The sequence below is a fragment of the Helianthus annuus genome, chromosome 11 (assembly GCF_002127325.2).
Source record: "Helianthus annuus cultivar XRQ/B chromosome 11, HanXRQr2.0-SUNRISE, whole genome shotgun sequence".
In the NCBI taxonomy this organism is placed as follows: Eukaryota; Viridiplantae; Streptophyta; class Magnoliopsida; order Asterales; family Asteraceae; genus Helianthus; species Helianthus annuus.
In genome coordinates this window covers 2,484,537-2,556,625 of record NC_035443.2, presented here as the reverse complement: position 1 = coordinate 2,556,625, position 72,089 = coordinate 2,484,537, and the positions used below count along the sequence as shown (strand labels likewise).

The following is a 72,089-nucleotide window of genomic DNA, read 5'->3' as shown; positions in this document are numbered from 1 at the left end:
TCTTTTCGAAAGATAGTTGTTTTATCTCGAAAGATAAGGACCTTTCAAGTGTGAATCTTTCGAGATTTTGAGTCTTTCGAAGCCAGTGCTCGAAAGTCAACAGTGATCCTTCGAACACTGTTGATCATTCGAACAAGTGTGATCCTTCGGAAGTTAGCTATTCGAAAGATAAGTGTCCGAAAGATAGGGATTGACTCGAAAGATAAGGATCTTTCAAAAGGGAATCCTTCGAGTTCTTGAATCTTTCGAAATTATTGTTCAAGACTCAACAGTAATCCTTCGAGTACTGTTGATCCTTCGAACAGTAGTTGATCTTTCGATTGTGGTCTGTTTATTGTTAACAAGTTTCTGTGATTTCAGATCTTTCGAACAGGATCGTTCGGCTGTGTGATCTCTCGGATTATTCACTTAGAATTTATTTTTCTTGTCAAAGATGAATCCGAGTTGGTGGAATCCTGCCCCAGACAGTGGTAAATATACAAGTTCAGGAGTTACTCCTTCATGGTGGGGTACACCGGCTCCTGATAGTGGAAAGTACACGTGTACAAGTCTATCACCATCATGGGCCGAATCTCCAGTATCTACATCTTCACAAGCAAATGCTTTACCATCAAATCAATGGGCATTAGTAACGGGTCAAACTCCGAGTGTACAAAGTATCTTATTAAGCGAAAGCGAAACAGGAAGTTTGAATCGACCCCCAAAACTGATGAGTTTGAATGAATATCCAGGATGGGCTGAGAGGTTTAAAACATATGTTCTTGGTCAAAATACGGAACTGTGGATACGTTTCACCACAGATTTCGATCAAGCCATAGAGGTTGCTGCTTCAGAGACTGCGTCATTTGCTGATCTTCCCGAAGATAAAAAGAAAACGTATGATCTGGAAAAGAAAGCATACGCCATTCTCACCCAAGCCCTGAGCAAGGATATTTATCACCAGTTTGTCAGCTTCAAGACAACTAAGAAGTTGTGGGACGGTTTGAAAACAAGAGGAGTAGGGAATGAAGCAACACGTCAGTTGCGTCATGATCTGCTCAAGAAAGAATTTGACTGCTTCGCTTGCATGGATAAGGAGTCTCTGGGAGACATGACAAGTCGTTTCTATCACCTGCTTACTGAGTTGAACAATTTTGGAGTTACAACAACTCAAGCAGAGGTGGTAAAGAAGTTTGCTGATGCCTTACCTCCTCAATGGAATAGTTTCTTGGAAATCCTTAAGTATAACGGAGCGTTGACAACTACAAATATTAACGACTTCGTGCAGCTTTTGGAAAACAAGGATCAGGAGGAAACACTGAAGGCGAAGAGAGTTCCATTGCCACAGAATCCAGAAATGTATTATGGAACTTCCAGCTCTTCGTCTGCAAGAACTGGTTCACATGCTCCAATTCAAACGGCGTTTGTCACAAGCACAGATTGTTTTGGCAATCCAATACAAGTTCCTGTTAAGCCACCTCCCACCACAGACATGTATGGAAATCCAATCCAACCACCTCCACCTCCTCCTGCTCAACAACAACGTGCATGTTATGGAGGAACATCATCTGCTGGTCAACAATCAAAGCCAAATACAGTACAGCTCGACACTTCAAGCTTCTCCAAAGTCAGTGTAGAAGTAGCCAAGGAACACATGGAGCTACTTAACACTATAGTGAGCGCGTACTGTGGGTTGATAGAAGGTCAGATTGGTAACATTAATCTGACACAGGAAGACTATCGGCAGATAGATAAAGAAGAGATGGACTTGATGGACATCAAGTGGGCCTTTGCTAGTGCTGTGAGAAGAGCAAAGGATTGGATGGAAAGTACTGGAAGAACCAGCTTGGAAAGTAAGAGAGACACCAAGTATGGGTTTGATAAACAAGCAGTAAGGTGCTTCAACTGTGGTGAACGGGGTCACTTTAAACGGGAATGTGCAAAGCCAGCACAGCATGGAAACCAGAACCCCTTCAGAAACCAGGGCAACCAGCAGAACCAGAACAGGAATAATGAACGTACATTAGTGCCTGTCAGCAATCAAGACAACCGGGCACTTGTAGTTCAGATGGATGAAGGTTGCGACTGGACAATCCAGTTTGGTGGTGATGGTCCTAATGGTACAGCTTGCTTTGCTCAAGTTGTGAAGGATGTAGTTAACACCAGTGGTGGAGAATCTTCCGCCAGTGGTGGTGAATCGTCTGAAGATGAAGACTCTTCTGGGTACAGCAGAAGTGTTGATGAAGATTCATCTGGGTCAGGCGATGAGAATATGGGTGAGACATCTGGTGTCTCAGTTGATGCTGATATTGATGAACTTTTGGAAGAAGCTGCAGCAGAAACTCAAAGAAGATCTGTTCTGATGGATCAAGCTGCTTGTACTTCGTCTTCTCTCCATTCAGCCTTTATGGCTAATGTCGACAGTTCTTCAAGTCAGGTATGTGTCGATGAACCCATTGCTGTAAACTGTGATAACTGTGATAGCTTGCAGGCTAAATGTGCTGAGTTTGAGGCAAACATGTCTGAGTTGCAAGCCAAACATGATGCTTTACAAGCTAGTTTGTTTGACTTGCAAGACAAACATGATTCCTTGAATGCTGAGTGGTGTGCATTGCAAAGCAAACACGAGGCTTTGCAAGAAAAATATGATGTGACATTCATCCACAATCAGAAGTTGACTGTGGATCTTTCAAAATGCACAGAAGCCAATATGTTTTATGAAAACCATGAAAAGGAATTTAAGTCAATGATTGAGACATTAAAGAAAGACAAAACTGAATTGACTAAAATGGTTTCCAGAAAACAAACGGACATTAATTTGTACATCTCACGTCTTGAGGCAATGCAAAAAGAAATGGTCTGTGTAAAAACGGAAAGTGAGGCAATCCAACTCAAGCTAGACAGCTATTTGAGCTCTAGCTACGTGTTGGATCACATCATTGACGTTCAGAAAGAAAAACGGGATGTCACATGCATAGGATACAAAAAATGTCCACCACCAGTCAGACACAATTATGATGCCATGCCTGATGAGGAGGATAGAGTGTTCTTCGAACCATCTGTTCCTCTTGATGTGAAGGAGTTTGCAGCAGGACTCGGATACCAGAAAGAAGTATCCTCAGATTCGGATGTGTCAGCAGATACATCTGTAACTGCTGAACAGAAACAGGATCCTCCAGTTGAGGTTGAGGATGCTGATTCTTCAGATGATGAATCTGATGATGCTGCTCCAGCAAAGTCTGATGCGGTAGTCAAAAATGAGGACATACCTCTTGAGAATCACATTCTATGTGATCCCCCTGTCACACCCGCTAAGACTGTTGCAACTGAGTCCTCGTCTGAGAAGGAGTCGGAGAGTGTGACCTTGCTGTACACTTTGGTTGGTGATGATAAAATTTACTCAGACAAAGATTTTCCTATTAAGAACGTTAATCAATCCTTAATCGATAAAGTCTTTGAAAATTCGACAAGTAAGTTTTTGGGGAAGAAAGGACCACATGTTACAGTTACACAGTGTCCTCCAATCCCAAAGGCTGAAGTTCGAAAGCAATTTGGCAACAAGAAATTGCCAACAGTGCCAACACAGCAAAATCACACCAAACCCAAAGGTAAAGCACCGGCTCAAGTCCAGAAGAAGCCGAATCAAAAGAAGAAGAAAAATGTTAACTTTGTGAAATCGACGGGAACGGACAAAATTGAAACGTTTGAAAATAAATCTAACTTAGATTTTGTCAAGAAAGCTACTGTTTTGAAAAGGAATGAACAAAACAGCTCAAAGCCTAGTACCTCGAGTTCACAAGGTTCAACATCATCAGCTAAGAGAACACATGATTCTTCGAGGTATGTTGAACGAAGATCATGTTTTGAGTGTGGAACCATTGGGCATATAATTCGAAATTGCCCTTACCTTCATAAGCAAAAAGGGAAGGTTGATGATCCCCGTGACAAGACTGACCGTAAGCCATCTACTTCCACAAAACAAGATCCCCGACTTGTAAAAGAAAGGGAGAAGAAGCAGAAACGCCAACAGGTCAAAAGGATTGAAAAAGCAATTAAAACCGATGTGGTTCAAAAACAATCTGTTTCTGTAAAATCAACAAATTCAAAAACTTCAAACTGTAATGAAGTTAAAATTTTAAAGAATGACACTGATAAAACAAAACAGACATGGAAACCTAAATCGGTTACTGAATCAGGGGGACCATCACAATTTACAAACCATCAAAGACAAGAAGTTATTGTCATTGATGAAAATGGAAGACCCAAGACCACAATGGCTTGGGTCCCACTCTCCAACTAATCTCTGAGTGAGTGTGCAGGAAATTCCAGGAGGAACTATTAATAGTCTTAGGATTGTTGATAGTGGAATGTCCTTGCACAAGATAGGCGACAGAAGAAATTGTTGCCTTTGATGGAGAGAGAGGAAAGAAAAAGAAAATGTGGCTGAATGAAGTTGCAAAAATTTGACCAAATGAAGAACGTGCCAAAAATTTGGTCTTTCTGGTTTTGATCGGGTCCTCAGGAACGAATGAAGTGAAATATGTGCCGATGCCTTGGCATGGATTGAACATCCGCACACCATTTCTGAAAGAGAAAGTCAAAGACCTTCGCTGGTGGAATGTGGAAGACCAGCCGGACCCGGAGGTTTATGACTTTGTTGCTGTCAAGAGACTTCTCAGCAGTTGCAAATTCGACCTTGAAGTCCACACCGGGTGGATATCCAGTTGGGAGAGTGCTTAGATTCCTTGCAATGCACGGAACAGTTGCAGGATACGCCTTTAAATTCTTAATCTCTCCTATACTTGTCGATATTTTAGCTGCTTTGTGAATTGTTATTATCTCGTACAGCACTCTTTGACCTGACACGTTGATCTCGGATATCACCTCACACGTGATTGTTTCAATATGAAACTCATCAATGTTGTCATGGTCCGCACCGCTTACCGACATGCCAACTCATTTTTCCAAAATTTGTTAAATCTTTTCTGATAAAACTTAATTTTGGTAAACGGCATTAAGGTCAAGCAAGAGTAAAACCAACATCGGAAAATCATTTTTGTAAATACCTTTGTGTTTTTAAATTTATCTTAGTTTGTTGATTTTAGGGGGAGTAAATCCAAAAATCTGAAAATCCAAAAACATCGAAAAATTCAAAAACACAAAAACAATAGAAAAACAAAAATGAGTTTCCTGGCGAGCAAAAGAGAAAATGATAGTACATCAGTGGTCTATCCAAACCTCTTTAAACCTTAAATGAAAAACGATAAGCAGCTCTATATAAGATGTATCGGTAGGCTCACAATCATTTTAAAGTGTGCAGGGTGATATAAATCTTAATCGACTGAAGATCAGGTGGGAACCATTCATTGGCATATGGTCTTAGTACCGAAATTTCGTTTGATAGATTGCCGAGGTTCTGAGATATTCGGTCTTTATGCTGCTTATCATCTGGGTATCATGGTTGTATCTTTTACCGAAAAATAACGGGGACGCAAGCCTAGATCTTCCATGATACTATACATACGTGTACATATTGCATACTGCATTCGACCTCAATAAGTGATAAACAATCACATGTCCATACAAATAAGTGATAAAATATCACATCTATCCGGGTGTCAAGTTCGTCTCTCTGCTGTACGGAAGTACTGACCTGTTCACGGACTTGCACCTGTGCCCTCATGCATACGAAAATCAAGTTCCTCATCAATAAGTGATTATATCACATAGGGCTTGTTTTCAATTCAAAATAAGTGAGTATCTCACAATTTATACGGTCAAACGGATGATAATCGGTATACTCACCGGTAAGATGAACTCTCGTGCATACCTTGATACGGGAATGTGTCGTGATGTGGATGAACACCGGTCAGTAAGTATAAATCATACATTAACGTATCCTCTAAACGTGATTACATCTGATAAGTTGAGCTTAAGTGGACAACAATACCGATAATTGTTATAGGATGCTTATCTTAATGTTAACTAACTGAACAACAAGAGTGTTTTGGCATGACCGTACACTGATATGATTCTCTTACCCTCGAAACTCGCAAAAAGAATGTTTGTATATATTTATTTATTTACTGCTTAACTTTTATTATTTCTTTTAAACAGTTTCGTCGTTTGGTGCATATCAGCACGGCATTAGCGGTGATGTCGTTTGATAACACTCAAAGGATCTTAAATTGTTGTCTTTTAATTTCAAAATACCAAAAAGATTTTAGGCTTGTTTTAATATAAACTTTATAAAAGCCAAAAAGATTTTATTTCTGCTTTATTTTCGATCGTACGATGTTGGAGCTCAAGTCTTCGTTACCTGAAACCTGACTGAAAACCGAACTGACTAAATCTTCATAAAAGGTCGAAATTTGCATGTTTTGAAAGTTAAAAACTAAAATTGACAAATTTTATTAAACTTTCAAACTGTCGGACGGTGTTTGATTATGACATGGTCATTCGTGTGTCATTTGTTTATACTATATTCCAAGCAATTGTTCTCATTACGCGTTTAGATTTCTTGCATGTGCAGATTCTAAAGGCTAGGAGAACATGGTCGTTGACGAGCTTTGGAATGAAGACACGAAGGCACTCAATGAATGAAGATGATCGAGTTGCCGCTGGCCATCATCATCACCTCAAGGATCTTACTTCATAAAGTTAAAGTATTTCACGAGCATAACTCAAGGGGGAGCTTATGTTAAGGGGGAGTTTGTCAACACACTTCCTACATGATACGGGTAGTTTGTTGATACACTCTCTGCTTTCAAGACGTGAAGACTTTGAAGATCCTCCGACATTGAAGACTTGAAAGGACATCAGAGTCTTGAAGACCTGAAGACCAAAGACCGTCGAAGTTCAAGACGAGTCTACACTTTTAGAAGAACAAGACAAAGCTTAGAGATCAAAGACAAAGCTACAGCCAAGGGGGAGTTTGTTGGTGCACTTGTGTCTGTACTTTGTCTGTATTGGGTCTGTATGTAAACGATGTCCTTAGTAGTCTGTAAGTTGACCAAGTCAACCATCCTCCGGTTTGACTTGGACAACATTTGAAAGATGTTCTGATCGAAGGATAGCCTCGAAGGATACACCTGATCCTTCGAGGTGATCGAAAGATATGGTTCGACCATGGTTCGACCATTAGACCTCGAAGGATGATCCTTCGAGGTCCACGCTGATCTTTCGTGTAACATGTGGTCGACAGATGATCCTTCGGACCATCTGTCGAATCCTTCGAGCAGACCTGCTGAGCTGGGTATATATATACCCATGCATGTGTTGAGAGTTCTAGAGTTCTGCCATTTTTCACACACCCGAGAGATAGATGCTTAGAGAGCATTCTGCCCAGAACTCACTCACACACTTAGAGAGTTTATAGAACACTTCTGTAAACATTGGGCTTGTAACCGAAACCCTCATTGCATTAATACGACTAGTGTTAATCGGTGAATCTTTGTGTGTTTGTTTCTCTACTTGCTACTAACTCGGTTTGCTTGCTAGCTTGGATTCCGCACTCGCTAGTAGGTTTGTATAACAAGGTTTAGGTTCGTAATCCTCCGCGAAACAGGGACCTACAATAGGTAACTCCGTATCTAAAACTGTAAAACTGGGATACGGGGATGACAAATCCTGAAATTTAAATAAAACAACCCTTAAACTTTGTTCAATGTATATAAAAGGTTCACCTCTTCATGTAAATATTGTACCATATAGATACAAAAAGGTATATGATTTAAGAAAACCTCAAAACATTGAGATTGCTTTATTCAATTCCTCTTCAACATGTTCACACACCCCATTGTTTGTTTCACAACTCCGACATCTCAATGTAATCTTCAAACACTACCCGTTACATATAAACATACCAAAGTGAAATGTTTCTATATGCATTTACCGGTAGCAACATGTATTGAGTTATAATTCGCATGCAATATCAAACATCACTCCCTCGTTAGATCTAATACAAAATGACATCGTTGTTTAATTTTCCGAGCACAACTTGTGTATCTACCTACGATAACTTACATATTTTCCCACATGGCTTTCCGATTCTAAAAAAATGAACTCTTTGCGAAAACTTCCATTCAAAACTACTTTCTGATTTTTCTTTTTCTTAGTACACATTTCTTTTACTACTAATCGCCTTCTTCTTCGCATATTAATTGTTTATTCACCTACTCAAAGACAATTAGGTGAAAAAAAATAAGACATAATAATATTACTACTTTAAGATATGAACAATTAGATTAGAAGAAATAAACAAATGGGAGTAAATGGAGGGGCTAGAATGAAAAAGATTTGGGTTTGTAACTCTTTCTAGGTTAAACTCATTATATATAAAACCCTATTATTCGTTTGTCAGATTTATAACATTCCTCAGATCAACTGCGCCGCCGCAGTCAGATTATAATCGATGGTTACTGCTTTATCTTTCCTGGTTGATGCAATCTGGCCTCCCTATATAGCAAAATCATCAGTAAGTGGTATTTGATTTTTAAAATTCTTTTCATCAATATTCTTTTTAGTTTGACGTAGAATTATTAATCAGTGTCATCATGCAGGGTGTTGTAGAACGATCGTTGGCTGTTCAGAGGATTTCGGAAGACAAGTAACTTTTAATCCATTAAATTCTGTATTCTTTTTAAGAACGTTTTTATTTAAATTAATTTTGAGCCGATTTGTGGATCTATAATTTCCTATATATTTCTTCGGGAATTGATTTGAGGTTTTTATATTTCATGTGAATTGCCTATCTTATTCCTTATGATTTTTAAGAACCATAGTCCTGTTGCTGTTTTTTATATTTTTGTCTCATGTTTTTTTTTTTTTTTTTTCAGTTGGAAGCATCAACAAATCAGGAATTGAATCAAAGAATTCCTCATTTTAATCTTAAATCCAAGATCCTTTGTACTAAAAAAAATGTAAGTTGAATTTTGACCAAGATAAAAATGTTAACGCCCTTGCGTTGGGGTTTAATAAAATTTGAAAATTTTGGTTAACTTTTTGGTAATATGAATCAAGATTCATTTTGATTCTTTTGGTAGGTTTTTTAAAAAAGTTTTTACAATAACACATAAAGCTTCAAGTGGTTCATATGAGGGCTTAACAACTTAACATTCTTATTTCATTTTTTAGGGCAACAAGTCTTCATCTCATCAGGCTCATTCGACTCAAAGAACCGGTTACACTGCTAAAAAAGTGGTCACTGGCCATCGTACATCGCCAAAATTGTTAAGGTTTGGTAATAAGATGATGGCTAAGGTTAGGTGGTATTACCGACCTGAGGACACAGAAGACGGCAGGAGGCTGTTCCATGGAGAAAAGGGTTCGGTAATGAGATGATGGCTAAGATTAGATGGTGTTACCGGCCTGAGGACACAGAAGAGGTAGGAGGGTTTTCCATGGAGAAAAGGGTTCGGTAATAAGATGATGGCTAAGATTAGATGGTATTACCGGCCTGAGGACACAGAAGACGGCAGGAGGCCGTTCCATGGAGAAAGAGAGGTTTTTTAGCAATCATTTCGATTTGCGAAGCACAGAGATCATTCAAGGAGAGTGTAGTTCATACTTTACAGAAGTATATAGCACACAATTGAATCACAATCGAGTTTTAACGGCGTAGTTTCTAAGCTTTAGTTGAATAACAAGTGTACATAAATGAATCTTGAAGATTATTAATTAAAGTTGTAGTTATCTTTATTTTTTTATGATAAATTTCTTAACATTTGTGGATTGATGATGAAAAACGTATTTATCTAATCATTTTTAAACTTGTTATGATAGATTTTAAATCCTCATATTGATAACGAAAAGTGTTGATTATTTGTTCTCTTTTATGATAATTTTTTACCTTTTGGTTTAGTTTTGTAATTGCATTTTCAGTTTTGTTCATATTAAATTTAAAAATTTTCAAATTTAATTTAATTTTAAAAAGATATGTTTTAGTTATAATGAAACAAAATTAAACTTAAAAAAGAATTAATTTTTAAACCTATAACAAATAAAAAATTAATCTGAAAATAATTATATAAGACTTAAACTTCACGAAGCCAAATTATTTGAAATCTTAAATTAATTATAACTGTTTTATCTACCACCATTAATCACTTTAAGTAATGAACAATCGTCAATAGTTTATAATAAACTTTCAAAATATATTTAAGATTTAACTTGTCACAACAACCCTGTTTTCGGTGGGTGAGTCTTATATGCGGTACACGTATTTTAATAAATGGCGAATAATGATTAGGTAAGTGTTAAACAATTAATATGTCTAGTGAAACCATTAGATTAACTCCAACGCAAGATCTGTATGTCCACCCGAGATGAGGTGGAAAATATCCACAATTTCAGGCCCTTTAAAGATCATACAAAATGAAAAAATCCTTAACAAAGATCCGTCTGCAAGGGCTCTATTATTTGGGTTCTTGTGCCACTTTTGAGCCATTTTCCATTTTTCTTTTATTTTTTTCCAATGGTATTAACCAATTGATTTGTTCACCAGCTTTACTTAATAGCTCATTATCATACAATTTATTTTATAGCTATTAATTAATAATTGATTTACCATCCTGATACACAGCAAACCTTAAATCCAGTTTAATTATGATTTTTATGTAAAGATGTATCTATAAGATATATATATATATATATATATATATATATATATATATGTTTTCTTAAATATTGTTTACTTTTTATTTTAAATATTTTTATTTACGTATATTGATTGTATAATCATTTAATTATAATACATTTATATTTTAATAATTTAGATAATTAAGTTTAAATAAAAAATAGGTGATGATTTGGAAAATGTAAGGATATGTAAGGATGTTTGTATGGTTGGAGATAAAATTATGATTTTTAAAGATTTGTAAGGATATGATGTGGCAGCTGACTAGACAGCTAAGGGCACCCTTAGCATTGGAGATAGTCTTACAAACTATATGGAAAATTGAGAGAGTAAACACATTACATTGGCTCTGTAGAAGTGACGTAACACCAACCTGGCTCATGTACATGTGTTTGTTAACCTATACAAGGACAATTGGATGAAAAGAAAAGGACGATATTAAATACTATTGTAAACATGAAGAACTAGATTTATACAATTAAACTAAATCCAATTATTATTGGAAAGAGAATTATATCATATATGTACTATGTATTGCATCATATTACATTGTATATTGTATCACTATTTATATAATTAAAAATTAATTACACATCCTTATCTAACAAAGGATTTCAAATATTGTCGCGTGTCAGCATCAAATCTTTTCTTCCTATTTGAATTTTATGAGCAAATTGTATTTTATATCCATTAAGTTTAAGCCAAATTGCAAGCGGCGGATTGCAATCTAAAATTAATTATCGTTGCGGTACACACGTGACCAACTCATTAACTTTACTCGAAACCCATAATAAAGAAAAATAACACGTACGGATAGAACTCAAAACGGAAGGGAGGAGGGACTTTATGCTTCTTAGGCTTTGTGATACACCAACCCAGCAAGCTTTTGGGTCCCTAGTGACAATCGGAGTCAAGCGGGGAACACCCTGTCGCACCCCGGGACCGAAGCTTTCTAGACCCACTTGAGGTCCTTAATTGATTTTCTATTTTTATTATTATAATATGATGTTTGACATTTAATTTGATTTCTCTAATAGCTTGTACTCGTTAGCTTTAAAAAAAAATCAAATACAAAATTTTGTTAATTCTGTTATGTAAAGTTCTTTTCTAGTTTATTATCAATGATAAGTTTAAGTAATCTTGTCTGTATTTTTATTAGGTCATGATTTTAAAATTTGTGAATTTTATTTGTATAAAAAAAGGTTGAATGTCGAACATGGATAAAAAGATGAGGTGAAACGTGGAAGGTGATGATGCGATCCTAAGGTAGTATATAACGATGAAAGATGAATAATAGGATTGCATTTAACAGATGATATTATAGGTTATACGTATGGTGTATACTAGGTAGGAAAAATAATGATTTTGGGTGCCGCAAGATGGAAATAAAATCGAAGCTTTTGATATTTGAAAATAATGATGATAATAATATCCCATAGGAGTTTAATGAAAGTAGTAGGACAGAATCTAGTAGAAGGTGTGTAATCAACATATGTTATTTACTTGGGGTTTTTTAATATAAAAGTAGAGAAATGTCATAACTAAATAGGGGTGTATATAAACTGTTGAAACGACTAAACCGTCCAAACAGTACAAGTTGGTGTGTGAGGATGTGGCGGCTGATTAAGGCAAGTGATGACCGGCCCTAAACTAATTTTTGGCTGCTCATCAAGAATCAACAGTTGGTTGCGATTAACGGTTTGTAGCATCCAATAGTTTGGCTGCAGTCAACGATTCAAGTAGTGTTTTACGAGTTTGATGAACAATCGAATTACTTAAGTTGCAAGTAATCTCCTCCTAATGGTAATAGTTCTGACATTCCTAACAGTTGGTCGGTTTAAGATCCAAGGTTCATAGTTCGGTGTCATATTTCTCTTTTTGAAATATGTAATGTATATATACTACAATCATTAACCATCTTTATGATTTTAAGATTTAATACATACTAATAATTTTGAAAAAAAAAATAACTAAATTCAAACTCCCAAAACCCAACCCAACCAACCCAGCCGGTTCAGTTTGTTGTTTACCAAACCCAGTTAGCTATCCGGTCTAGACTTTACATCAAAACCAATGAAATGGGACCGCAAACACCACTAAAAACATATAAACACGTATCTTTTACGTTAACTATGATACATAAAACTTCTATGTACTGCATAACTCACTCTCTCGGTATCTCTAGCTACCACTATTACATGTGCTTACGAGGTTTTCAATTCAAAATTAGATATTCTTTTATATATATGACCAATATTATGTAAGAAAATGACCATTGCCAGTCAAAAAGAAAAAGAAAGAAAGAAACGAGGGCTACAAATTGTATCTTTATACAACATGATATATAGCGATAAGTCCATCACGATATAACTTTTTATACAACATGATATATAGCCATAAGTCCATCACTATATAATATAACTTATAATAATGAACTCACAAGGATACAATTATCTGTTGAATATAATATAAACAGAAAAAGGATAAACAAAAATACAAGTTTTAGAATTTTAAGTTGAAGAACACACAACACATGAGACATATCTATACGACTATACCTCTATACATCCAAAATCTTATGCATAATACAATCATCTAGAACTACATCACCCCACAGAGGGATGCTACACAAACCAACAATTACACATCTACCACAACCATAATTATGTTTCCCAAAACGCCCTTACACATTCATCAAAACCTTGCACCAAATCTTATGGGTTTAGCTAGTTGTAGATTCTAACAGGTTTCTCAAATGTGTGTCGGTTCTGCGTAAACCAAAAAATATATAAATAAATAAAAAATAGTTCGTCATAATCGTTGAGTCACTTCTATATGGTTTATTCTGATTACAAGAAAAGGCGCTAAAGTGGACGAGTCGAGTAACGGGTCAATCGAGTTGAACAAAAATACTCAAGACCATAATTTTATTTTGAGTAAAATGCAAGGATAGTCCCTGTGTTTGGTGAAATTTCACCTTTAGTCCCCAACTTTTTAAAATGACACTCTTAGTCCCTATGGTTTGACAAGTTGTTACTCGGATAGTCCCCAAAGCGGATGGAGGTTAGTTTTTCTGGTTAAGTGGGTGTGAAATGACAAGGACTATCCGAGTAACAACTTGTCTAACCACAAGGACTATCCGAGTAACAACTTGTCGAACCACAGGGACTATCTGAGTAACCTTCATCCACTTTGGGGACTATCCGAGTAACAACTTGTCAAACCACAGGGACTAAGAGTGTAATTTTGAAAAGTTGGGGACTAAAGGTGAAATTTCACCAAACCACAGGGACTATCCGTGCATTTTACTCTTTTATTTTTCTATGAGTTAAATGCCATTTTCATCCCAATAATTTGTCCAATTATGGCAGGTCAGACCAAATTTCAAATTTGTACCATTTCCATCCCTGACATTCTTGAAACATGCTAGTTCTGTCGAAAAAAGTGAAAAACTAAGGTTGAACTGAATAACTGGACAAACCACAGGGACGAAAATGGCAGTTAACTCATGTTTTTGTGGACGGAAGACATGTTTCAAGAATGTCAGCGACGGAAATGGTACAAATTTGAAATTTGGCCTGAACTGGCATAATTAGACAGACTACAAGGACGAAAATGACAGTTTACTCTTTTTCTATTAAACAAAGAAGTTTCAAATATTTTTACAAAAAGTATACTAATAATCTAGGCTTTTTTATCAAAACGATTTACAAGTTTTAATGCAGAAAGAACTACACTCTGCCAGACTTTTGACCCTTTTGACACATTTGACATGTAACATGTTACCTCTTTAGCAATTTTTTATATTATCCATGTGACTCGTTATATATATAAACAAAACCTGAATGGACCCAACTAAAAGCAAATGGATCGAATTGCCACCCACATGGTTCTCGAACAATTTTTCTATCATAAAATAACCTTTTTGACAACTTTAAGTTAAATTTACACTCTTCTTTTTTGGGATTAAAAACACATATCATGATTATGGTATGACAAGATTGTAGTACCTGATTCGCAGCATATGACCGTTTAGATGTATTGTCAGAGTGCTCCACTCCTAGGTACTGTTCCCAAGCACCATAAACATCTCTTCTCTGAAACCAAACATATATGTGATATATACATATACTGACATAGGGTAGGGATAGTGTACATTAATCCAGAAGTGTGAGAAGTGTGAGAAGTGTATTATAACATTATATATAACACTATATAACACCATATAAACACCGTATAACACTATGTAACACCATATAACACTATGTAACACTATATAACAATATATAACACTATACATCTATCATAGACATGCTATCAGACAAACTATAGTGTTATATTTGTTATATAGTGTTATAGAGTGTTATATGGTGTTATATGGTGTTACATAGTGTTATACGGTGTTTATATGGTGTTATATATAGTGTTATAATACACTTCTCACACTTCTGGATTAATGTACAGGATCCTCTACCTACTGACATATATGTGATATAATAATTATAATAAACAAATATATAAAAGTGCATGAAAAGAAAAAAAAACATTCGGATTTTAGCAACCAGCTTTAGATTAGTTGTAAACCATTACTAATTATTACTGATTTTAGTAACTAATATCGTTTTAACTAATTTGACCCGTACCTTACTTGCTGACGTGGAATTGATTGATGCCATGCCAAACACCATAACAAATACCACATGTGCAAAAATGATTATATAAAGAAGAGTGAATTTCAAGGATTGTCCTTTATCTTTAAACCCATTTTCAGGCGTTGTCCTTTATGTTCAAAATTGACGAGTTTTGTCCTTTATGTTTTCATATCATACACATTTTGTCCTTTAGGCCTAACCCAGTTAGTTTTTTCAGTTAAATTTGGTCATGTGCTTTGCACATGAGGGCATTTTTGTCAATTCAAAGGTAAGTTCAACGGCAGATTTACAGCTCAAAGCTTCTGCAACCTTTGAATTGACAAAAAAAAACCCTCATGTGCAAAGCACATGACCAAATTTAACTGAAAAAACTAACTGGGTTAGGCCTGAAGGACAAAACGTGTATGATATGAAAACATAAAGGACAAAACTCGTCAATTTTGAACATAAAGGACAGCGCCTGAAAATGGGTTTAAAGATAAAGAACAATTCTTGAAATTCACTCTATAAAGAATAAAATATTAAGAACTGATATTTTTTTACATTTATCGTATGTCACATCGGAAGATAATTATTAAATGTCACATCTTACACACTAAAATGACAAATAAGATGTCACATAAAAATTATTGCAAAAAATGACCTGCTAACGGGTTGAACAGTTCACTTGTTGCTACAATCAATAAGTAATTTGTAACTTGGTTGCTAAAATCAGTAATGAAATATAGGTTGGTTTCTATTTGACACATAATTAGAAAAATGGTTGCTAAAATTAGAAAAAAAAATGTAAATTTTGTCAACCTGAAAACGGGTGGAGACAACATCAGAATCCTGAAGATATGTAGGACGACCCAGCGAGAGAAATGCAAACTTCCACTGTTAAATTACAGTTTAGAAGTAATGGAGTAAAAAAAAAAAAAAAAAAAAAAAAAAAAAAAAAAAAGCGAAACAAAAACAATGATAAAATTTGGTATATGCTTTGAGGGATGAAAAATACCTTTGAAAATTCCTCATCAGAAACCTGTAGTTTTTTCTGTATGCGTACTTTAACTTCAGCTAATGTTTCACCCTCCCGAATCACAAGAAAAAAGGGTTCCCCAAAGTTTTGAACTTGCTGTAAATACAAAATTATATAAATGTGAAATTAAGTAAATATTATTATATGATTAAGACTACTCCACTAAAGCCATAAGTACATACCACCTGGTTCTGGGACGCATCTTTTGTAAAGTGATAAACATGAATTAGACGATCCTGAGGACCCAGGTCCTTTTCCTCTTCTGGAATCTGTAATTAACATAATAGCGTAAAAAACACAAAAAAAAAACAAAATATATAAATATAAATCTAGCATGGAGCGTATAAGCATTTAGAGCAAACCTCCTCAGCACGTAAAGTCCAGTATTGATCATTGATGTTCTCGATTTTTTCGTTCAAAGGGAAAATCTGAATATACAGAAGATTTGAGAAACAAGGTTTAAAATATTTATAAAAGTCAACAAACTAATAAATGGTAATGAATATTCAAACGTTTAATAGTTAATACCTTGTAAATCTTGTGGTAAAAAACCTCAAGCAAACGAAGCTCTGCATCAGGATGAGACAATTCCACCTGTTCCATGATACATTGACCAGTCAACTAGAGAAGAGGTGGCAAATTCGACCCTTTTACTTATGAATGGGATGAATACTTGAGTCTGGTAATGTTTAATTCTTTAACAGGTCAAACAAGTATACTAAAAAATTATATGAAATGAGTCAATGGTCGCCGGAAGTGGACTTTCAATGCATATAGCGCTGCGAACGAACCGAACGTTCAGCGAACGGTTCGTGAACCGTTTGGCGGGAAGTTCGTTTGTGTTCCTTTGTTTAATAAATGAACGAACACGAACAAGAAATTTTGTTCGTTTAGTTAAATGAATAAACATGAACAGAGGTAGTGTTCGCTCATTTATGTTCGTGGACGCTCGGTAACGTGTTCGTCTATGTTCATTTTTGTTCAATAGTTCATTAGTGTTTTTAGTTTTTATATATTATTTAAATACTTCAAATTTCCGAAAAATAAAATATTTTATAAGTACCAGTGTATTATATAGTGTATTATATATTTTGTTCATGAACGTTTGTTTGTGTTCATTTATTTCCATTTGTGTTCATGAACATTATTTTGTGCTCATTGGTATTCATGAACGTTCATTGCCTAAAACGAAACACGAACACGTTCATTTCCTTAAAGAATGAACACGAACGTAAAATCTCGTTCGGTAAGTGTTCATGAACACATATATTTCCTTAACAAACGAACAATATCTTGTCCGTGTTCGTTCGGTTCGTTTGCAGCCCTAGTTACATACAATACCTTGATCTTTTAATCAAAATAAAATATTATTATTAAATAATGAAAATTATGTAGTCATATTTAAACATGTTATATGTGAAACTTGAAAATTGAGCAAAAGTGATTCAGGTCAACTGGACATACCTTGGTCTTTAGGTCATTAATCACATCACCGACAGTGCTTTGTTTTGGCAACCTAATGGTATGTATGACTACCTAGCGATGGTCAAACGAAAGATATCAAGAAAAATGAGAAAGTCAAACAATAAAAAACAAGAAGTGAAAACTATAAGCCAGCAATTACTTCATCTTTTGTCGCATGGTGAAAAGCAACCTTTAGGGTTTTCAAACCTTGCAGTTCAGGAAGAGGAATATCCAGCACCTCATAATACAAAATGTCAGAAGTCTGCACAACAAAAACATATTAATTGAACAAATATGACAAATTTGTTGGTGTAGCAAAAGTAATCCTAAAGTGACACAGGTTCAGGTCAAAGTCAAAAGATTGATTTTTGGTACGGGTAGTGTTGTGATGATGGATGACCCAAATACTCTTTCTTGAAAACTTTATTTAAAAAATAATTAGTGGCACATATGATTACAGGGTTACATTACTTTAATAGTAATAATTTATTTAATAAAAAAAATATTTAGTAGGTTTTGACTTTTAATAAGGAAAATTGGTTTTTAATAAACCAACTTTTGTCCCGTTGGTAAATAATAATCTTACTTACGTAATTGGTATACAATAATCCTACCTATCAACATGTTGGTACTCAATGAACTTCCGTTAATTTTTTTAACTGAAGTTAATTTTAAGTTTTATTTATTACACAAAAAGTCCCTATAGTTGTAATTTACTAGTTTTAACTATTTTATAAAACAAAAAAAAACTCAAGGGACTGTAATTTACTAGTTTTAAGATAGTTAAAACTAGTAAATTACAACTACAGGGACTGTTTGTGTAATAAATAAAACTTAAAAACTAACTTCAGTTAAAAAAAATTAACGGAAGTTCATTGAGTACCAACATATTGATAGGTAGGATTATTGTATACCAATTACGTAGGTAAGATTATTATTTACCAACGGGACAAAGGTTGGTTTATTAAAAACCAATTTTCCAACTAATAATACACTTTAGGCAACCTTTGACCAGTTTGACTGCAGAGCATGCTTACTAGTTACTACCAACAGGCGGTATCAATTATGTGCAAGTCAAAATTACAAAATAACCTGATTGTAGTGGGCCAGCATGTCTGACAGATGTTCGACTCCTCGGTACTTGATTGGTTGGGGTTTGGGTTGTTGAGAATAACAGTTATGAGATGTAAGCCTGATTTTAGATGGATCATCTAAGTTCAAATGAGAGGCAACTCTTTCAACAACATCATCATAATTGTTGAGTTTTGACCTGAAATTCAACATAAACAAACAAAAGTTTAAAAAATATATAATATGGAGATATAAAGAACGAGCAAATATTGGGGAACTCACAATTCCAATGAGAACTCGTCCTCCTTGGGTTTCTCCAGTGAACGAAAACGCACAACCTATGTCATTTAATAATAATTATATCGATATGTTAAAGTAATAAAGATGGTTCATTTAGTTAACTGAAACAACATAATATATTATCTGATATCCAATTTTGTCCTGGAAGCGAAAGGTAAGACTGCTGCCTTTCTTTTACCTTATCGTCTTGATGCATGGGTTATCAACTTTTTATCAGGACCAAATTCATATACATCTATGCAGCTAATATCAGTGGGATATCGGTTATCAGCCTTCTACAAAATACCGGTGTCAAATATCAGTTCCGATATTATCGGCGATATTGACCCTTATTTTGGATGCCATGGTTGATGAGGACTCCGAAGAAGATTTCATGGCTTACAATTAGATCATGTTTCAAATATTGGCACTTTTAAGTTTTGACTTTTGATATAACTATTAATATTATATATATATATATATATATATATATATATATATATATATATATATATATACACATTTATATAAATTCTGCATGATATTAAAATTACCGATATCCCACCGCAATAACCTTTATCTCAAATATCAGCCCTTGACTGATATTTGATTTTGGACCGCTATAACTGCATAGATATACATCCTTTTAAAAGTTCAAAAACTCATACTAAACCGTCTGTTCCAATAAATAAACAAATAGAACATTGCGCCCTCAGATGCTTCACACTTGTTTTCCAGTTTGTTTATTCAGTGAAACAAGCGGTTATAAGTAACTGATTTTATATTATTACCTGACGATTATGAACATATTCCAGAAAAGATGGAACATCAGGATAGCGACATTTTACAGTTCCAGCCTGAAGAGGTTTCTGAAAGCAAATAATGTCTCCATCTTCAAGCTACAAAAGAACATAAATAAAAATAAAATAAAAAAACGCTAGTCAATTTCGTAACACACTGTCAAAGTAAAAAAGTGCTAAAATGATATGGATGCTTGGAAACATACCTGACTAGCCCGAAATGTGAGCTTTTTATCAACATGTTCACACATAACATTAGGTTCAAACTTAATTTCCTGAACGAGAAAAGAAAAATTTAGGAAACAGATAAAATGATTAATAACATAAGGATAGAATCATATCAAAATAAACAGACAAAAAGATGACCTCAAACAGTTCTATTTCTTCATCAGGTGCAAAGCCAGCAAGTTCTTTTAGCTTTGGCAATATTTCGGTAGGCTTTCCTGTACCCTTCACAAACAGCCGCCCAACATACCTGACAAGGTTAAAAAAACATAAAATAAATTAAAAGATTAACAAGATAAAATATTTACAGATATAATACAGCAGACCACAAATATTGAAGCAGATGATATAAGACCATATGTAGTGAGCTGGCGCCCATGCGCGCACACTTCATTTTTTTGTTTTTTTTTTTTTTCTTTTATTCAGTTTGCAAGTGAAACCATTACACACTTTTGAGGGAAAAGTGAGTGAGAGCCCCCTGCCTACATGGCAGTGACGTGGCAGTCATTTTTTTCACTGTTTAGTTAAACCACTACACATAGTCTAATAGGTTTCGCTAAATAGTGCCCATAGAACCACATATAAAGAGTCTTTAGTAATACTAACCTTTCAATCGCCAATACTACTTACAATTTAACCCAATTACATATATTTCATTTTACCAATTCTACGCTTGTCTACATATATTTCTATAACTTTATATTTGTGGAAGATATGAAAAAAAAAAAATTATATGATTATATTTTGGATTATTGCCATTGCCAAAAAGAACAAAAAGAAACTACATAAGAATTTTTACCGTTAAGAAATAAAACATTATAGACATGTAACTTATCATTGAGGTGAATAGACAAAATATGAAAATTTTTGCATATATGCAGAAGAAAACACAAAATCTAGATATGTATATCCTTATAAGAGAACTTAAACTTTATAATTATAACATGCAATATTTATTGGTGAAGAAAATGAGAATCAGATTGTAAGGGAGGGTGGGGATTAGAATAATGTATTAACTCACGCAAGGGCGAAATTGGTAAAAATGGAACAAATATAGAATTCAGTTAGTAGTACTTACAAAACGTAAATTATAATATAATACGTGACTCTTAGTGTATATATAGGGGACGGTTATTGTACAATAGCCCCTTACCGTGCGACGGTGCGATGTGCACATTTCGAAATTACGCATGTAACATGTTATATACATAATTACGCATGGGTTGGGTTAACCCTAATTACACATGTTATATACATAATTACGCACATTATTTTGGTCATTACGCACCGTCGCACGTTAAGACCCATTTGTATTTAAACACACACACACACATATGTATGTGTGTGATATGTGTGTGTGGGTGTGTGCCTGAGTGTGTAGAGAGCGAAGGCTACCGAAGCTCCTCTTTTAAAGGGTCATAAAGCTTAAAGAAAAGTAGGATCTCCTCCTTAGTTTTCACAGGTGGGGGAACTGGCTGTGAATCCTACATCAAAAAAGAAATAAGTGAAATTAGTAACATAATTTTTTAATATAACAATGTAATAAAGAGTTAAAGGTGTATGACTATACATGAATGCATATCAACTGAATATTACCTGCCCCATTTGTACCTCCAGAAACAACTTAAGCTCGGCATTGTTAGCCTTATTTGACACCTCTCTCAAATGCCCAACCTAATCAATAATAAAAAAAAAGATTTAGATTCAGCATGTTAATGATCAACAAGACGACTGTATAAACAGATCGTAAGAGTTTTTTTAAGACTCCTGCCCAAACACTCCACAAGAATATCAATAAAAATAAATGAGGTTTGGCCATTTTTGCGACTTTCGTCCTAAGGTTCGTTTTTCCGCATCTGGATCCAAAAGGTATGAAATCTAGCCATTTTCATTGGGCTCGTTATTTTTCTCCGTTAAGTCAGGGGTATTTCGTCTTTTTTTGTTAACTCAAAGGGCAATTCGGTCAATTTCACTTTACGTACAAGCATTTAGCATAATGTACAAGTATTCAAAAAAACTAAAATACCCTTAAGGTAACAAAAAAGACGAAAACACCCCTGCCTTAGCGGAGTAAAACGGGTGGAGTTAACAAGCCGGATGAAAGCCTAGATTTCAAACCTTTTGGATCCAGATGCGGAAAAAAAACCTTTAGTCGAAAGTCACAAAACTGGCCAGACCTCAGGGACGAAAAATGGCTTTTTACTCTTAAGGAAAAATACCAGAAGTACATACAGATTGAGCTTCTTCTAAAAGAGTCAACGGACGATTTGGACGGTAAGTATGATTTTGGCGCTTTGCCCAAAGCCAGAAACGTTGATGTTGTACTGGTATACCCAATTCTTTGGCTACTTCCTCCTGAAAAGGTAACATTTGGGACTTGTTAGAATAAGATCTATAAAAAGTACAAAACAAAAGAACCTATAATAATTAACAAGAAAGTGGGTAAGTAATAATACCTTGAAAAGGGCAAATGATATCTGCTTTTGAATACGGAAACTTCGTACTTTATCATGATCCACTAGGTCAAAAAAAATATTTTTCCCTATTTGTTCATGAAGATTCTCGTCACGAGCAACCTACTCACAAAAGGTTTACTGATTTACAAACCAAAAAAAAAACAAATAAAGATTGTTTTCTCTAAACGGATCATAGAAAGTTGTAACCTTTATAATAGTATACAAATGTGCCTCTGCTTTCTCCTTCCTTTTTTGCTCCTTTTCTTCTTGTTCTTTCTTCAATCTAATCTGTATAAAAAAGTTAATAAATGGTACATGAGTTAAAATCAGTATTATAATTATCATGATCATTAAAGCCCCATTTTGTATCAAACTTTTTTAACTATTTGACCCGTTTGAGATAAATCAGCCCATTCATAAGTGAATAGGGTGTAATTGCCACCTGGACAACAAACACTACCAACGAGTTGAAGATCTTACTCGCAAGTGTTCCGCCACATCCTTCTCATCCACATTACAGATTATTTTCTCTTTGTCACTTTCACGAATATACACAAGCATGTATGCATTTGAATACTTCGTAAATTTAAATGGGGAGTTATTGAACCCAGGATTTGCTAGAGGCAACTGTTCCACAAGTATAAAAACAAGTCAGAAAATATTAGATGTTTGGCGATAATTATTTTTGATGTGGAATTCAATTATATATGTTTTGACCATTAACCACATCAGCGTGTTAACAATTTCTCCAATTACCTCTTCCTCACCCCCATATTGTTCATCCAATGCTCTCTTCATGTCTTCTTTAGTTACACGTTCATCATCAAATTTCAGCCTACAACAAACTCACTTCAGTTAATGTGTAACTAAAAGCTCCAAAGCGCATAATGGTTTGCGTAAATATATAGTAACAAAACATATAAGCAGATCTAATCAATAGAGGTAGCAATTTCAACCGATTTGTATGAAAACACGACAAGTTAGGTGTATTTGTTTGATAACTGGTAAAATATATATTGAAGATGTAGTTATACATGAATAGTGTCAAATGTGGCAAATGTGCTAAACAGGTCAAAGATCATTTAATATGTGTACAAATAGTTAAAGCTACAGCAACCAAGATCGTTTTATTTAAAACAAATTTTATTTTTTTTAACGATATAGGTTTCAACACAACTTGATACAACAATTGTTTACAAAATTTTAAAATATACTGAAATATGTGTTGACCATTTCACCCAACCTGATCCGACCCACGAAACCATTTTGCCACCTATACTAACTAGAAATAATTTTGTACCATTGATCAGAGAGCGTTGGTCGGATATAGGCATAATAATGTCCGCCGTGGACCCCACCACTGTGAACCAGTACACTGCATAAGACAACAATGAATCTGTCAGCACCAAAAATTGATATCCACAAAACAGTGTATGTGTCGAAAAAAAAAGACTTTTCACCTACAAATCTACAATAGGAGTTTAGGACTCGGATTATTATTACAAATAGTGAAGGTACTATTAATTTAATAATTAGATAGAATAATATAATGTGAAGGTACTGTTAATTTAATAATTAGATAGAAGAATATAATATGAGATGCAGCAGTACCTGTGAAGAGTATAAAGATTGCGAACACTTCTGTCTGCGTGGGGTGATAAATATTTCCCATTTTCTCTATCAAGATCAAGTTGTAACGGAAATTCATATCGATCATTTATCTGACAATTTAACAAAAAGAATCCGAATGAGAATATTTTGGGTAGTAGATTTTTTTCTAGCAACAACACATACACACACAATACATACATATGTAGATAGATAGTGGGAGAGAAGAGAGCATAGAATTCCTAAAGATGATAGTAAAGAAATTACAAAACAATGATTTTTATCGACGTAGTGGTATAAATGGCAACATCATAGTTATCGATAGCGAATAGCGACAAATAGCGACAAGGTACCTATATGCTACGTAGCGATAGCGATTAAATAGCGCTCGCTATTTCGTGTATAGCGATAAGGTAGTAGAAAATTTTAAAAATAAAAAATATAGATATTTATAATTTATATATGTATATAATGTTAATTTTATACTTTTTATGCATAAATTCAGAAGTTTAAGGACCAAATGTAAACTAGTGAAGATAGAGGGGGTTAAGTGTTTAAATACACAAACTAATTTTACATTTTTTTATGTAAAAGTTGTAAGTTTTAGGGGCTAAATATAAACTGGTGAAAGATAGAGGGGTTAAATGTTAAAATACCTAAAGTTATTTAACCCTAAAGTGTTATACACGCCGCTACTATGCATCTTCTTCCTGGCGCATCTTCTTCTCACATGTTTCCGGCCAAAAAGCAGCGCCGCCGCCGCCGGAATTCATCGCCGGAGGTCGCTATTTTCACGCTTTTCAGCCGCGAGATCCAAATAGCGCAGGTCCATCGATTCCCAACGCTATTCGCGATAGCGGTCGCTATGGCCGCTATCGATAACTATGGGCAACATAAATAATGCAATATAGAATAACTAGTCTACAGAATAATGCAACTGACCTTCACCATTGTATCTCGCATGAAATCATATTCAAAACGTTTAAGTTGTAGTTGTAGAACAGGGGGGAAATCAATGAACAGAACGCCCTTCTTCGCATCCTGAAAGTGCATATTTACAAGATTGTTTTGTGAGAAAACAAACACATGACGCATCATACTTGACAAAAGCAAACAATATTGTAATATACCAACTTAAATTAGGAAATGACTGATAATTAATAGAAGTTTAAAGAAATCCATCCAACCTGCAACCCATGTTGTTCAGCATGATACTTGTTATCACCTTCAAGTCGTTCCACTTCCACATACTTGTCAAAAGAGGCATACACATCACGACAGCCTTTGACATCAAGTTGAAGGTCTAACACAGCATACAAAGTTCATCAAGAAACTAGAGATTATTACAGATAGCCTTTCAAACTCAAGTTTATGTGAACAGGTCAATTCGGGTTGTTGGGTCAAACAAGTATAATACAAAAGTAGTTAAAACTGATACATGTCACATGGTTTACACATGTCAAAAGTCGCCTAACATGTATTCAAATGCATAGAAGTTAGAACATCCAAAATCATCCTATTCAAAAGTAATATAACGTTAATTATATATTTTTTTAATCGTGTCTAATATGGAAAAGTTAATGAGGATAATGTGCAGTTGGTTCATATTTACTTTAGAGCAATTACTTCCCTTTTGCATAATAAAACGTAATTACTTTTTATATCTGAGGAAAAGGTTAAATCTGATTTCAAAAAGAGAAACATACAGAAATTATAGATTAATTGTAATTGTTAATACCCATATTGACCAGCACATAAAAAAGTACTGGTTTTGACCAAAACACATTTTGACCCATTACACAACCCGTTTCACCACCTCTAGAAATTATAATTAAATTGTAACTGTTAATCAAAGACATGTACCATAAAAAGATTCCTTCCTTGTTGATTTGTAGTCTACATTTATACATTCAATGTAGTTCATATGGTGTCCTTCAAATAGTTGTTGAATTGTGCCTTCTACAACAGTTCCCTTCACAATAAAACCACAATTAAGGGTGTACTTAATCAATAATTTCAAATAATAAAAAAAAAATCACATACCTTCATTTTGTCTTCAAGTTTCTCACAAAGAACCCTATTGAGTTCTTGAACATCATGCTGCATAAAAGAATCATAGGTATCCCAACCAAAAGACTTGGTCAACTCTTTTGTAGCAACACTGGTGTCGCTGTACTGAAGCTTATAAAATAAACTTTGTAAAGCCAACGGGATGCTCCCTGACGGCATATCGTTTTCAGTTGTTGGCATATGATACACAGCCTGGTTCAAAACTTAACATAAATACCTTCTTTCAAACGTTATTCTTATGAGTAGCAAAATGAGCGGACTGCGTAACAGGTAAGATCGAGTTGGGGCAACTTGCAAGGATTTTGTCTTTTCCTTTCTAGTTATTCATTAAAAAAACTAATTATATTATAACATGACGTCTAAATTTTGAAATAACTAGTTTTTTTTTACCCGTCACACGTTGAGGCAGCGCCGTACGCGACGTGATAAATTATAGACTACAATCAATCCGACTCGGTTTCAAACAAAAATTATGTTAAAGCGTAGACGAACTCGAATTTATATCGACACGGAAAGGAAACGTAAGAAATTAGTCTTAGGGTAAACTCAAAACTTTAGAAACTTGAGGGGGTCTAAGTGACATTTACAAAATTAAAGAGTTACCTTTGACATAATACAAAAGTTTAGGGGTAAGCCACCGACCTTTAGTTTTAAGGTTATATAAATGCTACATTTTAAATACATTTTGTTTGACCTCTTAACCCTTTAAACTTTGATCCCTTCTTAAAATTTAACATGTTTGACCCATAAAGAGGAGAAATACAACCCAAATCAACCAGTTCACCTGTAAACGGGTCAAAAAGACTACTACTGGTTATCAGTGAGATTTAAGTTTCAAATAATAAATATAATTACCAACCTTTCTGAAATACGGGATGTGGTACAATGTCTGTAGTAGAGAATTCATATAACAGGTAGCACCTTGATTTTTTAGCCCAACATAACCAGTTTCTTTTTTAGAATCATGCGACCAGTAATCAACAACCTTCCGAACCGTCACATCAGCTTCAATTATACATGTGTCATTCAGAAGATAGCCTCTACTGGGTTCATATAGCTCGCTAAGAGGCATAAATGAAGTGAAACCCCAATCACTTTCTCGTGCATTAAACTGATGTTGTGTATCTGCAACGGTAAGAAGATAATCATGACTTTGTTTTCCACATTTACAGCAGGAGACATCATACATATATGTTTTGACTTTTGACCATTATAACTACCTTGTTAAAATAATAAATTAATACCTGTATTAGGTACAATGTTTTTCATTGTCAAACACACACAACACACAGAGCATGAGCATTCTAAACTGAAGGTGTTTAATAACACCTATGCAGTTAATGTGGTAAAATATCAGATATAGGTCAACGATATTTGAAATATAGGCTATCTCGGTGAGATATCGGTGGGATATCGGTAATTTTAATATAATGAAAAATTTATATATATAGCAATTTAACACCAAGAATTCAGTGATATATCGGTTATATCGGTCAAATATCGATGATATATTGGTTATATCGGTCAAACATCGGTGATATATCGGTTATATCGGTCAAACATCGGTGATATATCGGTTATATCGGTCAAACATCGGTGATATATCGGTTATATCGGTCAATATCGCCGATAATATCGGTACCGATATTATGACCGATACTTGACACCAATATTTTACAAAGGGACCGATATAACCGATATATCACCTATATTAACTGCATAGAATAACACTAACGAGATTATTCACACGCAACACGATGGGCATCCTATCATAGTATCATATATCATTTACATCAAAAAACACCATATGAATATTGTTATATGCCATCAATGTCTCTGTCATGAAATTTTAACAGAAAAGAGACTTTGTTATCTATTCATGAAGTCGAGACCAGCAAAATTACAGCAAACGACTGAATAAATACTACTTTAGGGTAAATACAAGAAAAGACATAAAAAGTACAACGAAAAAAACACAAAACTAGTACTTCAACAATTGACATCGTTCACAACTTTATAAATTAGAATTTTATTCGCAGCATAGACAGTAATATATTTCCATGTGTATAGATCATACAGTGTTTTACTCGTATTAAAGAAAGTTCTCATCTATCATCACTCATCATACAACTAAATTCCCTGTAAAGCTTCCTTTGTACAATATTTAACGTCTTGCAGAAATGTACTTCATGAAGTGTATTTATTAAAAAAAAAAAAAAAAAAAGGGTTTACCTTTTCTCATAGTAAACTTGTTGTGAACTTGATTAACCACGGCTAGGCTAAACTGAGCGTATCTGCTCCAGCCATATGGCAACGTTGCGGAATCAGCAACGTCAAGATACATTGACAAATGGTCCACATTGTTTCCTTTTGGGAATATGAGCACACGCCTGACCATTATACCATGTCAGCAAAATACTACAAACCGATTATCACAGCGATAACTTGGGTGAAATTATTGCACACTAAAAATTAAAAAATACCATTTATATCCTCCAACGAAGAAAACATCAGAGTATAACTTTTTGCCTGTCAATCTTGAGAAATTTTCTATAGTCCATGTGAACATTGCTGATGGTGGATCATCAACTACTGATGCCTCAACTGTATTAGTAGCTTCTGCAGGTGTAACTGGCAAAACACAGATGCGATAAACGTTAGTTTAATTGCAAAAGTTAGCTACAAATTAGCTACATGTATCTACATGCGGATACACAAGTTACACACAGATTCAGAAAGAAAAAAAAGGCAGAAATACGCATATCCAAGAACAGAGCCATTAATAGTTTAATACCATCCATTGGTTGAGGTCCTTCAGCGGTTGCAAACTCAGAATGCGGGACTAGCATCTCTTCCTCTTCCGGCTGCAAGATTAAAGTCAAAGGTAAATGAATAGAATCTGGATACAAATATTGAACAGTTTCTGATACTCAATATAGAAAACCCTAGAAATGAAGCATTCTCCAAAAATAGTAAAAAGAGAAAAATACACGATACCAAAGCACTTTTGGATCATGTTTCACATTCAAAAATGATCCGATTAAGAGATCGAAACTCAACTATCAGATCAAACAGAGTAATTAAGCGACTTCAATCAACACAAACATATGCAAACATACGCCTATAGATACGAATTGCGTGTTGATGAATGTGACTTAGTGTGTGTACGTATGAAGTAATACTACACAATTATTCCATAGCTTCTGATCCTCAAATTTCAAAACCCTGGAAATGAAGCATTCTCCATAAACAATAAAAAAAGCTAAAATCCACGAACCGGATCACTTTTCGATCATGTATCACATTCAACAACAATCCAATTAAGAGATCGAAACACAATTATCAAATCAAACACGGTAATTAAGCAACTTATATCAACATATACAAATACAAACATACGCCTATAGATATGAATTGCGTGTTGATGTACGTGAATGAGTGTCAATTAGTGCGTGTGCGTATGAAGTAATACTACACAATAATTCCACAGCTTCTGATCCTCAAATTTCAAAACCCTAGAAATGAAGCATTCTCCATAAACAATAAAAAAAGCTAAAATCCACGAACCGCATCACTTTTCGATCATGTTTCACATACAAAAACAATCCGATTACGAGATCGAAACTCAATAATCAAATCAAACACAGTAATTAAGCAACTTATATCAACATATACAAATACAAACGTACGCCTATATATATGAATTGCGTGTTGATGTACGTGAATGAGTGTCAATTAGTGTGTGTGCGTATGAAGTAATACTACACAATAATTCCACAGCTTCTGATCCTCAAAATTCAAAACCCTAGAAATGAAGCATTCTCCACAAACAGTAAAAAAAGCTAAAATCCACGAACCGGATCACCTTCAGATCATGTTTCACATACAACAACAATCCGATTACGAGATCGAAACTCAATTATCAAATCAAACACAGTAATTAAGCAAGTTAAATCAACATACACATATCCAAACATATGCCTATAGATACAAATTGCGTGTTGATGTACGTGAAGGAAGGTGAATTAGTGTATGCGTACTACACAATTATTCTACAGCTTCTGATCCTCAAAATTCAAAACCCTAGAAATGAAGCATTCTCCACAAACAGTAAAAAAAGCTAAAATCCACGAACCGGATCACTTTTAGATCATGTTTCACATACAACAACAATACGATTACGAGATCGAAACTCAATTATCAAATCAAACACAGTAATTAAGCAAGTTACATCAACATACACATATAGAAACATACGCCTATAGATACAAATTGCGTGTGCATGTACGTAAATGAGTGAGAATTAGTGTGTGTGCGTGTGAGAAAATAGTATCGGTGTGGTTACATCAATAGGAGGCGGAGTCATGAGAGTCATCGGCGGCGATTGGTGGCGGAATTGATCGGAAATCGGCGGTGAGAGGCGGAGGATAGTTTCGATCGAGAAAAAGAAAAAGGGGGAATGGGTTAAGTGGGGTTGAGGGTAGTTTCGGTATTTCGGGTGGTGGAAAAGAGGGAGCAGACGAGAAAGGTTTGTTTGACGGAATAGTGTGGTGGTTGTGTATCGGTGAATGTATTTGGTTAAATGACGATAAAGACCTTGTGTATCGGTACATATATGCTTATTAGGCTATAGGCGATTGATGACCTAACCCATGTCCTCACACACTTCAGCCTTAGTGGTGGAATATAGAACGTGCGACACCGGCTAAGGCGGTTTGGTTCTGAATATCGAAATATAGATAAAAAGCATGTCCTAACTCTTGACTAATATAATAAAAAAGTTATGTCGTGAAAATGAAAGTTCAAAGAAACGAAAGTGATCAAAACTTGGATGCATAAAGAATGTCACAACCGTATATTTGAAAATTAAGAAAAAGTCACGTTGTTGTGAAAATGAATGTTAGAAACATGAAAGCATATTTCAAAAAAAATAAAAAGATATCATATTTGACCCGGTTCGGTTTTGATTGAATTTGCATTAGAAAATAGACAAGCTCGGTTTTGAATCTCTTTTGTATAATAAAACAATGTTTCTTGATCCTGTGTGTCATAGGTGTAATTAGTTTTTTCAAGTTTGTATGTTTTATTAAACCCCATAGTCAATTCATCGTTCAAAGGAAAAACCCCAAAGTCAAAAAATTTATGAACCCCAACCTTTGTAACATCTTTTTGGTAGTGTTTAGTATGCAGGAATGGGAGGTGGAATGGAATGAACTATTGTGAGAGAATGAAAAAAAGTGTGTTTGGTTGGTCAACGTAATGGAATCACCCATTACATAAGTCATTTCATTTCCTCAAATTCATTTCATCCACCACATTGTTTTTTTCCATTCTATTCCCTCTTTCAACGTACGTCACAAACACTGCCCATCGCCTCCACCATCTACCACCACCACCTGCCGTCGTCACCACCCGCCACCAACCTCCGCCGACCACCACCACCAACCTCCGCCGCCATCGACTACCATCATTGCCACCCGCCACCCCGACCACTACCACCACCCTCCGCCGACCACCACCACCATCCTCCGCTGCCACCACCCGCTACCGTCGACCACCACCACCCATCGTTGTCGCTGCCACCAACGCCCGCCACCACCATCGCCGCCACCCGCTACCATCGACCACCGCCACCCCGACCACTACCGCCACCCTCCGCCGTCCACCACCACCTACATCATCCGCGGCCACCTCCCGCTACCGTTGACTACCACCACCATCGTCGTCGCCACGACCATCGACGCCACCCGCTACCACCGACAATCGCCACCCCGGGCATTACCGCCGACCACCACCACCATCCACCGTGGGCACCACTCGCTATCGTCAACCACCACGACCGACCGTCGTCACCACCACCATCGCCGCCACCTGCCACCGCAAACCACCGCCAACCCCGATCATCGCCGCCGCCATCGCTAACAACCGTTACCCACCGACCACTGCCACCCACCAGTGCTACCATCGACCACCGCCACTAGCCGCCACCAATCACCCCACCACCCATCGCCGATTTAATTCATTCCTCCTTTCTCACCTACCAAACAACACAATGTAATGATTTATCCTGCATGGTAACGAAAATGTAATGATCCATTTCATTCTTTTGTCTTTTCCATTACCTCGTCCATTTCATTCCCTCATTTATTCCATTATGCCATACCAAACTGATGTAGTGTGCAGTACGATAATGAAGATTGAACACGTTGATTCTAAGAATACCCGTGTAGTTCTTCCCCAACCCCCAAATTGCAACCCAAAGGCCACGGAATTTGAAGTGAAAATTCAGTTTTCTCAAAATTCAAGTCTGATTGTTTCAATTACTAAAGGGACATATAAATAAGAACAAAAATTCGAAATGAGCCTAAAAAAGATAACAGGCCAAACACACGGCCTAAAACAAAATGCCCAAAATAGTCCAAAAAACATAAAAATGCAAATAACTAATAGAAATAAGCGTTTTTCGGCCCGGACGATGACCCGGTTTGCAGCAAGATGGAGCTCATTCTTACGTTCGTTTCTCCTGGTCGCACGCCCAAAACGGACCCCCGTAGCCCAAGTTAGAGCCATTTTAGTGAAGCCCCTTTTGTTACACGATCCTGGGCCTCCAAATACAAGATGGCCCGCTCTTCCACACTTGGGCCCGCATCACAAACAGACCCTTTCTCCTATGCAATACACACAAAAGCCTAGTCAAAAACCCTACACGCGCCCATACCCATCTTCCCCTTCTTCGTTTCCTCTACTTCTTCTCTTTTCAGATCCATTATATGGTTCAAAAAACTCGAAACACATTCTTATGTTACTTTTTTCTCTAAAAACACAAATCATAAAGATCCATATTTGCATAAAACTTCAAATCATATTCAAGAAACACAAATCCTACAGTGGTGCTCGACCTCTAAACCTAATCTTACGGTATACATAAGTATTCACACGGATCGCTCTTTGAAATTGGCTTCCTCTTCTATACATTGAGCCTCGGTTGAAGTCTATAAAGGCATACCAGATCCTTTTCACTCACCTTTGTCAATCGTGTTATATTTTCTGGTAAGTGGATTTTATATAGTTTATATATTTTAATTGTTTATAGTTTATGAACTGAATTTGTGAAGTGTATGTGCAGGGTGTTGGTTTTTTAAGGAAGCTTTACTATTATTTGAAGATATCAGGTTCGTAAATTTATGAATTTCCAATTTATGTAATTACTGGTTAATTGTTTTCTAATATATGGATTCAAGAAATACAAAGCAACCTTTAGTTTAAAAATCATTTTTTCTAAATTTTGAATTTTGAAATTACTATTCCCGTATTTTTTTTATGTTTTTTCATTCAAATGTTGAGTAGGCCTGATTTTTTTCGCTTAAACCCTTTTTTTCTAATTTGAATTCGCAATATTCAATTGTATTATCACTAACATAATTTGCCATCTTAATCTTAATGTTATCGTGACAGCTCTAGACCAAGATCCTTCATCTATGAATGAAGGTCCTAAATCACTTTTGATTCCGAAGAAAAAAAATGATCCTATTCATCCATGTTTAACTATCATTTGTTTTTTTAAACTTATTTTATTTAAGTCCTTTTATCATGTAATGAATGTTTAATGTTTGGATTTGGTTATTGATGCCCAAGTGTGATAGATGGCGTTTCTGGAGGCCCATGATCGAGCTTACAAAGGTGTTACACGAAAATGGCCATAACTTTGGCTACGGGTCTCTGTTTTGGGCGTTCTGCCAGTCAAATCGAAGCTTGAAGTAAGGCCATAGGGTATGGGGCGGGAGTTTGGGCGTGGGTTGGGGGAAAACGCCCAAGCCACCACCCCGGGTGGGTTTGGGTTGTGGCGTGGCCCCTTGGGGCTTGGCTTTCAAGTCGGGCGTGAGGCAGTATGGCCAAGCGAGCTGGCTGAATCCTATTGGTTCACCCGCCACTTCAGGCGGTTGATTTTGAATTTTAAAATTCAAACGGTCCCCCCATCCCCCCATCTTCTCTAACCGCCACCCGGGTCACCCAAAGGCCTATGTATTGTAACCCCAACCCCACTGGTCCCCCCATCCCACGAACCAAAACCCCACCGGCTACCCACTGTCTTGAACCCGCTACCCCGCTGGTCCCCCCCCCATCCCACGAACCCAACACCACTATGGCATCCTGGACCCGTGAAGAAGAAATGGCACTCGTAACTAGCGTCGTCGACGGTATGAAAGGGCGGCCACCGGGCCAAACAAAATATTGGGCGGAAGCATTCACGGCCTACCGACATAACGTCGGTAACGACCGCCACAACCTCAACGCGTGCCAACATAAATGGCGCGAGCTACGGCCCAAGCTCGAGCGTTTCAAGGATTACTACGAAGCCGTTCCCGGTGGCGAGTTAAGCCACGAGGACCGGGTGGCGGTGGCGAACATAGAGTTTCGAGGCAAGGAAACAAGGCGTTCGACAAGATCGACCTTTTTGAAATTTTTTTAACGCTCTAGGTTTTTTTATTTTGTAATTTTTAGAAATTATGTAATTTTTAGGATTATGTAATTTTTAAAATTTTAATGAAGTTGTAGGTTTTTTTATAAATGTTGTGTGATTTTTTATAAATTTTTTGTATTTTTTTTTAAACATTTATGCCACGCGGTGCACCCAACCCAAGCCCGCCCAACCCACGCCCCGCCATACCCCGCGGACACGTAACCTGGCAGTGGGCTGGCTCCCTTTACACGTGTCACCAAATGCCCAACCCAAGCCCCACCATACCCCACGGTCTAAGGAGCACGTCATGACAAGGTCTTGGGGTTGGGGGGGGGGGGGTTGCTCAAGTTTGAGTCCAAGGTCATGTGTTTTGAGGCTAGCATACATGCGTTTACACGTTGTTACATGTTTTCATTAAATGACAAGTTTTATGAATGTATTGTTTATTAAACGTTGTCCAATGAGTCTATGTTAAAAAATGAGTTGTATGATTAGTAGAGTTGTGGTTTAGAAGATGTAGACACGTTGTGTGATTACCTAAGTGTAGTGAAATCATGAGGTAAATATTTAGAAGTGTAAAATGTTAATGTTAAAAAATCCTTAAAGTGAAAATAGGTGGGTTAGATGATGTTTAAAAGAGTCACGTGGTTAACCCGCGATAATGTGATGTTATGAAATAACCCTTGTACGGGTACTAATATTGTAGCCTATTCAGCCAACTCAAATACTGGAATAACTTAGCCCATTCAACACAACTGGAATAAAATAGCCTATTCGACACACCTGAAATGAGTTAGCTTATGTGACACAACTGGATTAGCCCATTCGACATAACTAAGATGGAGTGGTGACGATTACTCGTGAGATATGCATATTCTTAAAGTATAGGATGTAAATAATGTTACGAAGATGTGTGGGATTATGTGTTAGCCTTTTATATGATGTGATATACGTTTTAGCTACAACTATATGTGTTAGCCTTCAATGGTGGATCCTTGTATGTGTGGTTATGAAATGGGTATAAAATGGTCATTGATGTTTATATATAAAAATCGAGTTTAAGTGTTAAAAGAATAATCCTTCATGGTTGATTTAAACGTTTCAATTTTAATTGTTAGAACTCACTCAGCACTAAGCGCAACCGACTTTTATATGTATGTTGGATTGTGTTGCAGGTGTGTAATTCGAGTCAATGTTGCTCTTGGCTAGCAGAAGGTATTATTCATGACAGTGACGGAAATCTTGAAAAAATAAATTTTAGTATTTTAAATTAAATTTTTTAAGATAAATTTAATATGTTAAATACATTGTTTTTCGGTTCTCACTTTATAATCCACATAACATTTGAATTCTCCACAATGGAACCTTTCACTATATTATTTAAGCATATTTAATTGTTGTAGACTAAAAAAATATGAACTTGAACGAAAATGTCAAAATACCAAACTCTTTAAAAACAAGCCACCAATAAAATATTAAACACCCTCTAAAGCAATGTTACCAAAATTTTCATGGGTTGTATCCTTTTTAAAAGCCTAGTGGAAGTCGATGAAATCAAAGAAAAGTAGTTTTGATTACAAATTAATTTGGACTAGTAAAATTTACTCGCGCATTGCACGGGAGTATGTTCGTCATCAGTTTGGTTCATTATAACACCTAAAAAGTAAATTCGTGATATATCCAAAAGAGTGTTGATGCGTGTTCAAAAAGATCAATTAGCCTACGCAAAGTTGTCGAAATTTTGTGATATACATCTAATTTGACCTATTACCGATAAAACACATCTTAACCTATTACCAATAAAACACAGTCTAAAAATAAAATAAAAAATGCTAAAAAATAGTAATACATATTAAGATGAAGCACAATTTCAAAATAATGATAACAAGCACAACAAACAAGTACAAGTTGTTATGCATAAATAAGTTTCAAATTTATAATTTATAACTAGGCTTAAGACCCGCCCGCGTTGCGGCGCGGGTACATCGTAAGCATTGAATGGATTAGTCCAAACATTATATGATGCATTAACCATATGAAACCACGTATTTCGACGTATCCAGTTGTACTCAATGTAACTTGTATAAGCATTGTGATTGGATCAAACGTAAAGTAAATCAAATTCATATCGAACAATCATAACGTATTATGTGTGACCCAACTCATACATAAAAAAACGTAACAGGTATAAAGGAAAATCTGACACATGTAATCGAAATGGTTTAATTAGAGCTTTCGAATAAAAGGGAAAAAAAGAAACAATAATTTGACTCCACTCGGTTCGAAAAAAACTTTACGAAACATACATAAAATAAAACACATAAACATATTATATTTGACACGAATCATTTCCCAACAAGTTTACGTCGAAACGTAGAACAACTTAAATTTATACCGAAACGTACATAAAAATATGCACGTAAAAATGGTTTTTTTAAACGAAAACGTATTATATTTGACCTAGAGTTGTTTATAAAAAAAGTTTACGTCGAAATGTATAACAAATCATATTTATACCTACCCGTACATAAAATATGCATGTAAAAATTAGAGAAAGTATAAGTCTCACACCCCAACCGATGGCGGAATCATCGGGGCATGGCACTGAGCGAAACAGATTGTCCAGAAGTTCCCACAACAACTATTAATACTATTCAGTTTAAATAACACGTCCAATACCGTGTTCCAAACAATACAATTAATTATTACACGTAACATCTAGTCAATTAATTCTGTTCTGACAACTCAGATTTAATATAACATGAAATAAATATTGTTCGAATGCTCCTAAGACCCAGCCTAACAAGATCTACGTACAACTAAACACTAGACGCTTGATCTTGACAGACAACTATTTGTTGGGGCCCTCTAGAGCGTTATTCTAGCCTCGCTTTCCTGGCAAGCAAACACCTTAAACACCTGTCACATACGTTGAAAATAAAGTCAATACATATAATGTAAGGTGAGCATACAAGTTTAATAATAGTATAATAGAGTTCGAGTAGTTTACGCATAACCAGCACGTACACATAGGTAAAAGAAGCATGTTAATTATCGACATGGATCTATCGATACCAACGACTGCGGGTTGACTGTCCGAAACAGTTCGCAATACACGATTTCCACCGTAATCCATGCAAGTAATTGTCCTTAACAACCCCCGTGTGAACGGGTGCTGAGTCCAAACTATAGTACTATGTTGCTAAGGCAGGTAGACAGCATTCCACGTGTAAACACAATCAACAAGCATTCATTTTAGTCACATAATACATGCATAATCGGTTAGCGTTCAAATAATTGAGTAGTGTGTTCAATTGTGATTTTGATAAGTAACGTATGTAACACCCAAAAGTGCTGAAGCAAAAAGGGATCGAGTATACTCACTGTAATTGATGGATTGAAGGGAGCACTTGAGTAGGGTTAGCCTGAATAGTTCGATGGCACAACGATGAGTAATATGAAAATGGAGCAAGGGACAGTGGGTCGAACAGCCTGGTCGATTGAACGGTAGGTTCGATCGAGCGGCTGGTTCGATCGACTGGACAATCCGATCAGACAACCTATTCGATCGGCCGGCAGGCTCGATCGGTTAGACTGTTCAAGTGGATTGTTTCTTCCTTTGTGCAGGATGTGTTTGTGTATGATGGTTTGAACTTTTGAAGTTTTTGCTGCAGTATTTGAGAACCCTAAAGTGTTCTTACCTTTCAGGTCGATCGATCGAACGGTCTGTTCGATCGGCCGACTTACCCGATCAGTTAGGAACTTCAGTAGTAGTCCTCAGCAGGATGTCACTCCATCGAACAACATGCTCGATCGAACAGCAGGCTCGACCGGGTGGCATTCTAATACGTTGAACAAACTTGAAAATCGGTTAAGTGTTGAAGCATAATATCTCATGATCCGAACAGTAATGTTTACCAAACAAAGGTTTGATCGAACATCACTTCGTCAATACCAGACTTCATGAATTTGTAAAGTGTGGGGCCATGTGCTAGCCGATCGGCTGGCCCGGTCGATGGGCTGGTAGGTCCGATCGGTTAGGCTGTTCGTTCGGACAGCCTAGCCGTTCGGCCAGCATCCTGACCTGGTCGGCCTATTCGTCTAACACTTGGCTGTTTTGATTTCTTGAAGTTATATCGAGGTAGTTTGACAACGAGTTGAACAATGGAACTTTCGTTCTTACTGGTTTCCCCTGTCCAGACAGGAATCACCCAAGTCCGGCAGGTGAACTGTTCGGAACGGTAGTTTGGCGTTTAACCCGAAATCGGTGAACCTCGTAGTTAGAATCCGAATCTTGAACCACGTGGTTGTTAGGATGATTAGTGAGCTGGTTCAAGCTTCGTTTCTACCGGTTTGAAGGTTTTGAGGGTAAAAGAGTTGAAAGAAAGTCGGAAAGTCCGTCTTTCAATCTTTCACACATGAAATATTTAGATCTATGATAGATAGTTTATTTATGTGGAAATCGGTTAGATCTAAGCTATTCACGGTGGAATGAGGCCAAAACATGATGTTCTTCAAGAACACCATGATGACATCATCCAAGAACACTTAGATCTTGGTGATTTCACGGTTAGAAATCAAGATTTGAAAGATAGAAAGGTGTAGAAGTGTGTATTGATAAAAACGTACAAGATTTAGAGTGAAAACTTACCGAAATCGGAAGAAATCTGAGAAAAGAAGGGGAGCACGAGCTGGTCGGTCAGAGAGTTTCCAAAAGTGGAAATAATGACAATGACAGCCCTATTTATAGGCTCCAAAAGGGGAAAGTGCTGGCCGATCGGACAGGCATCCTGATCGGACGGCCTACTCGATCGAACAACATGTTCGATCGGCTGGGCTGTTCGATCAGCATAATCCTGTTCGATCAGTGGCCCGTTTCGAGTGTTCGGCGACGGTTTTTGATATTTCGATTGAGGATGATACGAATACGATAGAGTTTCCTATTCAAATTACTTTTAGTCCCAACCACTATATCTAACATAAGCATCCATAGTTACTAGTCCTCTTCGATTTCGATTCGATGTGATTGAGTTCGATTGCATTTTGAGTTTCGATTTGATTCAATTTGATTACCACACATATAACATTAAGTAGACACGCACAAGCAACACATAAGCACACACACATATGACAATACCAAAGTTCGCATAATTCGAGTTTCGAGTTTGATGATGATTTGATTAGCTTGATTACTGATTGATTAACTTATCGCATTGTTACTTCCTGCTATTCAAGGTCGATAATCGGTTCGCATTGATAAATATTCGATCACTTTGATTTAAACAACACTTACTCCACATAATACAAAAATTAAAATGGACTAATTATAGTCACAAGTCAACCTTTGACTTTGACTTTGACATTCGGTAACACGGGGTGTTACAATAAGGGTAAACGGAAACAAAATACTAGTAAAAAATTTAATATGTTAAAAACGTTCGTAAAACCATGCCAAGTAGCACCAATGCCACACCGGCATCGACTCCCAACATCAGAAAAACTCGTAAAAATAAAATAGATAAAATGGAAAAAATTACACCGAACGAAAAGCAGACTTAAAATCGTTGAACCACGCACACCCGTTACAGTGTGTTAATGCGAAGAAATTAATCAGAAACGTAAAACGTAGAAAATAATAACTTAGTCGATCAAGGACCCGCCCGTTGCGGCGGATTTGTCAAAAGGGGAAAATGGATACGTTGTGACGAGCCTATCAAATTCGAAAAAATAGAGCAAAAAACGTTGAACCTCACATGCACGCTACGACGTGTTAACTCGCAAAATTTAGAACGAAACGTAAAACGAAAAACTTGCGAAAGATAAAAAGTATGAGGGACCAAAGTTTTATATAATAAAGTGTTGGGTTAAATTATAAAAGGTGAAAAACTTTGTGTTAAAAGTAAAAAAATTAAAAGGGGTTAAAATACAAATTATGAAAATGCTTGGGTTAAAAGTGAAAAATCAATTTTTTTTTGAAACACACCCTAAGCTAGGAGTACACCTTCCTAATGCACAAAATAGTTGCTAATTTATATTGTATAAATATATATAATGGGTAACTTAAAGCAGGAGGTTTTCTTCGCAAGATACAACGCGATATCTATTTATTATCACGCTATACAAGAGATAAGCTACATATTTACATGCCTAGTTATTATGTAAATTTTGTGAAAGCGGTTTGTATAAAACCGAAAACCATAAGAATAAACACCGTAAAGGGTGTCGATATTCTTTGATCGGGATCAGTTCGATATCTAATAAAAAAAATTATCCCTAGTTTATGATTAAAAAACTTTACTTTTAATACAACTTTTATTTTTTTGAATGGCCAACAAAAGATACATTTTATTAAAACAACGGTTAACATCAGTTAACACAAATTACATCCATCAAAGTTTACACATTCATACAAACTAAGTCAAACATACACCAATTTTCCCAAGTGAGCGATATCGCCTTTGCCCGATATTTTAACCAAAGAGAACTCAATACCTTGATCTCGTTTACCACGTTCACCACCGTCACCCTTTTGTTATTAAAAAATGAATCATTTTGCACTCGCAATATAGACCAAATCGCCGTTTGGATAACCGAATAAACAACGTTTTTGCACCTTCTCGAACCGCGACAATGGTTGTGTAGTTCAAGAACAGCTTTCGCACAAAAGAAAAAAAGGAGTAGATATTCTCCACCATTTAAAAACCTCTTCCCAGATTTCCCAAACATACCTACATGCCGCAAAAAGATGATCAGCGGATTCCTTAGCTTCTTCACAGAAGACGCTGCTGGCACTAGCGAGCTGGAAATTCCGTCTCAAGAGTACTTCCTTTGTCGGTGACCGGTTTATAAACAGACGCCAAGTCATAAAATTAACCTTTAGTGGACACCATTTATTCCAATAATGGTTCTGATTCATACTACCATTCAGAATGGGCCTCATCAGTCGCCTTAGCCCACTAACCGAAAAGGTACCAGAATCATCCGACACCCATTTCCAAGTATCTATGTTTTCCGTAATGTTAATCTTTTCCAGCAAACTCGACAGGTCCATCATCTCTTTTATCTCCTGCTGTAGATGCGGACACCGAACCCAATTAAAAGCAACATATCTTACCCCGGCTTGAACCTTAACCCGATCCGCAACTAACACCTTCTTGTCACATTCTAACTGAAATAGTGCTGGAAACATAATGTTGAGTGGTATGTCTGTGACCCAACAGTCCAACCAGAAGGAAGTACCCAACCCGTTCCTCACTGCTGCCTGAAAGCATGACCCCAAATCGATTCCAAAAGCCGATAGATCCTTGGCAATTCCAACAATCTGCTTCCACAATCCCGGCATAGACATTTTCACCGGTACCGGAGACCAAGACCTATTATGATGATGGATGCTCCACACTACTTTTTTCCATATATTATTGTTATCCACCTTAATACAACTTTTATAGACACGATTCTTTTTCTTAATAGTGTTTTACCACCCTTAAATGGCCATTAAAGAAATTTCATCACTAAAAAAAAGTTTTATCCTTCACCGAAGCTATGAAGATTCCATCCGAGCAATATAAAACCCTAGTCTCTTGAGTTTTATAAAACCCTAAATACCTAAAACTAAAACCCTCTGTTCAGTTCTCCATCTTCTTCACAACGGTAAAAAGCGAACAAAGCGCCTCCACCCTCACCTCACCCTCCTCCCTCCAGCGACCACCTCCAGCCGTCCGTCCTCCTCAATTCTACTTTGGGAGTCAAATTTCATATAGTTTGATCAAACATTGACATCAAAATGTAAGCCAAATCTGAAATCAACAATTGCTATTAACATATTTCATCCAATACAAATCATTTTTCCCAACATTAATGACATGCTGAAAGACATACTTTTTAAACATTTAGAGAAAGACCTTGTGTATAAATACCAGTATAGCAGTTAATATCGGTGATATATCGGTTATATAAATATCGGTCAGAATACCGGTACCGATATTATTGGCGATATTGACCGATATAACCGATATTTGCTATGCAGTTAATGCGGTAAAATATCGGATATCGGTCAAGGACCGATATTTGAAATATAGGCTATCTCGGTGAGATATCGGTAATTTTAATATAATGCAAAATTTATATATATAGCAATTTAACACCAAGAATTCAGTGATATATCAGTGATATATCGGTCAAATATAGGTGATATATCGGTCAAATATCAGTGATATATCGGTTATATCGGTCAATATCGCCGATAGTATCGGTACCGATATTTGACACCGATATTTTACTAAGGGACCGATATGACCGATATAACCGATATATCACCGATATTAACTGCATAGGATATTTGACAGATATAACCGATATATCACCGATATTTGACCGATATATCACTGAAATATTATTTTTAAATTGCTATATATGTAAATTTTGCATTATATTAAAATTACCGATATCCCACCGATATCTCACCGAGATAACCTATATCTCAAATATCGGTCCTTGACCGATATCCGATATTTTACTGCATTAACTGCAATATCATTAAAAAGCATTACGATATCAAACATAATATAACCAGAATGTCTAAAGAGTGGTTTAAGAGGGTATATGTCTGTACCAAGCCTTTTATGCTAGTGATTTTCTTGCAAACTTCATATGCTGTAAACGGCTTAGTTGTCAAGTCTGCCCTAAACAATTTGTTTTGATGTTTTAAATTGTTATAATCAGCTTGAGTTGTTTCAAATTTTGTTGATGCTTTTATTAGTGATGTTAAATTGCAACACATTGAAGCTTGAATTTGGTATTTAGGCTTGGTTTAAAAAAGCGCGCTTAAGCGCAAAGCGCATCTAGGCGCAAACCCCATCGCCTTGTGTGACATAAGGCGCACGATGTACAAGAAGCGCAGCTGAGGCGCGCTTTTTAGGGTGAAAATCAACCTAAGGCGCAGCTGAGGCGCACGCTTTTTGTACATGGGGTGTTTCTAAGGGGGGGGGGGATATTCCACGGTCCTCCCAACCGCCGAGGTGATCCCACCTCGCAGACCGCCACCCAGCAAGCCTGAGTCTGGGGGTAAATCCGCTACCGTAGGGGCATTGGGAACGAGCAAGACTCGAACCCGCCACCTCCGGGTTAGAATGCGGGCTGGTGGCCATTGGGCTGACACCCAATACAAGAAGCGCAGCTGAGGCGCGCTTTTTAGGGTGAAAATCAACCTAAGGCGCAGCTGAGGCGCACGCTTTTTGTACATGGGGTGTTTCTATGCTTCTGAGTGTTGTACAACAGGCTTTTTATGCTGTACATTTATGTTTTGTTCATTTTAAAACATATATAAAGCTTAATTATAGCTAAATCATAGGTATTGGATGCTAAACACTTATGAGATATATAAAATAAACTATATAATCACTTTGCGCTTTGCGTACGAAAAGCTCACCGCTTTTGCGCTTCGTTTTTTTAAAATCGGTTTTAGGCCTCATCGCTTTTGTGCGCTTCCCGCTTTTTTAAACCAAGTATTAGGCAACGTTTCCGTAGAGAGTGTAATGCAATGTTTTCAAAAGATGAAAACTTGTCGGGAACAACTTTAGGTAGTTTTTTTCTTTATTTGTAAAGACTATCGTATTTTATATTATGTGTTTTTAAAATTTTAATGACGATTTTCTTTTCATTATTGTATCGTACTTTTATTGTGTGATGAACCTTACCCGATCCGAACTGTCGAACCGACCCGAATTTTTTTTATGTTCAGTCATATGAAATTGGAGTATCTAAAAAAGTGAACCCAACGGAAAAACTCCTGGATCCGCCACTCGTTAATCAAAGATGGTTCGAAGCTTGAAAAACCCCAAGAAAGCAAAGCGAAAGAACAAGGTATATATCCCACTCGTTAATTTACACCTGTTGAATTGCCATTTGTATTCAATTCTTTGTTTGTTTGTATGTTGTGATTTATAACATAATAATCAGAGCTCAAAGAAAGGAGACGGGTCTTCTTCTTCAAGCTCCTCGATACCTTCTGTTCCAGCAAAGGTGTGGCAACCAGGTGTGGATGCTTTAGAAGAGGGTGAAGAGCTTCAATGTGATCCTTCAGCTTACAATTCTCTTCATGCTTTTCACATTGGCTGGCCCTGCTTAAGGTTCATTACATACATATACTGCCATTAGTACTGTCATTCTTGGTTTAAAAAAGCGGCGCTCCGAAGCGTTTTGGTTCCAAAAGCTTTAAGCGCGAAGCGAGAGCTTCATGTATACGAAGCGCTCAAAATAAAAAAAAAAATAAAAATAAAATATTTGTACGCATCAATATGACGTATTCTACTTGTTAATCAATACAAACACAAAAACATGATTAAAAAACACACTTAACACATGAAAACATAGTTAAAACCTTGGTTTTAAATTGCGTGATGCGCTCCGATGCGTTTGGTCCAAAAATCTGATGCGTGATGCGTAATGCGTGATGCGAACGCATCACGTATGCGATGCACTCTTTATAAAAATATACTAAAAAATTATTTATACTAAAACAATCGACATAATAAGATAAGAATTGTGCTTTTTGGTTCAAATCAAGCTTCCTAAAATGTTTCTAGAACCATAAAAAGTGTTTAGGAACCATAATGGTTCAAATCAAGCATGCTAAAATATTAATTATTGAAAAAACCCAACCCATTTCATAAAATCTGGGAAAAAAAACGTAACAAACAATGATGCGTGCATCATGGCGCATTTTGCGAAGGACGCATTACGCGCAATTGTCGCAATATCACCGCATCATGTAAACGCAACGCATCAGGTGTTGCGATGCGCTCTTACTACTGCAACGGGCGCATCACGCATTATGCGCGCATTTTAAAACCAAGGTTAAAACATAAATTAATGTCGTCTATTGGAGAAAGTATGAAGAATCTATGGAGAAGAGGGAGGGAGCGGCTGAAGATGTTTACTAACGCTCTTTTTTTAGGTATAGAAGTAGCGGGCCTCAGTTAAACCCTATTAGAGACTATTGGGCCTAAGTTAAAAACCTAAATCTGACCTGATTGGGCTGAAGCGTCGCTTCAAACCAATGGCGCTTCGGGCTTAAAGCGCGCTTCAAAACGCTTCACGTATTTGTTGCCTCAGAGCAAAAAAAAGCGACAACCCTAGCGCTTCATCGCTTCACGCTTTAAGCTCGCTTTTTTAAACCAAGCTGTCATTTCCACCCTTTTTTTGATGAAAAAGTTTGTATTTTTATTACACCCAAATATTTAATAAGTTGTTACACATGTGCTTTTGGTGTGTTTTGATTTTTTCTGACGTGGGTTAGTTGTTGTATGAGTTATTTTACCTTTTTTTTTTGTAGAAAGTTTGTATTTTTATTACACCTGAATGTTTGATAAGTTGTTAGACCATGTGTAGTGGTTTGGGTGAATAATACCCCCACCCTTGGGCGTTTTCTGCCATGTGGCAGTCCGGTCAGCAAGGGGCATTATTGGGCGTTTTTTCTAAAATGGGTGTAGTGGGGATGTGGGCATTATGTTAAAAGGGTGTAAAGAATTAAATAAAAATAAAAAAAAACCAACAAAAAAAGTTATTGGACTAAAAAAGGAAGATTAAATGTTATTGGCCACTCAAAATGTTCAAAGCGTGATTCAAAACACGCGGAGGGTTTTTTTTTTTTTGCAAAAAAAGCCGAAACACGCCGGCAGGGGTGGGGGTTTGGCGTTTTCGGGCGTGTTTTGGGGGGCGGGGGGAACGCCGGATGACGGCGACTACGGGTGGTCTTACACTTACACATGTGCTTTTGGTGTGTTTTGATTTTTTCTTTTGTGGGTTAGTTGTTGTATGAGTTATTTTACCCTTTTTTGGTAGAAAGTTTGTATTTTTATTACACCTGTATGTTTGATAAGTTGTTACACATGTGCTTTTGTTGTGTTTGGGTTTATTATGTTGTGGGTTATTTGTTAAATAAGTCATCTTTTTTGTAAGAGTAAATTACCTTTTTGGCCCTTGTGGTTATATCACTTTTACTATATTAGCCCAAAATAAGAATTTTTAACATATCTGCCCCCATGGTCTCTATAACTAACCATTTTGGCCCCTAAGTCTAACCATTTTAGCCCCCATGGTCTTTATAACTAACCATTTTGGCCCCCATGGTCTTTATAACTAACCATTTTGGCCCCCATGATCTCTAGACTTAGGGGCCAAAATGGTTAGTTATAGAAACCATGGGGGCAGATATGTTAAAAATTCTTATTTTGGGCTAATATAGTAAAAGTGATATAACCACAAGGGCCAAAAATGTAATTTACTCTTTTTGTAATTAGAGTTACGGTTTTATATAAGTATTTGGAAGTGAGCTGCTAATAATTTCACCATGCTGGTTTAAAATGCTGTAACACTTGGTGAAAAGAAGGTTTTTGTTGCAACACAATGACATGGGCTTGTTTGATGTGTTGCAGCTTCGATATTGTGCGCGATGCACTTGGATTAGTTCGGACAGAATTTCCGCACACGATATATTGTGTCACTGGAACTCAGGTAATGTTAGTTGTTAGCTTTTAAGCTTCTTGTGTTTCGACTTTAAGTTTTAATGTTATAAAAGGAATTATGAAGTTTTATTGTTCATAAAGCTATTAGCTCATCTATGCAGTTAATATCGGTGATATATCGGTCCCTTAGTAAAATATCGGTGTCAAATATCGGTCAAGATATCAGTACCGATATTATCGGCAATATTGATCGATATAACCGATATATCACCGATATTTTACCGATATAACCATATATCACCGATATTTTACCGATATAACCATATATCACCGATATTTATTTGACCGATATAACCGATATATCACTGATATATCACTAAACTATTGGTGTTAAATTGCTATATATAAATTCTGCATTATATTAAAGTTACCGATATCCCACCGATATCTCACCGAGATAACCTATATTTCAAATATCGGTCCTTGACCGATATCCGATATTTTACCGCATTGACTGCATACAGTGGCGGATCTTGCCCGTTGAACCTGCCAGGGCCGAAAGACACGAACACTAAAATTAGCACTACGGCCGAAAACTTGCCAGGGAACATAGTATATATACAAAATTTCGATCGAAATGCGGAAAATTAGCACTACGGCCGAAAAACTTGCCAGAGCGTGGCTCTGCCACGGCTTCACTAAGATCAGCCCCTGACTGCATAGGCTCTTATGCTTTATTCTTGATAATCTGTCTATTCTATTAGGCACACAACGCTCCTAATTCAATTGGAATATTTAAAATATCAAACATATCTGGGAAACGTCGGGAACTAGTACCAAAAAAAACATCCGATGACACTGATATGGACAGTGAGAGTAGCGATAGTGATGATGACGATGCGGAGAATGATGGACCAAAGGCTCCAGTTTTCCAGGTAACACATGCCTGCCATTAATGTTCCCGACTTTTAAAAAAAAGTTGCCTTTGTTTTAATTTCCGTACATTTTCATAGGTGCGCAAGGTGTTTCATGAAGGCTGTGTAAACAGGATTCGTGCTATGCCACAAAAACCGCATATATGCGCATCTTGGGGAGATACTGGTCATGTGCAGGTATAACTTACCTTTTGTCATACTTTTTACTTTTTAGTGTTTTATTGTACTTGATCAAAATCTATGCTACCGATGTCACAGATTTGGGATGTCGGTTCTCATCTAAACGCAATGGCGGAGTCGGAAACTAACATTAGCAAGGATGCTACGACAATAATTAATCAACCGCCGCTGGTTAAATTTACCGGTCACAAGGATGAAGGTTACGCAATTGATTGGAGTCCTCTAGTCCCCGGCAGGCTTGTTTCTGGTATGAATTATAAATAATAAACCGTGAATTTTGAATTTATTTTAGAGTTAAATGCCCGGATAGTCCTTGTGGTTTGCCCTTTTTTCACCTTTAGTCCCTAACTTTCTAAAATTACAGCTATAGCACCTGTAATTAAATAAACCATGTGGGCCCCACCTGAATGAATATATTAATGATTTAATAGTTATTTTTTATATTAAGGGCATTTTAGTCATTTCACACCCACTTAACATAAAAAACTAACCCCCATCTACGCCAGGGACTATCCGAGAACGAATTTGCCAAAGTTGGGGACTATAGCTGTAATTTTAGAAAGTTAGGGACTAAAGGTGAAAAATGGACAAACCACACGGACTATCCGGGCATTTTTCTCTTTATTTTATTTGTTATTATATTCAACAGTTCATTTTTGTTATTTGGATTTAAAAAGGGGACTGCAAGAATTGCATCCACTTATGGGAGCCAGCTTCCGAATCAACGTGGAACGTTGATAGTAAACCGTTTGTCGGACATACGGCCAGTGTTGAAGATCTGCAGGTACCCATTTTATATTTTTGACACTTATATTTACAGGTATTGTTTTATTCGTTAAATGTAAACACATAAACAAAAGAGTAAACTTCCGTTTTGCCCCCTGTGGTTTGGTCACTTTAACGGTTTTGCCCCAAACCTTTAAAAATAGCCATTTTACTCCCTGATGTTTTGGTTTTGTTGCCAGTTTGCTCCCTGCGGGGAGCAAAATGGAAAAACAAACAATTTGGATGGAGTTAGAGGCGGGGAGCAAACTGGCAAAAAACTGAAACATCAGGGAGTAAAATGGCTATTTTTAAAGGTTTGGAGCAAAACCGTTAAAGTGACCAAACCACAGGGAGCAAAACAGAAGTTTACTCTAAACAAAATTGAGTAAAAAAACTCAAGCTTTGTCAACTTCTTTTTGATGCAGTGGAGCCCTACGGAACCGTTTGTGTTTGCGTCCGGTTCTGTTGATAAAACTATCGCGATATGGGACACGCGTATAGGGAAATCACCAGCAACTTCTATTAAGGCGCATGAAACGGACGTCAATGTTATTTCTTGGAACAGGTTTGTAGCATGATCTATCTTTTATTTAAGGAAAAATTACAAGTTTTGTCCTTTATCGTAATACCATTTATCAGGCGGTGTCTTGTTTAATAAATTTTGACAAGTTTTGCCCTTTGCAAGGAATTTTGTTGCACGTTTTGTCCATAGGCTTAACCCAGTTAGATTTTCTCGTTAAATCTTGTCACCCAAGGGTATTTTAGTCTTTTTACCCTTTTATTTCAAGAGTCAACCCTAAAATATTTTGTTTTATTCTTTTAAATAATATTAAATTAAATAAATGGGTAAAAAGACTAAAATACCCTTGGGTGACAAGATTTAACAAGAAAATCTAACTGGGTTAAGCCTAAAGGACAAAACGTGCAACAAAATTCCTTGTAAAGGGCAAAAGTTGTCAAAATTCGTTAAAAAGGACACCGCCTGATAAGTGGTATTAAGATAAAGGACAAAATTTGTAATTTTTCCTTTATTTAATACTTTTATGAACATGTTAATAGGGTTAATAATGTACTTTTTTTTCGCGTCGTTGGTTTGAATTAGGCTTGCAAGCTGTATGTTGGCATCCGGTAGCGATGACGGGGCGTTTTCTATTCGTGATCTTAGAATGCTTAAGGTATATCTTCAGAAAACGAAGCTTGATTTTATTTTTTTTGATTCTTTAGGTTCTAACTGATTATAAATGTAAGAGTAAACTGCCAAAATGGTCCCTGAGGTTTGGTCACTTTTGCCATTTTAGTCCAAAACTCAACCTTTTGAATCTGGGTCCCTGTGGTTTCAATTTTGTTGTCATTTTCGTCCAAAATCAAAATCTGGTCAGATTTTTCAGTTAACATCCAGTTTTTTGTCTTTTTTCTCCCTTATAATAAAGGGCAAAATGGTCTTTTAACGTTTTATTATAACAAATTAAAAAAATCTGACCATTTTGCCCTTCATTAAAAGGGAGGAAAAAGACAAAAAAGCTGGATATTAACTGAAAGAGTAAACTGCCATTTTGGTCCCTGTGGTTTGGTCACTTTTGCCACTTTAATCCAAAACTCAAACTTTTTGCATCTGGGTCCTGTGGTTTCAGTTTTATTGCCATTTTGGTCCAAAAATGAAATCAGGTCATATTTACCTTATAAAATCCTGCTATTTTGTCATTTTCCGCAGGGGCAAAATGATCATTTCTCTTTTATAAATAAATACCATATTTTATAAGACAAATATGACCTGATTTACCCATGAGCAAAATGACAAAATTGCAGGATTTTGTAAGACAAATATGATCTGATTTCCTTTTTGGACCAAAATGGCAATAAAACTGAAACCACAGGGACCCAAATGCAAAAAGTTTGAGTTTTGGACTAAAGTGGCAAAAGTGACCAAACCACAGGGACCAAAATGGCAGTTTACTCTAACTGAAAAATCTGATAAGTTTTTGCTTTTGGATGAAAATGGCAACAAATTTGAAACTACAGGGACCCAGATTCAAAAGATTTGAGTTTTGGACTCAAATGGCAAAAGTAACCAAACCTCAGGGACCATTTTGGCAGTTTACTCAATCTAAAATCTAAATGTAAGTTATTTACTGTTTTATTTGTGCAGGAAGGCGATTCTGTAGTAGCGCACTTTCAGTACCACAAACATCCGATAACATCCATTGAATGGAGTCCACATGAAGCGTCCACTTTAGCAGTATCATCGGCCGATAATCAATTGACGTACGTGCTTTGTTTAAATAAGATTCGTAAAACCATTTGAACGTTCTTTACTAAACGACCTCCGTATAAACGCTATTTTTGTTCAAACTTCAGAATTTGGGATCTGTCTTTAGAACGAGACGAGGAAGAAGAAGCCGAGTTTAAAGCCAAAACACAAGAGGAAGTACATGCACCCACAGATTTGCCACCACAGCTTCTTTTTGTTCATCAGGTTAACTTACCCTCTTGAATCTTTATGTTATCAGTAGTTTAGAGAGTAAATTACGTTTTTGGCCCCTGTGGTTATATCACTTTTACTATATTAGTCCAAAATAAGAATTTTTAACATATCTGCCCCATGGTCTCTATGTTGTAGAAGGCGCTAGGCGCTAGTCGGGCGGTGAGGTACCGCCAAGGGATTAATCGGAATGGGATTTATATATGTATTTTTTCAAAATTATATATATATACCCAATAATATAAAAATAATACTTCAAAATTCACATAAATACTTCAAGTTTCAGATAGTATGGTTCGATTTTGACCAATTTTGGCCGCCTAGGACCGATTTTGACCGATTAATATAGTCCGATTAATCCGATTTTTGACCGCCTAGGACCGCCTAGGTACTGCCTTTGACCGACTTTGACCATGGCCGATTAATTGACCGACTAGCTCAAAATTAGGCAGTAAGTGGCCGCCTAGCGTCTAGGCGCCGATTAATCGGCCGCCTAGGCCGATTTCTGCAACCATGGGTCTCTATAACTAACCATTTTGCCCCATAAGTCTAACCATTTTAGCCCCCATGGTCTCTGTAACTAACCATTTTGGCCCCCATGATCTCTAAACTTCGAGGCCAAAATGGTTAGTTATAGAAACCATGGGGGCAGATATGTTAAAAATTCTTATTTTGGGCTAATATAGTAAAAGTGATATAACCACAAGGGCCAAAACGTAATTTACTCGTAGTTTAAATATGCTGATTGTTTTTGTAACGTTTGTTGACCGTTTGGTTTTACGTGAACAGGGTCAGAAAGACTTGAAAGAAGTTCATTGGCATACGCAGATTCCAGGAATGCTCATATCTACAGCTGCAGATGGTTTCAACATCTTAATGCCTTCAAATATCGAAAGTAATCTCCCTGCCGCTAATGCTGCTGCTTGAACCCCATGATCATAGTATAAAAAATGAACGTTTCGGTTAGTATTGGATTGAATATCTGAGAAGGGTAGAGTTTTTCCATAGCTGTTGTCCGTGTCACATTACAGAGTTCATCACATGAGACGTGTTATCTTTATGATCCGAGTATACCTTCTACATAATATTCTTGGACTCTTGCTTTATATTTATATGGCGTTTGGTGTTTGAGGTTTCTTAGTGCATACGTATATTGTGATCGTAACCTTTGAGTATATGTTCTCTTTAAAATTCGCCAAAGAATTCAACTACGTAAAACAGGTTTAAACAGATGAGAAATATAAATATACACGCGCTAAGTTATATAGATACAAACCAGTTTACCGTTAAAAAAAACACTCTATCCCCTTTCATCAAAATCCAATTCTACATATTTAAAACTCCGCACTGCTTGCGGTATGCGCATAATATGTGTGTGTGTGTGTGGAGGGGGTAAAAGTGAAAGTGCATTAATTTTTAACGCTATTTCACTAATTTCGTTACAATAACGTTAAAAGAGTGGGATGGTTAATCATGTGGTGGCGTTGATAGCCGAAAGACATGGGGCTGCATGCACTAAGGCTTGATGCAAAACTATTATCGAACCGGTGGTCTTACTGGAGGCAACCTTAGTTTTGTTATTGATAAGATTTTAATGAGTACAGAGATGATCGTATTCTATATATACTCTTAAAAGACAAAGTCGGTGGAAACCCCACCGGCTTTGCCTCCCCCTTCCCCCATACTTTCATGATGTTGCAATTTTAGTCTATTGACTTTGGTACCTTCAAAGTTTCATAAAATGACAAATTTAGTCCTTAAACTACTACTCCATTTTACAAATAATTTGCTTTTGACACCCCAACTTTGTGGTAGTTTCCTTTTCAGCCCCAACTTTGTTACAGTTTCCTTTTTACCCCAAAACTTTATCAAATTTTATCTTTACTCTTTCTTAGCCCTTAAGTTTAGGAAATCCAATTTTTAACCACTTAACTTTTAATGAACTTTGTAAATGCCACTTTGACCCCCTCAAGAGTTTTTGGCTCGACGATATAAATTCGAGTTAGTCGGGTCACGTATAACACGTTATGATTCGACAATATAAATTCGATTTACGTTACGTTTTGATCTAATCGCAATGCAACTATAGGATACATTGAGTTTAATCGGATACGTCAGAACATGCGTTTTCATATGGCTAACACATCACATAAAGCTTGGACTAATCCGTTCGACATTTACGAAGTACCCGCGCCGCAACGCGTGCTGGTCTTATTACTAGTTCTTATTTAAAACCTACTATCTATATCACTATTTGCAAAAATCTTGATGGGACTTTCCCTCAACAACTTGCGGTCTTTAAAAAGAATTATTTTGACGACAAATTTGACAAAATCGGACGTCAATTTCGGGGGATTGAGAAATCCAAAAAAAGGGTAAGAAGCAACCGCGTTTGTCATGTCCAAAGGTTCGATGTTCTTAACAAGCATTTCAATCTTACATACATATTTTATAATTATTTATCTTAATTATTATAATCCAAGTATCTAACACCGATTCATTCATTCCCTTGAACTAATCAAAGCCCACAAAAATATTTTTAAAAAAATGGTAAGACTAATTCAACACCTCTGCCCCACACCTACATAGTAATCATTTGTCTTGTTCTTATCAAGATCCATAATTCCCTTTTAATTTCTACCAAATTTAGATGCTTTGACCCTTTCCCTTGGTTGTTGGTTGACTTTTTTGGTCTTCTTGTTTTCCATTTGTGTGTATATAATGCTTCTAGTTCTTGATGTTCAATATAGTTCAATCTTGCTTTTATTTTGACAATCTTGGAGTTATTTGAAGTGGGTTTGGGGTTAAGTTTGTGGGTTTTTTATAAAGTTTTGATTTTTGTTTCATTCAGCTAAAAAAGTTGGTGAAAGAAGATTCAAGATTGAATTTTTATGTTAAAAGCAGAAAAGGGTTTTCTTGTGAAGTGAAATTGTGTTGACTTTTGACTATTTTGGAGTCAAATTGAAGTGGGTTTTGGTTTAAGTTTGCTGGGTTTTGATAAAGTTTTGATTTTTGTTTCATTCAGCTAAAAAAGTTGGTGAAAGAAGATTCAAGATTGAATTTTTATGTTAAAAGCAGAAAAGGGTTTTCTTGTGAAGTGAAATTGTGTTGACTTTTGACAATTTTGGAGTCAAATTGAAGTGGGTTTTGGTTTAAGTTTGCTGGGTTTTGATAAAGTTTTGATCTTTGTTTCATTTTTTTTTATCGAATTTAGCATTTTTATTTCATTCCAATCATCAGGGCAAATTACATAAGGATAGCAGGTAGACGAGCAACAAACTGCGCCGCCATCCCTTTCTGAATAGAAAACCCTAATCTACTAAAACAAAGCTTCAAGATTGGATCTTTATGTTAAAAGCAGAAAAGGGTTTTCTTGAGAGGTGAAATTAATCAAATTATGATCTTGTGTTGACTATCTTGGAGTCAATGAAGTGGGTTTGACTTTTTTTTTTATGGGTTTTTGAGCAAATTTGGTGGGAAAATTGGATTTTTATGTTAAGTGGAACAAGGGTTTCTTGAGAAGTGATTGAAGCTCAATGGGGAATACTTGTGTTGGACCAAATATTTCGAAAAATGGATTTTTTCAATCGGTTTCAGCTGCAATGTGGCGAACCCCATCCGAACCACCTACCCCTAACGGAGAACAATCGTCAACTCATTCGAAACAACCCGAATCACCATTACCGGTTCATAACAAGCCGCCTGAACCGATAACGATTCCGAAACCCGAAAAGAAACAAGAACAACCCGGGAAGCCCAAAAAGGGTCCGCAAATGAAACGGGTATCAAGTGCTGGGCTTCGAACCGATTCAGTTTTACAACGAAAAACTGGTTCTTTGAAGGAGTTTTTCACTTTGGGGAAGAAATTAGGTCAAGGGCAATTTGGTACAACTTTTCTTTGTACGGAAAAGTCAACGGGTCAACAATACGCTTGCAAATCGATTGCAAAACGAAAACTGTTGACCGACGAAGATGTTGAAGATGTGAGAAGAGAGATTCAAATAATGCATCATTTGGCGGGTCACCCGAATGTCATAGCGATAAAAGGGGCTTATGAGGATGCGATCGCGGTTCATGTTGTTATGGAGTTATGTGCGGGTGGCGAGCTTTTCGATAGGATTATTCAAATCGGACATTATACGGAGAAAAAGGCATCTGAGCTTACGAGAACGATTGTTGGTGTTGTGGAAACTTGTCATTCTTTAGGGGTTATGCATCGGGATTTAAAGCCCGAAAATTTCTTGCTTGTGGATAAGAAAGAAGATGCACTTTTGAAAACTATCGATTTTGGATTATCCGTTTTCTTTAAGCCAGGTATATTTTGAGTTATTTTTGTTGGAATTTATGTTGTGTGTGTGTGAATATTGATACTGGAAGAATCAAATAATTAGATAAGAAGTTACTTATAGCTAGGGGTGTAAACGAGCCGAGCCGAGCCCGACTAGGCTCGAGCTCGGCTCGTGATGTTTTTATGAAGCTCGAGCTCGGCTCGGTTCGAGCCTACTTCTCTGCGCTCGAGCTCGGCTCGCAAGTAAAACCCAAAGCTCGAGCTCGGCTCGACTTGGCTCGAGCTATTTCGAGAACAACCTCAAATGAGCTAAAAGTTCGGCTCGAGCTCGTTTCAACAACGATTAAGCGAGCCAAAGCTCGGCTCGAGCTCGGCTCACCAATGTTATCATCATCATTATTATTATTATATTATATATATAAAAAACTAAAATTTTGTTTAGGCTCGTTTGGGCTCGCGAGCCTAAGCGAGCTATGTATTTCAGGCTCGAGCTCGGGCTCGATAACTAAACGAGCTATATTTCAGGCTCGAGCTCGGGCTCGGGATCGGGCTCGTTAAGGCTCGACTCGTTCGAGCTTTTAACCGAGCCGATCACGAGTAGCTCTCGAGCCTCTGGGCTTGTTTACACCCCTACTTATAGCTGCAGATAGTTAATTATGCATTTATAATACTCATTTATCCAAATTTATTTATATTTACCCAATATAGTTAGAAACTCATGATCATGACAAGTTCATCTAAACCAGAGGTTTGCAAAATAGGTGGTTGGGTAAGGGGTCAAACGGGTCAGTTTTGTTACGGGTTAGATTTTGGTTGGGTTGACCCAGAATGCTTTTTGTCTATTATTTATAAATTATTATAATAAAAAGTTAAATATTTTCGATAATAATCTGACATTTTGAGTAAAATGATTAAAGAACTTATACTTTGGTGTATGAGCCATTTCCTTTTTAGTTGATTATCTTTACCTGTGTTACCGATTGGGTACGACGTAACCCGAATTGACCCGTTCATAAGTTAATGGGCCGTAAATGCCATTTCTAAGTTAACCCGAACACTTCAAACATATCATTGTGAAATTGCAATAGTCAGTTTAAACGCACATCCAAACCTTCTTTATTTGGTTTATTGGAATTTTCAGTTAGCTTATTTATTGGCTTCCCGCACTTTTTACTCATCTTTTTTTTTTTTTTTTTTTTAAAGATGATACATAATTAGGGCATAATTGATTACACAAATTTGAAATGCTTTTGCTAAATCACAGGGGTTAACATTTAAGTTTTGAATGATTTTATCGTAAATATAGAAGTTCTGCAAAGTTACGATATGTATGCATGTATGTGCGCACACACACATATATATACACATACTTATATATCGTGTGGTACACAAAGAGAATATTGATGATGGCGAGAGAGAACAGTTTGGTTGACCCGCCAACACTTTTTGTCTAATATTTGAATTTCATGAATAATTAATATAAGAGTAAATTACAAAAATCGTCCTTTATGTATGTCACCTATTGCAAACTGTGTCCTTTGTCTTCAATAATTACAGAAAACGTACTCAAAGTTTGCAAACCCTTGCAAGTTATGTCCTTTAGCCATAACTCAGTTAATTTTTTGTGGTTAAATATCTGACCAAATGGACCCCACATGATGGTCCCTGTGGTTTCATGTTTTTTCACGTTTAGTCCCACTTTTTGAAAATAGCAGGTATGCTCTCTATGGTTTGTTATTTTGTTACTTGGATAGTCCCCCGAGTAGATGTCAGTTAGTTTGGAAATAACAGGTATGCTCCCTATGGTTTGTCATTTTGTTACTCGGATAGTCCCCTGAGTAAATGTCAGGGGACTATCCAACAGGTATGCTCCCTATGGTTTGTCACTTTGTTACTCGGATAGTCCCCTGAGTAAATGTTAGGGGACTATCCGAGTAACAAAATGACAAACCATAGGGAGCATACCTGCTATTTTCAAAAGGTGAGGACTAAACGTGAAAAAACATGAAACCACAGGGACCATCCGGGCAATTAACTCTAAAAAGTACTATTAGGAAAACTATCATAACACAATGATACAATTTCAAAGAGTTAATTACTGTTTTCGTCCCTATGGTTTGTCAAAAATCACTATTTCAGTCCATTAGTTTAAAAATTGCGATTTCAGTCCCTGTTGTTTCACTTTCGTAACCATTTCATTCAGTCCCTGTGGTTTCACTTTCATAACCATTTCCATCCATTATTCTGTTAAGTACAGGGACTGAAATGGTTACGAGGTGGACTGAAATGGTTACGAAAGTGAAACCACAGGGACTAAAATCGCATTTTTTAAACTAATGGACTGAAATAGTGATTTTTGACAAACCACAGGGACGAAAACAGTAATTAACTCTTATTTAAATAAAGCATTAAATAGATTGCAAACACTTGAGTACACTTTGGGTGACTTTAAACTATCAACTCATTTCCCTTTTAGCTAAATGCTTAATGTTATCCATTGGACACATTAGCAGTAAAATGTAAGCCAAATCGACTTAATTTATTAATTTAAAGCTTTCAATTAACATTCTTTTGGTTTTCTTAGGTGAATCGTTTACCGACGTGGTTGGCAGCCCGTATTACGTTGCACCAGAAGTTTTAAGAAAACGTTACGGTCCTGAAGCAGATGTTTGGAGTGCAGGAGTTATTGTTTACATCTTATTAAGTGGAGTACCTCCATTCTGGGCCGGTAAGTATTGTTTACATACTTACCCTCCCCTCCTTTCGGATCCCGAAATATATGCAACAATTTTTTTTTCTTGAAAATTGAAAAAATGATAATTTTAATTTTTTAGAAGAGTAAAGTACACGGATGGTCCCTGTGGTTTACCAAGATTTTGAATTTGGTCCCTAGCTTTCCAAAAGTACTCGGATGGTCCTTGTGGTTTGCACTTTGTAATGAATTTAGTCCCCAACTTTACCAAAAGTACATGGATGGTCCCTATGATTTGCACTTTGTTACACATTTAGCAACTAACTTGGACCTATTGAAACCTTTAGATTTGTTAGCTGGGGACTAATTCCGTTACAAAGTGCAAACCACAGGGACTATTCGTACACTTTTGAAAAGCTAGGGACTAAATCCAAAATTTTGGCCAACCACAGGGACTATCCGTATACTTTTGAAAAGCTAGGGACTAAATCCAAAATTTAGGTAAACCATAGGGACTATCCGTATACTTTTGAAAAGCTAGGGACTAAATCCAAAATTTAGGTAAACAACAGGGACTATCCGTGTACTTTTGAAAAGCTAGGGACTAAATCCAAAATTTAGGTAAACCACAGGGACTATCCGTATACTTTTGAAAAGCTAGGGACTAAATCCAAAATTTAGGTAAACCACAGGGACTATCCGTGTACTTTTGAAAAGCTAGGGACTAAATCCAAAATGTTGGCAAACCACAGGGACTATCCGTGTACTTTTCGTTTATTTTTCTTTTTTTTTACGGGTATATAGAAACGGAGCAAGGAATATTTGAACAAGTCCTGCAAGGCGATCTTGATTTCACATCTGATCCATGGCCAAGAATTTCCGAAGGAGCAAAAGATCTTGTAAGGAGGATGCTTGTGCGGGACCCGAAAAAAAGATTAACCGCTCATGAAGTCTTATGTGAGTTTCCATTTATAGAAAAAGATTAATTTTCATATGTAGTTGGTGTAAAAGAAAAATCACAAATGGGTTTTTATTGGTTGGGTTTACCCGGAATCAATTTTTATTCATTTTATGCATTTTTAATAAATTAGTAATGTCATAGTTGTTAATAGCGAGTAGCGGACGATAGCTACAAGCTACCTGTGCGCTACGTGGCGATAACGATGAAATAGCGGGCACTATTTTATGTTTAGCGACACACTAGAAGAAAATTCTAGAAATATTTTATATGTGAGTAAATTACAAAAATCGTCCTTTATGTATGTTACTTATTGCAAACTGTGTCCTTTGTCTTCAATAATTACAGAAAACGTACTTGATGTTTGCAAACCCTTGCAAGTTATGTCCTTTAGCCCTAACTCAGTTAATTTTTGTGGTTAAATCTGACCAAATGGACCCCACATGAGGGTATTTTGGTAACCATACTTAATATATTAAACATGTACACTGCTATGGAGGCGCCAAAATCAGATAGCGACACGTGAGCGCTTCGCTTCGCTATTCGCTATAGCGCCCGCTATGAGCGCTACTAACAACTATGGGTAATAGTTAAATACGATTACAAAACAATGTTTTACAATAAGAATCTAAAAAGTTGGAAAATAAGACGGTTTGGGAGGCTGCAGGCATAAAAAATACATTTTGAGTGGCTTTCAAGTTTCAACATGTTCAATTTTTATTCGACTTCTAGTTGACATGTTTAATATATTAAGTATGGTTACAAAAACTATTAGTAACATGATAATTCGATATTTTCATTAAAGCAAATTAGGAGTTCCTAAGCATTTGAATTTGCTTTTCGTGATTTTTAAACCGCGCGGTCATGTTTCTTTTGCAGCTCTTTTTTTTTCCTTTCATATTTACTCTTTAATAAGAGTAAACTGCCATTTTGGTCCCTGTGGTTTGGTCACTTTTGCCACTTTAGTCCAAAACTCAAACCTTTTGCATCTGGTCCTGTGGTTTTAGTTTTATTGCCATTTTGGTCCAAAAATAAAATCAAGTCATATTTGTCTTATAAAATCCTGCTATTTTGTCCTTTTTCTCAGGGGCAAAATGGTCATTTCTTTTTTATAGATAAATACCAGATTTTATAAGACAAATTTGACCTGATTTGCCCCTGAGGAAAATGTCAAAATTGCAGGATTTTATAAGACAAATATGATCTGATTTCATTTTTGGACCAAAATGGCAATAAAACTGAAACCACAGGGACCCAGATGCAAAAGGTTTGAGTTTTGGACTAAAGTGGCAAAAGTGACCAAACCTCAGGGACCAAAATGGCAGTTTACTCCTTTAATAAATATGAGAATGTAGTTATCCATTTGTTTTCTTCTACCAAAGCAAAATTTAATCAGATTTAACATGAAAATATCGACTCGTTTTTTTTTAATCTTTTTACAGGCCATCCTTGGGTTCAAGTTGACGGTGTTGCCCCTGACAAGCCTCTTGATTCCGCAGTTCTAAGTCGAATGAAACAATTTTCAGCCATGAACAAGCTAAAGAAAATGGCTCTCAGGGTAAGTTTGACTTTCTAAGGTCAAACCGACTAACTTTCAACATTAAATTTGACAATGTGCGTAAGGGTGTTAAACAAATCCTAATTACTTTCAGCTTTATAATTAGTTACTGTAATTTATGAAAATGATTGTATTCGATATCTCACTAAAAACCTTATCATTTATGAATTTGAACATATCTTGGTTGACCTAAAAGGTCAACGGGTGTCACAAAAAAAAATTGACTTGAGTTTTTTTTAATGTTTAGGTTATTGCAGAGAGCTTATCCGAAGAAGAAATAGCGGGGCTAAAACAAATGTTTCAAATGATCGATGCGGACAACAGTGGTCAAATTACTTTCGAGGAACTTAAGGCGGGATTAAAAAGAGTCGGTGCTAACCTTAAGGAATCAGAAATTTATGATCTCATGCAAGCAGTAAGCCCTAACTAAAAACACTTTTTATTTATCTAAAAGGTTTAATATTGTTGAAGATTTTATAATTGAGTAAATTACAAAAATCGTCCTTTATGTATGTTACTTATTGCAAACTGTGTCCTTTGTCTTCAATAATTACAGAAAACGTATCAATGTTTGCAAACCCTTGCAAATTATGTCCTTTAGCCCTAACTCAGTTAATTTTTTTGTGGTTAAATCTTACCAAAATGGACCCCACATGAGGATATTTTGGTCATTTTACTCTCATGTGGGGTCCATTTGGTCAAATTTAACCACAAAAATACCCTCACGTGGGGTCCATTTGGTCAGATTTACCCACAAAAATTAACTGAGTTAGGGCTAAAGGATATAATTTGCAAGGGTTTGCAAACATCAAGTACGTTTTCTGTAATTATTGAAGACATTTTACTCTCATGTGGCTCACGTGGGGTCCATTTGGTCAGATTTACCCACAAAAATTAACTGAGTTAGGGCTAAAGGACATAATTTGCAAGGGTTTGCAAACATCGAGTACGTTTTCTGTAATTATTGAAGATAAAGGACATAATTTGCAATAAGTGACATACATAAAGGACGATTTTTGTAATTTACTCTTTATAATTTGAATAATTGTCGGAAAGTTTATATTTTGAAGTTGAAAAGTAGTTTGTTTGATGTTCGAATTTTTAAAACGCGGTCCTTTTCAACACAGGCGGATGTAGATAATAGTGGAACAATTGATTACGGGGAATTTGTTGCTGCGACGTTGCATTTGAATAAAATTGAAAAAGAGGATCATTTGTTTGCGGCGTTTTCGTACTTTGATAAAGACGGAAGTGGTTATATAACTGCGGATGAACTTCAACAAGCGTGTGATGAATTTGGCATTAACGCTCCCCTCGAAGAATTAATTCAAGATGTTGACCAAGATAATGTAAGTATTTCTACTTTAATCCTATCGTTTTGTTATGATTTACTACTCGCTTTCATTGAGGTCGTAATTTCGAGTTGTTTACTTTTGAACGGGTGATTTGTGTTTTGTGTTATTTAACGCGTCAAAGAAAACGAGTTGAAAGTCACCTAAAACGAATTATTTTTGGTAATTAACAAAAAAGTGTTCGTGGTCAACAGACACGTTTTGACCCGTTTAACATCCCACCTAACTCGCCATACGTTCCAAATTAGTGTTGCTTCTATTCTTTCTTTTAAAACAATATAGAGTAAATTACGTTTTTGGCCCCTGTGGTTATATCACTTTTACTATATTAGCCCAAAATAAGAATTTTTAACATATCTGCCCCCATGGTCTCTGTAACTAACCATTTTGGCCCCTAAGTCTAACCATTTTAGCCCCCATGGTCTCTATAACTAACCACTTTGGCCCCCATGATCTCTAGACTTAGGGGCCAAAATGCTTAGTTATAGAAACCATGGGGGCAGATATGCTAAAAATTCTTATTTTGGGCTAATATAGTAAAAGTGATATAATCACAGGGGCCAAAAACGTAATTTACTCGAAAATACTTATGATCATTAAGACCAAAATTCTAAAAATCATTAGTTCTCATTTTTCCAATTTATCCACACAAAGTGACCGTGTTTTAACTTTTTCTAGGGGTGTTTACGGTCCGGTTTTGACAGTTTTTAAGTCAAACCTTGAGCCAAACCCTTAATAACGTTTTTTTTTATCGAAAAGCAAAACTGAACCGTTACCAACCGTAAACAGTTTCATGGTTTTGATGAAATTAGCAAACGTGTCCAATCCTCAGAGACGATTTTGACAATTTACTCATATTTATAAGACAAACTATAATACCCGGGTTTTCGTCCCACCGTGTGTTACGCCAGAGAGTTCTGCTCTTATGGTGGCACAACGACTGTCAAGTGGCAGCCGGCGGTATGGTTTCCCGGGGGAACCCCCAAGCCAAACTCCGAAGCCAACATGGGCCCGGTTAAGACAACATAGTCTGGCTGGAGTGGGGCAACGGGGCTCTCCAATTTGGGGAGTGCGGTAACCTAATACAAGAAAGTCGCCGTTCCAAAAAAAATACAACAATTGCAATACTAAGTAGAAAACTGTGACAACTCTGATATGCACCAGCTACAAGTGCGTATGCAGTTCTCTACTTAAAGGCGGTTCCATTTTGAACGGCCTTCTGAGTTAAAAATGGAATTTTTATTTTGTTCTTTTTATTTTTTTTTTAATTTTTTTGTAAATTTTTTATTGTATTTTTTGCAGGATGGACGCATAGATTACAATGAGTTTGTGGCCATGATGCAAGGACATACTGGTACTGGACCAAAAAAGAACATAGACAATACTTTCAGTCCAAGGTTCAGAGAAGCATTTAAGCTTTAAAACCATCCTTTTTCTTTTTATTTTCATGTTTTTTCCTTCAAATTTTCATGTATTAGAACTATATTGTGTGAAAATGAGTAACTTTGGATTAAAAAATATATATAACTTTTAATGGTTTTTTTTTTTTTTTTTTTTTTTTTTTTTTTTTTTTTTTGCATTTATGTTCCTTTTTTTTTTGAAAGGCAACCTTTATTAACAAACCAAGAAACCGGCCTAAGCCAAACAAACAAAAGACAAAAAAAAAAAAAGAAAAAGAAAAAGAAAACTACATTTATGCACAAAAACTAAAATCTAGCCACTTGTCCCATTCCAAAACCATCGTCTTTGACCGATTTTTAATCCAAAGAAACCCAGTCGACCGCAGATCATCCAATATGTTTTCAATAACGACTGATTTGGAGTGAAAGACTGCTTCATTCCTCAATTTCCATATAAGCCAACAAGCGAGCATGGAAATAGCGTGAACAACCTGTTTTTTTGATCTCCGAACCATCGAAATGAAGATGCATGTTGACTATATCGAGCACAGAGAAACAAAAAAAACTTGCGGAATACGGCACCACGAGCAGGGGCGGAACCACCATTATATTAGCCGTAGCACGCGCTACGGCTCAACTTCGTATGTACAGTGTATTTTTTTTGTTTTATACAAATAATACCTCTAAATAATTCCAGGATATCCCTAACCAAAAAATAGGATACCTTATTTTAGTAAAATCCAATTCTTTTTATCAGATTTAAAAGTTATATTTGAATTCATCAGCTTCCGTTTAGAAAACTAGAACTAGCTTATGCTTATGTATGGGTAATTGATAAACCTAACCCATTAGCCCAAACCCAAAACAATAATAAAATTGACACAAACTTGGAATTTTTGAACAATGTCATGGTTTGTGTGGCCGAAAATGATTTTTTTAATAAAGTAAAAGACAATGATGTGATGGGACGATTTCAAGTTATGAAAAAAAGAAGACAAATCTATTAGGTATTTATTTTACTTTATTTATTATTGTTTTTTAAATATTATATGATTACACGGTAATTTTTTTATTTTAGGATATCCCTAATTTAATGGGCTAGTTCCGCCACTAACCACGAGGATATTCTTTGCCATACGATGGACGCCACCAAGCACGAAATCATGAGATGATCCAAAGACTCTTCAACCTCGTTGCGTAAACGACATAATTTGTTTTAAATAGTTCATTCTTGCAAAATATAGTTATCCGTAAAGCATTCTTGTTGGAATGCTGTTTAGTTTGCAATTTACGCGTTGCGGCGCGGGTACATTGCAAACATCGAATGAATTAGTCTAAGCGTTATGTGATACAGTAACCATATGAAATTTTCAAAGTTGAGCAAGTGTAAAAAAGGAGTAATAGTACAAGACGCAAAAACGAAAAGTTTAAAACTTGATGGTGTGGTGGCGGTAAAAACGGAGTAATAGTGAAAGGATAAAAAACGCAAAGTTTAAAAATTGAGTGGGGTAATAAAAATGGAGTAATAGTGAAAGGAAAAAAACGCAAAGTTTAAAACTTGAGGGGGATATAAAATAAAGTAATAACGCATGGGTTAAAAATATAAATTTTAAAAGTAGTTGTAAAAATTGTAAAACTAAGCAATAGCACAAAGGTTAAAATTGTAACTTTCAAAAGGTGATAGGTGTAAGTAAAAAACAATATTATATGGGTTAAAATTAAAAGATTTTACAGGTGCTAGTTGAGAGAAAAGAGAGAAAGCACCGACTTTCTCTTTTAAGTCTTATAAGAGCATTCACATTCATTCCATCAAATCTTGTGTGTGGAGTTTTTATAATATATAGAGTATAAAAGGTGGTTGTGAGTGGAGGAGAGAGAAAATGTTACTGTTCATCTGTATATTTGAGGGGACACTGTTCACCCCCCTATAATTTTTTAATATATTTTGAAAGTGGTTGTGAGTGGAGGAGAGAGAAAACATAATGATAAAAGTATAAAGAATATTATTTAATTGAAAAGGAGAGAGAAAATGTAGTTATTTTTAGTGTAATTTAAGGTGAAAATATGGTGTTCTGGATGTGAATGCTCTAAGAATATATCTTAGAAAACCTGAACCGTTCGTGACTTGGTCTTAAGTTTGAATCTAATCTCAACGAGGTTTTACCGCAGTGGATCTTCGGACGGCGAGTTTTTCTTGGAACTTGAGATGGTGGACTTGGGCTACCCAACGCTGTATGCGATCACGGGCGCATGAGAGCACCTTTTGTCATTGGATTACCTCCAAACAAAGTTAATTTTGTAATTTTATTAGAAAATAACAAGATATATTGTTTGTTACTTATATTTATAGAAAAATAAGCAACAGAAACCATAATTCAACACCAACAACAAAAGAAAATAAAAAAATGTTCCTAAGATTAGAAAAAAGATTAATAACTTTAGTTCCGTTTTATATTAGAAAAAAAGTAAAAGGAAGTTCACTAATATGAGGTCAGAATAATAAATCTTCCTATACTAATAAACAAAAATCTTTTTGTACACGTGTCACTCTTTGGTGCCTCCTCCTTTTTAATAATAGTATTACATATTAATTTTTATACACAAAATATAATATAATATTAATTAATATAGTTAGAGATAAACGTATAAATTCAAATTTAATTAATAATTATCTATAACAAATATAAATGTATCAAATAATATAATAAGTATAATATTATTTAATATTTTTGTACATGTGTCACTCTCTAGTGTCTCCTCCTTTTTAATAATAGTATTACATATTAATTTTTATACACTAAATATAATATAATATTAATTGATATAGTTAGAGATTAACGTATAAATTCAACTTTAATTAATAATTATCTATAACAAATATAAATGTATCAAATAATATAATAAGTATAATATTATTTAATATAGTTAGAGATCAAACGTATAATTTCAAATTTAATTAATAGTAAATTACTTTTTGAGTCCCTATGTTTTAGTGGTTTTAACCACTTAAATCCAAAATTAAAAAGTTTAACGTCCCGAGTCTCTAACCGCTCATTCACACCCCTTGTAAAAAAAATTCAAAAAACTTTTTGTAAGGTCAAGTTTTCTAAGTACTCACAACTTGTCGAAATTTTCATTTTAGCCTAACCATATATATTTGTTAAGATAAAATATATTATTTGGATATAAACAACAATTACTAATAAAGTATCAAATCACATGTACAGGTAATTATAGTATATAACTTAGAAGACTAAAATTACAAGCGGATTATCTAAATAAAGTACCAAATTATCTTTAAAGGAACACTAAATGGTTTTTAAAAGACATATTTTTTTTTGCTATCAAGTATATAACATTATATTTACTTAAGCCGTGTAATACACGTGTTCAATATTTTCTTCCAATTTTAAATTTATGTTACTATCAATATGTTTTCATCTTAAAAAATGGTCCAACTTCCTAATAACATTGAGTTTTAAATATTAAACTTAATTTCAATCATATTACGCAACTAAAGACATTATCATCATGCTAAATAAAGACATTATATAATATTATAAATATTTTAATTTGAATATTTAATTGTCAACTACTAATTAAAAAAGTTGTTGTAGACGCTCAAATTTATAGTTTAAAAAACTTTAATCCTACTTTTATAAACGTATACTTTTTTTAGTATGATTTTTTTAATATGTAATATTTTCTATATAATGATGATATTCGTATCTTGTCTCATGATCCATATATCTAAAAATAGTATTTATATCAAAGTATTTATTATATCATTAATATACATAGTAGAATTTAATTACAATTCATTTACCATAACCTCATAACTTATAATTATTTTTAAAAATTCTTACAATTTAATGATCATTGTTTTTATTTTTATTTTTTAGTGTTACTTCTTTTTAAGACATAATAAAATGGATTGTAGTATCTCAAAAGAGAAGTGAAAACTTAGAAAATTATTTTGAATAGCGAAAATATGACTGCTCTTTTGTTTTACTATTTTATCTAAATAAGTCATTTCATTAATAAGGATTATATATAAGTTTATAATTTACATTTTTTCGTCATTTAACCCGTGTAATACACGGGGTTGTAAGCTAGTAAATAAATATATGAGAAACAACCACTAGTATTTAACTTTCTTTGACGTTTCTAGAAGAAAATAAGCCCCTTGTGGTGTCATTCAAAAATTAAGTTCCAACTTTTGAGCCTAAAAATATCTTAATATCATTTTCATAACAATAATTTACCTACTAATAAATATCTATATAATATTTTTTTTTTCATTTTATATTTTCAGCTATACCTATAATTATTTTTATCAAATATTTTTATATAATTATACAACTCATAACTTAGCTACAACTAATAAATACTAAAATTTGTAAAACACACCTTAATTCATGATTAAGGGATGAAATCATAACGGCAAATTGGAAAATAATAATCCCAGCATTTTGAAATTGGCCAATAATAATCCCAAGTCAGGAAATAGCCAATAATAATCCCACCTCGTCAATTTTTGGAAAATAATACTCCACAGTCACTAAACGACAAAAGTGCCACGTCAGCATTTGGAGTATTATTTTCCAAAAATGGACGAGGTGGGATTATTATTGGCTATTTTCTGACTTGGGATTATTATTGGCCAATTTCAAAATGCTGGAATTATTATTTTCCAATTTGCCAATCATAACTTGTATTTAGTTAAACAACAAAAACCACTAAGGTTATGTGGTGTGGTCATGACCCGGATGACCATTATCATCACATTAGCGTCATATCACCCCATCCTCATCTACCAACCTAATCCACCACCCTATATGAGTATTGGTGCGGACCATGGCCCCCACTGTCATCCACTATCCTTTCCCACCAATCAAAATCCCCTAATTAATTGAAAGAGTGTCATGGTTGGCTGGTTGCCATGGATTAAACCATGCGAACAACCATGGTTTGAGAAGAGGGAGGTTATCCACGAGAACCTTGTCTCGCGTGGCAATCCATGATCCAATCCACCACCCCATACCCTATAGCCTAGGAGGCATGATTCATCCATCTACGCTATTCCCTAATTGAAGAAAGTTGTAAAGCCTTCAGACTCTTAGTCCTGGCATTTCATTTAAGAAAATGGTTCAATATTATTTCATGATTACAAAATTTTTCATAATTGTCAAAATAAAGCGACATAATTGAAATAGTTATTAAGTACGCTATTTTATTGACATATTTTTTTCTTTATTCAAGTTAAATTTGAAACTCGCTAAACACTAAACGAGTTTCATATATGTTTCATTCAGGACACTCAATTTCAACATTTATGTAAAATTCAAAAGGTGTTTTCAAACAAAATTGAAACTAAAAAAGGTTTTATGGTAATAAATTTTTGATAGACTTTAATAAAAATATTAAAAATATTTTAGTTAGTAATAGTTGTCATATTTCTAATTTTAAAAGAAATATAGGACAAAATAAGTAACATCATACTCTTGGGATGGAATTTTGGTCCTTGAAAAGTATAACATGACAAAGCAACATCACTTATAGATGTTGCATTGCTTATCAAATGTGGAATGCATTTAAAGGAGGCAATTGTAGCTGATTCATGGTGTAGGGACCTTGACATTGACCTTTGGCCATTGGCTATTTTCCACAATGTTAATAGTGCAATCATATCTTATTAATTTTAAAGTTGGTAAATGGATGGATTGGATTTAAATGACAAAATTAAAACAAGTTTTAATAAGCGGGTTAGGTCACATCATCCGGTAACTTATTTTTGAACGAATAATTTTTTTAATTCTATATTGTCTGTGTGACTTGAACTCAAGATCTTCCTCTTTCCAAACTACGTGTTTTTAAACAGGTTCGGTGACTTCCGCCCCCGGTGAAAAATTTCAAGCTTCGCCACTGTTTTTAAATGGTTTGTCTTTGCCAATGACCACCATCCCATTGTAGTCACTAACTACTTCCTGTCTATTTTCTTTCTAGAATTTTATAAATATTTTTTTCCCTTTAATAAATCAATATATGAAGTTTATGTTTCTAACATATCCGAGAGAGTTTATTGTGATTCGAAATGTTTACCTATTGCTTGTGATATTATAGTTTAGTGGTATTTTGGGGTGGGATAAGACTTACGGATTAGCTCCTGGGTTTTATTGGGTTTTCTCCTGAATTAGTGTATATGCATTGTTGCCTACGATGAAACTCCAGTGACCCGTCAGTGATCCAAATTTTTAAGAAAAAAGTTTACCTACTACATAACATTTTAGGTTATTTAAAGGTAGTAGCCAATGATATTAACAATTAAACACAAACCGGTTAAAATTTGTGATAAACCCGTTGTTTTATTAAGAAAACCTCTTGTTTTCTTTATAACATACCATCATAAATTTGTTAATACTTATTTTTCTTGAATTAGTCGTGTTCATAAAACTATATATATGTATATATTAACACAATTACATATGTATAATAATAAAATTATCATCGTGATATTTGTGTTCTATTATCATGTTTTTCATGTTCATCCTAAGACTATAACATTCTAGGCATAAAACTAGGAGTTTTTCCTCTCTTTAATATGTGTATGGTATTGCTATACTATTTAATGGATATATATCATTTAAAAAATATAATATATTATGCAATATAATCGTGCGTTTATACATTTACAAATCTAATCATGCGTTTATACCTTTTGCATTATGCAGGGTATGTGCCGAGGTCTAAAACGGGTCTTTGGTACGCATTAACATGATGTTTATATGTTCGCAAAATACGCATACATAAATGAGAGCAAGTACCTTTATCGAAATCCACACATTGTTGCTTTCTTATTGCTTCCTACACTATTCATACTAAAAATGCTTTGTACAAACAACTAGTTGTTGGGGATTTCATTGTGTTTGAGAGGATAAAGAATGGAGATCTTTGAGTTGGAATTAGACGGTCTATGAGGCTATAGGGTGTGGGAAGCCTTCCCACAAGATCCACATCAGCTCCACCTCATCATCTTCCTCTCCGTCCCCCATCAAGGGAGGTGGTGTTCCCCTTCCTCTTCCCCCTTCAATTAGAATTTAGAAGCTTCCAAATTCTCAAAAGTCAACAAAATGGATTTCGAGAACGGAAAATTTCATCGATTGCCCGAAATGTGATGGATGGCGGATTGGGGGAGGGGGTGTTCTCTTTGGGGGATGGTGCCACATGGGCTTCCCGGGTTCTTTTCCTCTTTCCACACCCTTTAGCCCGAGAGAGAGAGGGAGAGAGAGAGAGAGAGGGGGGGGGGGGAGAGATGAGGAAGTTGCAATATGTGTAAAACACATGGACTATCCCTGTAATAAACTCTCTCTCTCTGTCTGTAAGTCTATATGTGTGTGTAAATGGACTACAAATGACGTTCTTGTTGTTCTTTTCCCTTTTTTTACGCGTATGTCTTTTTAAAAGAGACTAATTGGATATTAATAATCCCAACTATAATCTGTTGGTCTATGATAATCCATACTGACAATATAACAATTACACTCTTAACTTTCATTTACGTTGTTAACAGAGTAATCTCACTCACACAATCATGAAAGATTTATACTTGTAGACAGAAAAATTGGTTGCGTATAAAATCAATGTTCATGTTAATTAGTAAAATTATAAATGTATGGACAAGGAATGGTGACTTCATAGAGAAACAAGTTCAAGTATTGCTAATTTGACCTGACATAACCCTAATTTGACTTGACATATCATTACTTATAATTATGGACCACAAAAGTCTTAATTCCCCACCAACATATTTTTTTTTTGTTTGGTCACAATTTCAAGTGACTTGAGACAAAATGATTACCAAAATATGGGCCACAATGTCATTCAAAGGTTGGGCATAAGAGGTTTGGTTAATTGAGGGTCGTTAGTGTATTTTCTTATAATCATAGTATTCTGTATGTTATTTTTGTATAATTAATACTAACTAATTAACATGAATATTTATTTATTTTAGCCGTTGTTGATAATCAAGGTTGATAATATGATTATCAGAGCAAACATTTTGATCATTATAACCTTTTTATTCACATAAATAAAACAAAAGGGCAATTAAAATACAGTTTCTTGTTTTTATAGAAAGATTATGGTTACTTTAGCGTTTTTCTTTCAAAGAAAATTAAGTGTGTGTGTGTGTGTTTTTTGGATATATTTATTCATACAGAACAAGTTAATTCTTACTTTATAGAAGTGAATACATTAAGGTAGCGTTCGTTTCATGGAATGAAATAGAATTAGAAAGTTT

At 35.6% G+C, this 72,089-nt stretch overlaps 3 protein-coding genes and 1 long non-coding RNA gene across 8 annotated transcripts; 3 read left to right on the top strand and 1 right to left on the bottom strand.

Moving 5' to 3' along the window:
• Positions 1–8,368: 8,368 nt before the first annotated feature.
• Positions 8,369–9,727, top strand: LOC110889152. Its single transcript, XR_002563434.2, has 4 exons — positions 8,369–8,455; positions 8,541–8,587; positions 8,817–8,900; positions 9,115–9,727. It is a non-coding gene; the product is annotated as an uncharacterized LOC110889152 (long non-coding RNA).
• A 3,279-nt stretch (positions 9,728–13,006) lies between these two features.
• On the bottom strand, positions 13,007–30,835 carry LOC110889151 (ubiquitin carboxyl-terminal hydrolase 12). 2 transcript variants are annotated; one of them, XM_022136663.2, is made up of 32 exons: positions 30,604–30,835; positions 29,053–29,122; positions 28,742–28,889; positions 28,491–28,648; positions 27,118–27,383; positions 26,232–26,450; positions 26,052–26,160; positions 25,376–25,491; positions 25,131–25,229; positions 24,192–24,301; positions 23,881–23,955; positions 23,337–23,415; positions 23,061–23,207; positions 22,788–22,868; positions 22,581–22,700; positions 22,357–22,479; positions 21,721–21,798; positions 21,520–21,608; positions 20,266–20,374; positions 20,106–20,174; positions 19,891–19,998; positions 19,103–19,158; positions 18,842–19,019; positions 17,910–18,011; positions 17,750–17,821; positions 16,814–16,879; positions 16,648–16,713; positions 16,468–16,554; positions 16,265–16,381; positions 16,069–16,143; positions 14,626–14,712; positions 13,007–13,383 (listed from the first exon to the last, which is right to left on the bottom strand). In XM_022136663.2, exons 1-32 carry the CDS (start codon positions 30,631–30,633, stop codon positions 13,342–13,344), a joined length of 3,351 nt encoding a protein of 1,116 aa, XP_021992355.1. In that variant the 5' UTR covers positions 30,634–30,835; the 3' UTR covers positions 13,007–13,341. The 2 variants fall into 2 exon arrangements, with proteins under 2 accessions (XP_021992355.1, XP_021992356.1); XM_022136664.2 differs by having other exon boundaries at positions 16,471–16,554.
• An 11,328-nt stretch (positions 30,836–42,163) lies between these two features.
• On the top strand, positions 42,164–52,677 carry LOC110889150 (glutamate-rich WD repeat-containing protein 1). 2 transcript variants are annotated; one of them, XM_022136662.2, is made up of 13 exons: positions 42,164–42,504; positions 44,459–44,580; positions 44,677–44,846; positions 47,154–47,232; positions 47,948–48,118; positions 48,197–48,295; positions 48,377–48,545; positions 48,976–49,082; positions 49,489–49,628; positions 50,166–50,238; positions 51,210–51,325; positions 51,419–51,536; positions 52,332–52,677. In XM_022136662.2, the coding sequence occupies exons 2-13, from the start codon at positions 44,533–44,535 to the stop codon at positions 52,467–52,469; spliced, it is 1,428 nt and encodes a 475-aa protein (XP_021992354.1). In that variant the 5' UTR covers positions 42,164–42,504; positions 44,459–44,532; the 3' UTR covers positions 52,470–52,677. The 2 variants fall into 2 exon arrangements, with proteins under 2 accessions (XP_021992354.1, XP_035835383.1); XM_035979490.1 differs by having other exon boundaries at positions 42,318–42,449; positions 44,456–44,580.
• Positions 52,678–53,816: 1,139 nt separating this feature from the next.
• LOC110889148 (calcium-dependent protein kinase 1) lies at positions 53,817–63,937 on the top strand. 3 transcript variants are annotated; one of them, XM_035979488.1, is made up of 8 exons: positions 53,817–53,949; positions 54,394–55,856; positions 58,415–58,558; positions 59,327–59,479; positions 60,923–61,038; positions 61,286–61,453; positions 62,166–62,387; positions 63,693–63,937. In XM_035979488.1, exons 2-8 carry the CDS (start codon positions 55,079–55,081, stop codon positions 63,810–63,812), a joined length of 1,701 nt encoding a protein of 566 aa, XP_035835381.1. In that variant the 5' UTR covers positions 53,817–53,949; positions 54,394–55,078; the 3' UTR covers positions 63,813–63,937. The 3 variants fall into 3 exon arrangements, with proteins under 3 accessions (XP_035835381.1, XP_021992353.1, XP_035835382.1); XM_022136661.2 differs by having other exon boundaries at positions 53,858–53,949; positions 54,783–55,856; XM_035979489.1 differs by having other exon boundaries at positions 53,875–53,917; positions 54,783–55,856.
• The last annotated feature ends 8,152 nt before the right edge of the window (positions 63,938–72,089 follow it).

Excerpts from the sequence above, each read along its gene's own strand:
- LOC110889151 (XM_022136663.2), bottom strand. The coding sequence starts at position 30,633 with ATGACTCTCATGACTCCGCCTCCTATTGAT. Across the intron at positions 26,161-26,231 it reads AACTTGAAGACAAAATGAAG|GGAACTGTTGTAGAAGGCAC; the intron begins GTATGTGATTTT and ends TTTATTGTGAAG. Across the intron at positions 22,480-22,580 it reads TATCATTTGCCCTTTTCAAG|GAGGAAGTAGCCAAAGAATT; the intron begins GTATTATTACTT and ends TTACCTTTTCAG.
- LOC110889150 (XM_022136662.2), top strand. The coding sequence starts at position 44,533 with ATGGTTCGAAGCTTGAAAAACCCCAAGAAAGCAAAGCGAAAGAACAAG. Across the intron at positions 44,581-44,676 it reads AAGCAAAGCGAAAGAACAAG|AGCTCAAAGAAAGGAGACGG; the intron begins GTATATATCCCA and ends CATAATAATCAG. Across the intron at positions 44,847-47,153 it reads ATTGGCTGGCCCTGCTTAAG|CTTCGATATTGTGCGCGATG; the intron begins GTTCATTACATA and ends GATGTGTTGCAG.
- LOC110889148 (XM_035979488.1), top strand. The coding sequence starts at position 55,079 with ATGGGGAATACTTGTGTTGGACCAAATATTTCGAAAAATGGATTTTTT. Across the intron at positions 59,480-60,922 it reads AACCGCTCATGAAGTCTTAT|GCCATCCTTGGGTTCAAGTT; the intron begins GTGAGTTTCCAT and ends ATCTTTTTACAG. Across the intron at positions 61,039-61,285 it reads TAAAGAAAATGGCTCTCAGG|GTTATTGCAGAGAGCTTATC; the intron begins GTAAGTTTGACT and ends TTTAATGTTTAG.